At 43.5% G+C, this 72,089-nt stretch overlaps 1 protein-coding gene across 1 annotated transcript; it reads left to right on the forward strand.

The window, feature by feature from the left end:
• Window positions 1-4,537: 4,537 nt before the first annotated feature.
• Window positions 4,538-57,090, forward strand: srp68 (signal recognition particle 68). Its single transcript, XM_078225301.1, has 16 exons — window positions 4,538-4,948; window positions 8,685-8,751; window positions 10,578-10,691; window positions 12,153-12,348; window positions 13,065-13,147; window positions 19,613-19,722; window positions 20,561-20,631; window positions 21,856-21,996; window positions 32,165-32,263; window positions 39,298-39,368; window positions 41,337-41,490; window positions 43,645-43,739; window positions 49,000-49,129; window positions 50,325-50,400; window positions 52,516-52,568; window positions 55,165-57,090. Exons 1-16 carry the CDS (start codon window positions 4,870-4,872, stop codon window positions 55,390-55,392), a joined length of 1,767 nt encoding a protein of 588 aa, XP_078081427.1. The 5' UTR covers window positions 4,538-4,869; the 3' UTR covers window positions 55,393-57,090.
• Window positions 57,091-72,089: the final 14,999 nt, after the last annotated feature.

Raw genomic sequence — 72,089 nt, forward strand, 5'->3', positions numbered from 1 at the left:
AGTGGTTCCCAATCTTTTGTATGTCTTGACACACCTCTATACATCTCCTATTTTCTCTGTCTGCTTCCCTTACTGGGAACTTCATTTTTACCCTCTCCCTGTGCTCTCACCTGTTTTTTAACCTCTCTCTCTCTCTGACTTCTCCCTGAGTGAACTCTGAACCAGTGGTTCCCACTCAGTGTGCCACTGGTGTGCTGTGAAGACCCCCACTTCTCCCAGCGTTTTTGCACCCTTTCTGAGTTTCCACATTTTGTGCGGGCGCATGGTACCTTTATCTTCAGCTCCAAGTCCCAAGACCAATGTGAAAATCTAAACCGCGCGTATGCAGCTCTTTCCCAGCTGGTCCATGCGCAGGAGGCCCGAGTTTCGTCGGGTCTTGGAGATCACAGAGCTGAAGATGAAGGTTAGTTTTAGTTTAATTAGATGAATTTTGAATCACGTTGAATCTTTTTTCGCAGCACACTCAGGGGATCTTCACACCATACCGGTGGCACATTGAGTGGGAATCACTGGTTCAGAGTTCACTCAGGGTTAGGGACAAGCACTTTTCTCTGAATCTGGAGCTGTGATGGGTTGTATTGCATTGTAACCGGCGGCACTGCAACCAAACAACCTGAAAACATTTTGCTGACTTTTCCAATGAAAAGTCTATATGTCAACAACCAACAACAAGTTCTACCCCACTGGAGAGCACTATTTACCTCCCCTGCAGACTGTATTGACCCCTCTGGAGACTGTATTGTCCCCTCTGGAGACTGTATTGTCCCCTCTGGAGACTGTATTGTCCCCTCTGGAGATTGTATTGACCCCACTACGGCATCATCCAGCCTTACAGCAACAAAACAGACTATAAAATCTCAGAAGAAAAATTTAACACCATTTTTAAGGCCTTAGGCTTCTTCCCTCTGGTCACAGCAGAGTCCAGACATTTAATTTTTAAACATTTGAGATTCTTGCTCCGTGTGGATGGGAACGGGTACTGCAGGGAGGATGAGCAAACTGACCACAGCACCATGGTACAGGGAGCCCTTCAATTGGTGGTCGAAGAAAGAAATGTAGTTGTAATTGGGGATAGTATAGTTAGGGGCATTGACACTGTTCTCTGTGACCAGGATCGAGAATCCCGAAGGTTGTGTTGCCTGCCTGGTGCTCGGGTTCGGGATATCTCATCTGGGCTGCAGAGAAACTTGGAGTGGGAGGGTGAAGATCCAGTTGTCATGGTCCACAAAGGTACCAATGACATAGCAGAACTTCTGTTCCTGTTCTAAGGGAGTATGAATAGCTCGGAGCTAAATTAAAAAGCAGAACCAAAAAGGTAATAATCTCTGGATTACTACCTGAGCCACGAGCGAATTGGCACAGGGTCAATAAGATTAAGGAGGTAAATGTGTGGCTCAAAGATTGGTGTGGGAGAAATGGGTTTGAATTTATGGGACATTGGCACCAGTATTGGGGAAGAGGGGACCTGTTCCGATGAGACGGTCTTCATCTGAATCATGCTGGGACCAGAATCCTGGTGAATCGTACAACTAGGGCTGTAGATAGGGCTTTAAACTAAATAGTGGGGGAGGGTTCAGTTGTATGGAGAATTAGAAAATCAAAATTAAAGGAGTAGAAGTGCAGGTTAATGATGAGGACTTTCAACTAGTTAAAGGAGCCGACGGCTCAGGAGAGGTTAGTAAAGTTTCCAGACCACATAATAGAACAGAAAGTATAGAAGGTGGCAGAAATCTAACCTCAGGCAGAGCAAAAAAGGTGACAAGTATGAGAAGGGAGGTGGCCCATGCAGGACTGAGGGTGTTGTATCTAAATGCGTGCAGTATACGGAACAAGGTAAATGAGCTTGTCGCGCACATTGAAATTGGCTGGTACGAAGTTGTGGGCATCACAGAGACGTGGCTGCAAGGGGATCAGGGCTGGTGATCTAAACATCCAAGGATATGTGTCCTATCGAAGGACAGGTAGATGGGCAAAAGGGGTGGGGTTGTATTGTTAGTAAGGAATGAAGTTAAATCGATAGCAGAAGTGATATAGGATCAGAAGGCACAGAATCTCTGTGGGTAGAGTTGAAGAATCGCAAAGGTAAAAAGACCCTGATGGGAGTTATGTACAGGCCCCCTAGCATTGGTCACGATGTGGGGCAGAAAATAAATCAGGAGATAGAAAAGGCATAGAACAAAGGCAATATTACAATAATTATGGGGGACTTCAATATGCAGGTGGACTGGGAAAATCAGGTAGGTAGTGGATCCCAAGAAAAGGAAATGTGGAATGTCTAAGAGATGAGGTTTTGGAGCAGCTTGTGACAGAGCCTATGAGGGAACAGGCAATTCTGGATTTGGTGATGTGTAATGTGGCAGACTTGATTAGGGAACTTAAAGTGAAAGAACCCTTAGGGAGCAGTGATCACAATATGATAGAATTTACCCTGCAGTTTGAGAGGGAGAAGCTGGAACCAGATGTAACGGTATTACAATTAAATAAAGGTAACTGCAAAGACATGAGGAATGAGCTGACCAGAGTTGATTGGAAAGGGAGCCTAGCAGGGAAGAGAGTGGAACAGCAGTGGCAAGAGTTTTTGGGGGTTATTTGGAGGCACAACAGAAATTCATCCCAAGGAGGAGGAAACATGCTAAGGGGAGGACGCGGCATCCTTGGCTGATGAGGGAAGTCAAGGACAGCATAAAAGCAAAAAAAAACATACAAAGTGGCGAGAATTAGTGGGAAGCCAGAGAATTGGGAAGCATTTAAAAGTGAGCAGAGGACAACGAAAAAAGCAATAAGGGGGGAGAAGATGAAATATGAGTGTAAGCTAGCTAGTAATATAAAAGAAGATAGGAAGAATTTTTTCAATATATGAAAGGTAAGAGAGAGACAAAAATAGACATTGGACCACTGGAAAATGAGGCTGGAGAAGTAATAATAGGAAACAAAGAAATGGCAGAGGAACTTTATAGTTACTTTGCATCAGTCTTCATCGTGGAAGACACCAGTGGGATGCCAGAGCTCCAGGAGAATCAGGGGGCACAGGTGAGTGTAGTGGTCATCACTAAGGAGAAGGTTCTGGGGAAACTGGAAGGTTTGAAGGTGGATAAATCACCTGCACCAGGTGGCCTACACCCCAGGGTTCTAAAAAAGATAGCTGAGGAAATTGTGGAGGCATTGGTGGTGATCTTTGAGGCATCACTGGAGGCAGGGAGGGTCCCAGAGGACTGGAAAGTAGCTAATGTAACATCGCTGTTTAAGAAGGGAGGGAGGCAGCAGACAGAAAATTACAGAGCGGTTAGCCTGACTTTGGTCATTGGCAAAATTTGAGAGTCCATTATTAAAGATGAAATCGCGGAGTACTTGGAAGTGCATGATAAAATAGGACTGAGTCAGCACGGCTTCGTCAAGGGGAGGTCATGTCTGACAAATCTGTTCTCTGAGGAGGTAACAACTTAGATAAAGGAGAACCAATGGACATGATTTATTTAGATTTCCAAAAGGCTTTGACAAGGTGGGGCATAGGAGATGTTAAATAAGAGCCCACGGTGTTAAGGGTAAGATCCTGGCATGATAAAGGATTGGTTGATTGGCAGAAGGCAGAGTGGGAATAAAGGGGTCTTTTTCAGGATGGCAGCTGGTGACTAGTGTGCCTCAGGGGTCAGTGCTGGGACCACAACTTTTCACAATATACATTACCGATTTGGAGGAAGGAACTGAAGGCACTGTTGCTAAGTTTGCAGATGATACAAAGATATGTAGAGGGACGGGTAGTATTGAGGAAGGAGGGGGACTGCAGAGCAACTTGGACAGGTTAGTGGGCAAAGAAGTGGCAGATGGAATACAATGTGGAAAAGTGTGAGGTTATGTACTTTGGAAGGAGGAATGGAGGCATAGACTATTTTCTAAATGGGGAAATGCTTAGGAAATCAGAAACACAAAGGGACTTGGGAGTCCTTGTTCAAAATTCTCTTAAGGTTAACATGCAGGTTCAGTTGGCAGTTAGGAAGGCAAATGCAATGTTAGTATTCATGTCGAGAGGGCTAGAATACTAGAGCAGAGATGTACTTCTGAGGCTGTATAAGGCTCTGGTGAGACCCCATTTGGAGTATTGTGAACAGTTTTGGGCCCCATATCTAAGGATGTGCTGGCCTTGGAAAGGATCCAGAGGAGGTTCACGAGAATGATCCCCGGAATGAAGAGCTTGTTGTATGAGGAACGGTTGAGGACTCTGGGTCAGTACTCATTGGAGTTTATAAGGATGATGGGGGGGGATCTTACTAAAACTTACAGCATACTGCGAGGCCCAGATAGAGTGAACGTGGAGATGTTGTTTCCACTAGTAGGAAAAATAGAACCAGAGGGCACAACCTCAGGCTGAAGGGATGATCCTTTAAAACAGAGATGAGGAGGAATTTCTTCAGTCAGAGAATGGTGAATCTGTGGAACTCTTTGCCGAAGAAGGCTGTGGAGGCCAGGTCACTGAGTGTCTTTAAGACAGCGATAGGTTCTTGATTGATAAGGTGATCAGGGGTTATGGGGAAAAAGCAGGAGAATGGGGATGAGAAACATATCAGCCATGATTGAATGCCGAAGCAGACTCGATAGGCTGAATGGCTTAATTCTGCTCCTATATCTTAAGATCGGTCTTGTGGTTTGCAGTTCTTAAGACCTCCAATATCCCAGTGTACCGCACGGCCTGTCCCGTTTTCAGGGTCCTCCAATATCCCAGTGTACCGCACGGCCTGTCCCGTTTTCAGGGTCCTCCAATATCCCAGTGTACCGCACGGCCTGTCCCGTTTTCAGAGTCCTCCAATATCCCAGTGTACTGCACGGCCAGGCAGAGTCCTCCGGTATCCCGTGGTACTTCGAGGCTTGGTGATCATGGCGGCAATGAAGGAGGATGCTGGAGAAGATAAAGAGAATCAAAAGGTGGAGCTCAGATCCACCCTGAGCCTGGAAAGTATCCTTGGCCGAGCTCACTGCTTACCGCGGCGCTGCTTTTCCATGCACGGTCCCCCAACCGGTGTCGAGAGAGAGCCCAGCGCGGAGCGGCTTAGAGCGGAAAGGATTACGTGTCAATCCCGGCAGTGGGCGGGAGGCTCAGACCCGGAGGAGAGGGGAGGGGGTGTCCGGGGGAGAACAAATGGGGGTGAGAGGAGGGGGTCCTGGGGTGATCGGGGTTGGGGGGAGTCATTCATGGGGTGACCTGGGAAGGGACTGCTGACCAGAGGGTGAAGACAGAGATTGGGTTAGATGACTGGGGGCTGCATTGGGGTGGCTAGATTGTGAAAGCTGAGAAGGGGGCGTGGGGAAGAAGTGAGCCCCATTTCTGGGGACCATAATGTTCTGGGAGCCCAGTTAATGGTGCGAGTTGTCGTTCTTGGTCTATTTGAGACTTCGCTATTTGCTGCACACCATTCTTCCCATCATCATATTTTTGACCATGTTGTCATCACATTTCATCAGCCATCAGAACCCTTCAGTTACATTAATCTTGAGTCTAATATGGTCTAACGAAGGTCCATTGAATATTAATTTTGTAGCACTTTAGTTATGAGTGAAATCAGCATGATCTCCACGTTACAGCCTCTGATCTCCCAGCCATCTATAGTTCTGAAACTTCAACCATCTCCTGGTTTTCAGATTTGATTATTGATATAAAATGTGCAGTTTTCTATATTTCCAGTTATCTGCTCGTCCGTGCCACACATCAGTTTGCGGCAGTTTGCTTTCTCTGCTTATTGATTGTGATACTTTGCTGCTGTTCAGAAAAGATTTGTGATAAGGAGCAATTTTAATTCCGTCTTGAAGATTTCCACTTTGTTAGCAACCTATAAGTGATTAAGAACACGGTAGTTGCAATAGTTTGAATGAGAAAGTATTTTAAAATTAGAAAAGACTGGAAACATTGCATCTGTGCAGAGAGACAGTTAGTGTATTAAGTAGATGAGCTCAATTGGCTGGACGGCTGGTTTATGATGCAGAGAGACACCAACAGTGTGGGTTCAATTCGATTCCGGCTGAGGTTATTCTTAAAGGCCCTGCCTTTTCAACCTTGCCCCTCACCTGAGTTGTGGTGACCCTCAGGTTAAATCACCACCAGTGAAAGGGGAGAACAGCCAAATGGTCATCTGGGACTATGGCGACTTTTACCTGTTTTAAATCAGTGACCTCCCATCTCTACAGTGCAGAAGGAGGTCATTCGGCCCATCGAGTATGCACCGACTCCGAAAGTGCTGTGAAGTCCCTCACCCATCCCGCCCATGCATTTACCTTGGCCGACCCACCTAAATAGCACATCTTTGGAGTGTGAGGGGAAACCAGAGCACCTGGAGGAAACCCACGCAGACAGACCTACACCGTCACCCAAAGCTGAATCGAACCCAGGTCTCTTGTGCTGTGATTGACGCCTTCCGCGCCCATTGGGCACCGCAGGGGTTGGGATGTGTTATTGACCCTGACAATCACATTTTAATTTGATGTTTTTAAGTTTCCTTTGTACTTTGATTTCTGTTCGGGCTGTTCCCCCTCCTTTTGGGGAGCTGCCCCTTTTACTTTGTCCTGACTTAATCTGAGTTTGTTTATTTGGTTTGACCTAAAAAGAGGGCAGCAGTGCTAACCCTTGTGCCAACATGCTGCCCATTACCACTGTGCCACCTTGCATCAGGAACCTGACGTCCAACTTAGAAGCCACCATCATGAAGTCTCTTCATGCTATCTTTGTCTCCTATGCCCTGCTCTTCTTTCTGCCCACTGTGTCTTCAACATTTCAGCTGGTACCCTTGTGCTTCCTTCGGTTCCAAGCTGTGCCCCGTTTCATCTGATCTTTGGACCCCACACCTTCCCAGTTCCCTTTGCCCACATATCTTGCAGAGGTTCTGTACACCCAAGCTCATGGTGACAGAAAGTTGACCAAACAGGTGATGAGGCTGCAACTTCAAATTGAAAATTCCCTTCCAGGTCGCACTGTGATGTGACGAGTACTCCGAGGCCATGTCATTAACTTCTTTCTGGCCTGGGCTCATTTTCCTAACCTCGTTTTTTCTGACCCAGTTTTGTGATTCAATAAGCAATCCCAGAGACAATTAACTGATTTGGTGACTCCAAATTTCTGAAGCATAAAGACTGCCAAGTCTACTGCCTATCTCTAATATTTAACAATACAAATATCACTTAAACCTACCTCTGTTTCCTGAAACTTAATTGCAGGAACAAACATACTACACATTGCCTCAGTCTCATTGTATTGTTGGAACAAAAGGCTTGCACTTATAGAACATAGAACATTACAGCACAGTACAGGCCCTTCGGCCCTCGATGTTGCGCTGACCAGTGAAACCAATCTAAAGCCCATCTAACCTACACTATTCCAATATCATCCATATGTTTATCCAATAACCATTTGAATGCTCTTAATGTTGACGAGTCTACTACTGCTGCAGGCAGGGCATTCCACGCCCTTACTACTCTCTGAGTAAAGAACCTACCTCTAACATCTGTCCTATGTCTATCACCCCTCAATTTAAAGCTATGTCCTCTAGTGTTAGCCATCACCATCCGAGGAAAAAGGCTCTCACTATCCACCCTATCTAATCCTCTGATCATCTTATAAAATGCCTTTAATAACCACTGGATATTGCAAAGTGCTTTACAGCCAATTACATAATGTTTGAAATGTGGTCATTGTCATAATGTAGGAAAAGTGGCAACCAATCTGGCTGCCACAAACAGCAATGTGATAATGATCTGAATATCTGTTTAAGTGATGTTGATTGAGGGATAAATTGGCCACAACACTAGGGATAACTCCGCAACTCTTCAAAATAGTACCATTTGGATCTTGTACATCCACCTGAGAGGCCAGGCAAGGTTTAGCTTCTCATGGAAAACAATTCTCCACAAGTACTGCACTGCAGTATCAGCCTGGAATGTTGGGAGGATGACTTGGACCCACAACCTTCTGGCTCAGAGGTGAGAGTTCCACCAGCTGAGCCACAGTTGACACATCCAAAAGCTCTAGCTATAGGATATATATTTTTTCCATTTTCCCATTTTGTTTTGCAAAACTGCATGAAGGCACAGTACCACAAAGATAAATGTGTAAGATCTTCTCATGACCAGCATCCAAGGTGCCTCTAAATTGTTGGTCTTAGAATAAGATATATTAACAGAAGCCATTTGCCATGTAAGATTCAACAAAGCCTGATCAGTAGTGAACCTTCAGCAGTTGTTCACCTGGACCTCTGCCTCATCTTTTGTCTTTTACGCTTCAGTCTGCATGTACACTTCTCCCACCACTTAGCTCTCAAAATCCCACAACGCAACTGATAAGTTTGATGGCCGGAATTGGACCTTACAACAGTTGCAACACCTGGCAGGCCAGTGACTCTATTGTGAGTTCAGATTGCCTGCTTCCTCTGCTCCTCTCAACCCAGTGACTCTGTTCCAAGGTTGTACTGAACCATATAAGACATCACGTGAGAATCTGGTCTATCTGTTTCCACCCCAATCAATGCAGACTCTGAACAGCTACCACAGTGAGATCCCATATCTGGAGTCAATGAGATTTGGACTAGAGACCTTGCTGCCACTGCATCACTTTGTACCATAGATTGCTCCTTACATTTCACAGCCTTTGGTGAAGCCGCCAAAAGCTTATTCCTCACATCTGGTTTTCCTCAATGTATGAATTCTAGTCCTGCAGATCATCAAGGACTCTCAGCAACAACATGGCTTAAGGCATGAAGACTACCAGAGATACAGGTTGGTGATGATACTCTGATGTTTGTTCTCTGCAAACTGGGTACAGGCATATGCAGGATATTGGGTTTGGGTACTGAGAGGTTTTATATAGATTTCTTTACTGCGGATCTAAAAATCAACTAAGTAGTCTGGAAACCTCGGAGCTGCCTCTTTTTCCCACTGCAAATGGAGTAAGGAAATGCTGTAATATTTATGTAGCTTGGTACCTCCCCTCCTGATTCCCTACTCCCCGAAGTCTCCGGCACCCACATTGCATTGTATTGTCTTGCAGAGTGAGGATTTGTGGAGTAAACTGATTTGCATACTCCACTTTGATAGCTAGTTACAGGGATAAAGGAAAGTGGTTCAGGGCAAACTGTCCTTCACCATTGTCTCAATGGCATAGCTCAGATTGGGAACATGCTATGTAGTACTTTGCCCACTCAAACCAACATGCATCTGCCTCCTTCCGATAAACAAACAAGTCCCAGAATTTCGGGGCCTTGTTAATTCACTTGGTTTGATAAGCAGCACAAACTCCGGAAGTATAATGGACAGTGCCAATGGGGCGGCACGGTGGCACAGTGGTTAGCACTGCTGCCTCATAACACCAGGGACCCGGGTCGATTCCTGGCTTGGGTCACTGTCTATGTGGACTTTGCACGTTCACCCCATGTCTGCGGGGTTTCCTCCGGGTGCTCCGGTTTCCTCCCACAGTCTGAAAGATGTGCTGGTTAGGTGCATTGACCCGAACAGGTGCCGGAGTGTGGCGACGAGGGGAATTTCATAGTAACTTCACAGCCTTACTTGTGACTAATAAATAAACTTTTTTTTTAAAATGCCTGGCACCTGCACTTCAGTTGCTCATTATTTTTCTGCTTTGTATTTGACAGCTGAACTTCTACCAGCCATTTTTTGAAATAAAAGTTCCATCTTTGCACTATCCTTTTGGGTTTTAGGATAGTCATTGACCCTCTGTATAAATAAAAATCGTCTAGTCAAAAACTGATTAGGATTATCAAGGGGATGTGACCAAAGGTGGATAAATTCAGTTGAGGTACTGTTTAATCATGATCGAACTGAACGGTGGAACAGATTTGAAGGGCTAAATGGCCAGTTTCCCTCTGTGCCCTGAGTAAATGGATATTTTGGGAGATTATTATGAGTGTTTTAAATGGCTGTTTTTAAACTAGATTTGAGAGTCACAATCTGGATTTCCTCGACAGTGAAGGCTGCAGGCATTACCTGCTTTCTCCTTTGGTCCACCTGAACTTTTGGCTGGCACCCTGCTTTCCCTTTGCACACCTTTGCTGTTTTCCACTGCACACACACTGGTTCTATTTTCATGAGTGTGCATCTAATTCTCCATGTTTTCCCATGTACAACCCAATCTCACTGGCTGTGTGCTTTGACATTTGAGTAAGGAGAAGCCTGGGATGATCATTGGGAGCCTTTTATTAATTGGACTATTATATCAAATATAATATATCAAAAATGCTGTGTGAATCTTTGATTTAAGTTATGAGAGGTGGGTTCAAGTCAAAACTAACCGTGTCAATATCAAGGAGAAATTTGCAGGGTAGTGGAACTAATTGGATAGGTCTTTTATGAAGATGAGACAGGCTGGATGGGTTGTGTGACTCCCTTCTATACTGTATGATGCTATGTTGGTTCAGTTATTTTTTCCCTCTTCTCCCTCGAGACTTGCTGTGGTCATTCTCCATCATTGAATGTGTTTGCGGGGGTACATAAGCGTTGTGCTTTTTGGCTGCAGCCCTTCTATCTCTGGAGGTGGGCTAGCATTGGCTGCGTTGTCTCTAACTGTTGCTTTGTTTATTTGGTTGTAGGGGTTACTGTTCCCGCAGACTTCGTCGTCTCAGGAAGGCACTTGGCTTTAAAATGGGAAACAAACACAAGTTCACAGGCAAGAAAGTCACCACAGAAATTCTGTCAGACAACAGGTAGGAGACTGGAAAACTATACTGTCATCCTGATTTTCATTTCCATTGCCCTTGGCTATTCCATCATAGAAAGTTGGAGTCTATCCAGGGCTGGAGGGATCCTTTATCCACACAAACAGCTGTTACTCCAGATGGTTCTCAGTAAAGTAACTTCAGGTGCTTTCACTCACATTCTTGGTCGATACTTGATCTTCATGGTTCAGGGTTCATCGGAAGAGAAACAAACTCTGCTGAGATTGAATGGAACTAAATTAATATTCTGTACATCCGAGGCTCCAGTTCTTCTACAAAGATGTATTTATTTGCAGCAAATTGAAAAGCCCAGTCTGGTGAAATATATTTGATAACTTTATTAAATATATTGTAGTGTATCCATGTTGTGCTAGTTGGTGCTGTTGCTTGTTACAAAGTGGCAGAACAGTTCTGCTAATGCCACCAATTCATTCCTGGCAATGGCTGTAATTCCTAGTATTTAACACTGTGACCTGTGCACCTCCACTGTGTCTGTTGATCGGCAATCACTCCCAGAATTTGCCCAGACAAAATTTCTGTCTTCACTAACCTCAACAGGTAGAGTAACTGAGTGGAGACTGATCTTGATGCTTCGATCTCGAGTTTTTCCATTGGTGAAGACAAGCAGCAGCACTGAGGGAAAAAGAACAGTCCTTTCCAGATATCCAGCCTAGAGAACCATTTTGAGTAAAACAACATTGGAGCAGCCTGAGACCTCAGAAACTACGAAAGGTCGTGAATGCAGCCCAATCCATCACGCAAACCAGCCTCCCATCCATTGACTCTGTCTACACTTCCCGCTGCCTTGGCAAAGCAGCCAGCATAATTAAGGACCCCACGCACCCCGGACATTCTCTCTTCCACCTTCTTCTATTGGGAAAAAGATACAAAAGTCTGAGGTCATGTACCAAGCGACGCAAGAGCAGCTTCTTCCCTGCTGCTGTCAGACTTCTGAATGGACCTACCTCGCATTAAGTTGATCTTTCTCTACACCCTAGCTGTAACTAACGCTACATTCGGCACTCTCATTTTCCTTCTCTGTGAACGGTATGCTTTGTCTTTATAGCGTGCAAGAAGAACAATATTTTTCACATGCTAACACATGTGACAATAATAAATCAAATCAAATCAAAATCAATGTGTCCCTGGAGGTCTGACCTTCCAAACGCAGACTACGCCATCGTGTTTGAGTATTTCTTGCTTGTAGGATCCCATGTTCCAATTTCTGGGATCTGGATGTTTTAATAGGAGTGGAACAAAGGGAAGTTGCATGTGTCATGCAGCCCAGATTGCCCATTTAAACTCTTAAGTTGTGGAAGATGCTGTGAGAACTGAGTGCACTGCTTGGATTAGTACTGATGTGTGTTTGTGGATGTTGACCATGCTGGGTCTGTTAAATCTATTGGTAGATGTGCAGTGTGCTTTGTCTAATTCTGTCCTATGGTTTAGGTATTTGCTGCTGGTTTTGATGGATGCTGAGCGAGCCTGGAGTTACGCCATGCAGCTGAAACAGGAAGCAAACACTGAACCACGCAAACGCTTCCACCTGTTCTCTCGACTCAGGAAAGCTGTGAAACATGCAGAGGAGCTAGAACGCCTGTGTGAGTGCGACCGTGTTGATGCAAAAACAAAATTGGAAGCCCAGGTAAACAGAATGGGAGAAGAAACATACGCAGGGGAATCTGGGCTTTAGCAACCTGCCTCATGAGGGGGCTGTGGGGAGGGGAAGTAGAGCTTGCATCTCTCTCACGCTGTTTCATATGTTAGGGGGTTTAGATCCTGTTTGGGAGTGTGATCTCTGCATCGCCCCTGTTTTACCCTCCTGCATCCAGAAATCCTTATCCCTTTATAATGCTCAGAGTTCTGCTATTAATACTGAGACCCCCATCTGATTTGCTTCACTCACAGGAGGCTGTACAATTTTGTCTTTTAAAATGCACTTAGACAGTTACATGGGTAAGATTGGTATAGAGGGATTTGGGCCAAACGCGGGTAGTTGGAACTAGCTTAATGGTAAAAACTGGGCAGCATGGACAAGTTGGGCTGAAGGGCCTGTTTCCATGCTGTAAGCCTCTATGACTGGAAAGACATCAGTGCATGGTGAGAAGAGGCAGGAGACTGTAAGGGATCTAAATGCAGACTGAGACCATTTGTGCCGAATGGTGTGCCTCAGCTGTTGATTCTGTGCACTATTCCAGCGACATCAGTCAGGAGCATGAAACCAGGGTGGAATCAGCAGGCTCTGAACATCTTTCCCATGAACACTTGTGTTATTCAGTTTGATCGACTAGAGTGGCTCTGTTGCTGCTTTTTATACCATAGCCAATGATTTCCCTGCTAAATGCTCTGCATTTCTTTCAGGCGTACACTGCCTATCTTAAGGGCATGCTGAGTTTCGAGCTGCAAGAGTGGAAAGGTGCTATGCAGGCTTTGCACAAATGCAAGTGAGTGGTTTCTATTGTTACCGCAGTGTTCTTTTACATTCACTCTGGCCTTCTCGATGTCTGCTAATTGTGGTTCTTAGGCATCATCTATCCACTCCTACACTTGCAATATGTTGTCATAGTTTTGCTCCCCACAGGCTTTGGGTGTATGAGGTTTTTCTTTGGCTCTGGGGCTGTGGACAACACTAGCACACTGGCATTTATCCCTGTGTTCAATTCCTCAATTCCCTGAGGAGGTGATGATGAAATGCCACCTTGAATCACTTCAGCGAAAATGATGCTGACACTCGCGCAACAGAGTCTGGTAGGGAATTCAATGGGTACGATGATAAATTTCCAAATAGAATTGTCCACAATTTGGAAAAATGAATTTTTCATGTCATTGCCTGTCTTATTCTTGGTAATGGAGGTTGCAGGGCAAGGCGATGCGATCAAAATAAGCTTACTGATTTGCTGCAGTGCATCCTTGTACATACCAGAGTGTTCCCATGGAGGAAAGGGTGGTACTGAGTCCATAACAGAAATGTCACTCGAATGGTGTTGATCTTGTTGTGATTATATCATTCAGCCTTTCAGCTGGTGGAGGAGTTTGTAAGGTCAAGGTGCGAGCCAGTTGTTGCAGGGTACCATTCCTGTGTCCTGTAGCTGCAGTGTTGGTTTGGCTGGTTCATTTAACCTTCTGGTTAATGACAGTCTGCATAATATTGATGGTTGCAGGGACTTGGCATTTGCGAAAGGTTGGGGCAAGTGACTGGTATTTCTCGTTTGAGATATTTGTTACCCAGCACTTGGCAGACCAAATCTAGGTGACAGCCAAGCTAATCTGCAGTTTAGCATTGAAATCATCAGTGAATGGCTCCGCTCGTGACTTTGGCAAAGGAATTAGAAATAAACAACCTCTGTTCTGAATAGTTGTATTTATCCCACTTGATTCTATCCCCAGACCAAGGTCGTTAGTAGTCGTTTTGCGCTTTTTCTTCCCCAGGCTTTTTATAAAACTGAAGCAGGGGACAGAGGAATTCTCTGGAATGCCTTCTCTATCTGATGGGAAAACAATGGACTCATTGGGATAGTTAGAGTGCACCTTCTCTGTCTGAACGTTATGATGAGAACAATTGAGATGTTACTAGGGCAACAATCCTTGATGCCCATTTCTCATCTTAGAACCATAGAATGGTTACAGCACAGAAGGAAGCCATTTGGCCCATTGTGTCTGTGCTGAAGAAGCAGTTCACCTATTGCCACTTCCCCTTGTCTTTTCCCGATAGACTTTTGAAAGTCTCAATTGCCCCTGTCCCCACCACACACCAGGCAGTCTGTTCCAGCCCCTAACGCCTGACTGCGTGGCAAGTTTTTTTCTCGTGTCACCATTGTTTCTTTTGCCAATTACCTTAAATCGGTGCCCTCTGGTAATCAACCCTTACACCAATGAGAACAGTTTCTCTTTATCCCACTCTGTCCAATCCTCTATGGGGAATACAGACAGATCTCATTTGTAACTTTGAACTTGAAGTTTCTGTTAGGTTGTTGCATGAGTGCTGGTATGAACGGAAATGCCACAGGCACTCATTTTTTACCCCGTGTTTGCAGCCATTACTGGAAATGCAGCTTCCTGTGGATGGAGCTTGCTTTATAGTAAAAGGTTCATTGGTACTTGCTCCAAAGATTCAAACACTTGTCAACTGAAATTTGAATTCGTAAAGGGTGATCAAGAGTATTGGGAGAAACAGTGAGGAATCGGATAGCCATACCTTTGAATTACATCTTACATATGTTTGTGTGGAAAGTGGTGTGCTTGTTTTCTTCAGTCTAAATACCAGCACTGGACTGAACAGAGGCGATATTACTGACGTCTACAGGTTGATTTGACTTGGATTTATTGTTTTGTACCATTTCACTGTCTCTTTGGTTTTTATGTACTTTTTTTCGCTCTTGTTCTCTGTTCACTCAATTTGCATGTGCCATATGAATCTGCAGTGCAGAAGGAGACTATTTGGCTTATCGAGTCTGCATCGACCACAATCCCTCCCAGGCCCTATTCCTATAACCCCACATATTTACCCTGCTAATCCCTCTGACACTAAGGGGCTTAGCCCACACATCTTTGGACTGTGGGAGGAAACCAGAGCACTCGGAGGAAACCCACGCAGAAACGGGGAGAATGTGCAAACTCCACAGAGACAGTGACCCGAGGCTGGAATTAGAGTCATAGAGGTTTACAGCATGGAAACAAGCCCTTCGGCCCAACCTGTCCATGGGTTGGGCCGAAGGACTTTTTTAAAAAATCCCTAAGCTAATCCCAATTGCCAGCATTTGGCCCATCCCTCTATACCCATCGTACCCATGTAACTATCTAAATGCTTTTTAAAAGATAAAATTGTATCCGCCTCTACTACTACCTCTGGTAGCTTGTTCCAGACACTCACCACCCTCTGTGTGAAAACATTGCCCCTCTGGACACTTTTGTATCTCTCCCCTCTCACCTTAAACCTATGCCCTCTAGTTTTAGACTCCCCTACCTTTGGGAAAAGATATTGACTGTCTATCTTGTCTATGCCCCTCATTATTTTATAGATCTCTATAAGGTCACCCCTCAGCCTCTTACGCTGCAGAGAAAAAAGTCCCAGTCTATTCAACCTGTCCTTATAACTCAATCCATCAAGTCCCGGTAGCATCCTAGTAAATCTTTTCTGCACTCTTTCTAGCTTAATAATATCCTTTCTATAATAGGGTGACCAGAATTGCACACAATATTCCAAGTGTGGCCTTACCAATGTCTTGTACAACTTTAACAAGACGTCCCAACTCCTGTATTCAATGTTCTGACCGATGAAACCAAGCATGCCGAATGCCTTCTTCACCGCTCTGTCCACCTGTGACTCCACTTTCAAGGAGCTATGAACATGTGCCCCTAGATCTTTGTTCTGTAACTCTCCCCAACGCCCTACCATTAACTGAGTAAGTCCTGCCCTGGTTCAATCTACCAAAATGCATCACCTCGCATTTGTCTAAATTAAACTCCATCTGCCATTCGTCAGCCCACTGGCCCAATTGATCAAGATCCCGTTGCAATTGGAGATAACTTTCTTCACTGTCCACTATGTCACCAATCTTGGTGTCATCTGCAAACTTACTAACCATGCCTCCTATATTCTCATCCAAATCATTAATATAAATGATAAATAACAGTGGGCCCAGCACTGATCCCTGAGGCACACCGCTGGTCACAGGGCTCCAGTTTGAAAAACAACCCTCTACAACCTCCCTCTGGCTTCTGTCAAGAAGCCAATTTTGTATCCATTTAGATACCTCACCCTGGATCCCATGAGATTTAACTTTATGCAATAACCTATCATGCGGTACCTTGTCAAAGGCCTTGCTGAAGTCCATGTAGACAACATTAGCTGCACTGCCCTCATCTACCTTCTTGGTCACCCCTTCAAAAAACCCAATTAAATTTGTGAGACATGATTTTCCACTCACAAAGCTATGCTGACTGTCCCTAATCAGTCCTTGCATTTCTAAATGCCTGTAGATCCTGTCTCTCAAAATACCTTCCAACAATTTACCCACCACAGATGTGAGGCTCCCAGGCTTTTCCCTGCAGCCCTTTTTAAACAAAGGCACAACATTTGCCACTCTCCAATCTTCAGGCACCTCACCCGTGACTATCGATGATTCAAATATCTTGGCTAGGGGACCCGCAATTTCCTCCCTAGCCTCCCATAACGTCCTGGGATATACTTCATCAGGTCCCGCAGATTTATCTACCTTGATGCGCTTTAAGACTTCCAGCACCACCTCCACTGTAATATGTACACTCCTTAAGACATCACTATTTATTTCCCCAAGTTCCCTAACATCCATGCTTTTCTCAACAGTAAATACTGATGAGAAATATTCATTTAGGATCTCACCCATCTCTCGTGGATCCGCACATAGCTGACCTTGTTGATCCTTAAGTGGCCCTACTCCCTTGTTACTCTTTTGCCCTTTATGTATTTGTAGAAGCTCTTTGGATTCTCCTTTGCCTTATCTGCCAAAACAATTTCGTGTCCCCTTTTTGCCCTCCTGATTTCTCTCTTAACTCTACTCCTACACCCCCTATACTCTTCAAGGGATTCACTTGATCCCAGCTGCCTATGCATGTCATGTGCCTCTTTCTTCTTCTTGACCAGGGCCTCAATATCCCGAGTCATCCAGGGTTCCTGACTTCTGCCAGCCTTGCCCTTCACTCTAAGAGGAATGTGTTTACCCTGAACCCTGGTTAACACACTTTTGAAAGCATGCCACTTACCAGACATCCCTTTGCCTTCCCACAGACTCCCCCAATTTACTTTTGAAAGTTCCTGTCTGATACCATCAAAATTGGCCTTGCCCCAATTTAGAATTTTAACTCTTGGGATAGACGTATCATTCTCCATAGCTATCTTAAAACTAATAGAATTATGGTCACTGGTCCAAAAGTGATCCCTCACTAACACTTCTGTCATCTGCCCTTCCTTATTTCCCAAGAGGAGGTCAAGTTTTGCCCCCTCTCTAGTCGGGCCATCCACATACTGAATGAGAAATTCCTCCTGAATACACTCAACAAATTTCTCTCCATCCAACCCTCTAATACTATGGCTGTCCCAGTCAATGTTGGGAAAATCAAAATCTCCGACTATTACCACCCTATTTTTCTTGGAGCTATCTGTAATCTCCTTACATATTTGCTCCTCAATTTCCCGCTGACTATTTGGGGGTCTATAGTACAACCCTATCAAAGTGATTTCCTCCTTCTTATTTCTCAGTTCTACTCATATAGACTCAGTGGCCGAACCCTCGGATATATCCCCTCTCATTACGGCCGTGATGCTTTCCCTAATCAAAAGTGCAACTCCCCCTCCTTTCTTACCTCCTGTTCTATCTTTCCTATAGCATCTGTACCCTGGAACACTGAGATGCCAGTCCTGTCCCTCCCTTAGCCATGTTTCAGTAATTGCTATAATATCCCAGTCCCACGTACCCATCAATGCCCTGAGTTCATCTGCCTTGCCCGTCCGGCCTCTTGCATTGAAATAAATGCAGTTTAATCTAGACTTCCCTTGCTCTCTGTCTTGCTCTCTGTCTTGCTTCTGTCTGGTACTAGGATTACTGACACTGCCTTTACTAATTAATGTGCTCTCTTTAACTTCCGTGCTGCCCTCAAACTTCCCTTCTGTCTCCCTACTGCTTTGGATCCCAACCCCCTGCCAAACTAGTTTAAACCCTCTTGAGTGGCTCTAGCAAATCTCCCCGCCAGGATGTTAGTCCCCCTCCAGTTCAAATGTAACCCATCCCTTCCCCAGAAAAGATCCCAATGATCCAAAAATCTAAATCCCTGCCCCCTGCACCAGCTCTCAAGCCGGGCATTCATCTGCCTAATCCTCCTATTCCTACTCTCACTAGCACGTGGCACCGGTAGTAGTCCTGAAATTACTACCTTCGAAGTCCTGCACTTTAGCCTTCTGCCTAACTCTCTATATTCACATTTCAGGACCTCATCCCCTTTCCTACCTGTGTCGTTGGTACCAATATGTACAACAACCTCTGGCTGCTCACCCTCCCCCTTAAAAATGTCCTGCAATCGCTCAGAGACGTCCTTGACCCTGGCACCAGGGAGGCAACACACCATCCTGGAGTCTCGATTGCGGCCACAGAAACGCCTGTCTGTGCCTCTATCGAGTCCCCTATTGCTACTGCTCGCTTGCTCTTTGCCTGACCCTGTCCCACAGCAGAACCAGCTGTGGTGTCACAGGCCTGGCCACTGCTGATATCTCCCCCTGACGGGCTATCCCTATCCAAAACGGTATACCTGTTTGAAAGGGGAATAGACACAGGAACCCGGGTTCCTGGCACTGTGAGGCAGTAGTGTGCCACCGTGCCTCCCCATATGGATAATACACCATTGAATTAAACTAGAATGGAATCTAATTTTGAACATTAACACACTCCTTCCTTCAGCCAACCATTGGTGGCTGTGTCTTTCAGCCGGCCAGGCCCTAAACTCTAGAATTTCCTCTCCAAATCTCTTTGCCTCTGTACCTCCCTCTCCTCAACAAGTTGCTTAAAAGCCTACCTTTTCACATAAGCACTTTGGGAAGCTCTGAGGCCATAAAATGGCATTTTTTAAAGTTCTTTCCTTTCATTTTAACGAGGTGTGTGGTCACCTGTCCTCATGTGACTCAGTCTCAGTAGTTTTTGGTTGATTGTGCTCCGTTGTACAATGTTAAAGGCACTGTACAAATGTTGTTGAAAAGCTGTGAACAGTGTCAGGAGTTGGGTAGTAATCAGTCTCCCAAATGCAAGTTCGTTAACTCCACCATTAGAATGGGGCCAGTTTAAATACTTGCGGGTTTATGTGCACTCTAGTTTCCAGTGTGAAAATGCTTGGCTTTGTGCAGCTTGACGGTTTTGACCTTAATCTTTTTTTGCCTTTGGTAGGACAATCTACGAAAAGTTAGCCAGTGCGTTCACAGATGAGCAGGCAGTGCTGTACCATCAGCGTGTGGAGGAGATCTCGCCCAATATCCGTTACTGTGATTATAATATAGGTAAGAGCATGAATGCTTGAAGTATAGATCCAAAATTGCAGTGACGTCAAAGGAATTCAGCCTGACGCACTGGGCTATTAGAATCATAGAATCTCTACAGTGCAGAAAGAGTCCATTCGGCCCATTGAGCCTGCATCGACAACAATCTCACCCAGGCCCTATCCCCGTAACCCAATGTATTTACCCTGCTAATCTCCTGACACTAAGGGGCAATTTAGCATGGCCAATCCACCTAACCTGCACATCTTTGGACTGTGGGAGGAAACTGGAGCACCTGGAGGAAACCCACGCAGACACAGGGAGAACTTGCAAACTCCACACAGACAGTGACCCAAGGCCGGAATTGAACCCGGGTCCCTGGTGCTGTGAAGCAGCAGTGCTAACCACTGTGCCGCCCATATTCCTGGAGTTCCTTTGGTTAAAATACTGAATGAGTCAGGCATAGGGAGGGAATTAATGTTTCAGGTCACTATTTTCTGATTTTTATTTCTGATTTCCATATTGGTGCTTTTCATGACTCCACATGCAACAGTGACACAGAACTAATTGGTTGGACCATGGGCTTCTTCACTGCTTCCTTCCCTGACCCTCCTGCTCATCGCCCTGCTCTCTCGTTCCCCCTCAGTGTGGAAATCAGTGGCTCACTATCTTTAGAGGTTACATGTTGCAGCCTGAAACTGGGATGTGTGTGGATGAATCAGATACATAGGTATCTTTTCAGGATGTTCAGCATGTCTTCCTATCTGAGAATAGCAATGATCATCTGTGCTTCAGTCCATGGTCAGTGTTAAGCCCATGTTATGGAGAGAACATTAACTATCTTCTACCTCTCTGACAGGTGACCAGTCTGCAATGAAGGAACTGATTCAGATGCGAATGAAATCCGGAGAGACTGGAGGCTTACTGGATGTAAGGAGTACTGTTTATAATCAGTTTGTAATAGACAGGATCAGATTTCTTTGGCTGTGATTCCATCTTTCCTGATTGGTTGTGTTCTTTCAAATTGGCTACTACTAATAGTCAAAGGTCATTCATTTTGTCTAAAACTCTTTGTCAACTGTCTGGGAGAACAGGCATGTGGAACTGTTCAAAGGGATGGAGCAGGTTTGAACAAGAGGCATAAATCCCCCTCAATGGACTCTTAATGAGGGTTGGGTTTATGATAGATCACCTTCTAAATATATCGAATTCTGAACTGATTGTATGATTATATACTCCTGGGGATAATACAGCAGAGAAATTAAACTTGCAATGTTGCAATGAGAGCCTGGGACTGCCACAAGCTTCAGACTTGATTGAAGGAACTGCATTTCCAAAGAACACCAATGCTCACCTGTGACCCTCTGTGTTATTTAAACCATGTCTTTAAGAATTTTTTTTCATCAAACTGGCTCCCTAGCACGATGTGGAGATGTCGGCGTTGGACTGGGGTAAACACAGTAAGAAGTCTCTCAACACCAGGTTAAAGTCCAACAGATTTATTTGGTAGCAAATGCCACTAGCTTTTGGAGCGCTGCCCCTTCATCAGGTGAGAGGGAGTTCTGTTCACAAACAGGGCATATAAAGACACAAACTCAATTTACAAAATAATGATTCTGTAAATTGAGTTTGTGTCTTTATATGCCCTGTTTATGAATAGAACTCCCACTCACCTGATGAAGGGGCAGCGCTCCGAAAGCTAGTGGCTTTTGCTACCAAATAATCCTGTTGGACTTTAACCTGGTGTTGTGAGACTTCTTACTGTCCCTAGCACGACTCAGTTTTAGCTTCTATATGAATCATTTACCATCCAGATTTTGGGTAAAGACTTGGCTCATTAACACTGGAGCAACACATTGAGTGAATACTCATGTTACCTTTCCTATGTGATCACTACTTGGGATTGTGCTACTGAGTCCCTGATTTCCAGCATGCTGTGGTCACTGATGGACATCCAACACTACACTGCTCTGTAGCCGCCAATCATTAAAACCATAGAGGTTTACCGGGACTTGTATTTGCTATGGAGCCACTTGCCTTTCACTGTGAATCACTGTTTCAAACTCGAGCAAAGATTCGTTGAGCTCTGTTGTAAAAGAGTTCTTTTCTGAGCCTTTATTCATTCTGACTTTAACCTATTTGTTATTCCCGAAGACTCTGCTAACGCAGACCAGAGCGAAGCATGCTGCCACTATGAGTGAAGTAAAGTGGAGAGGACGAGTCATCCCTGTGAAAATCGATAAAGTGCGGATCTTCCTCCTTGGACTGGCAGATAACGAGGCAGCGATTGCACAGGTATGACTTCTCAGAGGAGAAAATTGATTGCAGAGATGTTCCAGCATTTCCAATGGATCCTTCAACCAACATCCCTTAATCGGAAAATGTCGCTTTTTATTCATTGTTTGAGAGTTTTCTATGTTCAAATCGGCTGTTTACACCAGTGACTGTATTTCAGTATGTCATTGGCTGTGAGCAACCTTCCACCATTCTACCTCCCCCCGCGGTCCGCGGCAGTTTCAGAATTTGAATTTATTTAACAGGTATCAGGAAATAGAGATTTGGCATCAGTCAACGTGACTGAAGCCATAAAAACCCAATGTGCTTTATGGAAGAAAAACTGCTTGCCTTTTCCTGTCAGGCCTATATGTGACTCTGGTCGCACACCACTGCAATTGACTCTTAACTGCTCTCTTTAGTGGTCAAGCGTCCCTACAGACTGTTGTCTTCCGTGGAACATGGAGCCCCAGGATTAAGTTTCAAATTTTTATTTTCCATTCCCCATTCTTCTGTACCATAATTTGTTCAAACAGTGTACTGAAGAGAAAGTTGTAAATTTAATTGTGAAAAAGCTACTATTTGTGAGAATTTTATTCAATGGTGGCTTTGTAAGTGTCCAGGTTTTTTACCTCTGCTGTGGAGACATCAAGTCACCATCAGATAGTTTTTGCTGTCGCTGGAATCTGCAGTACTGTTCCCTGGCAGTAGAGGATGCTGTTTTATCTCTAACACATAATTGTGCATGGCAATGCCAGGATTGAGAAACAACCAGGAGAGGAGAGCAATATGGGAGGGACACCAAGTCTGGAGCTTTAAAGCCAGTAAACTAAGGGGAAAGTGTAGGGAAGTGGAAAACAAAGTGCATCAGGTTTTGAGGTAACAGATGAAATTAGTTAAAACAGGACATGGTTATTTTAATCCAGGGAGATCAGAAAGAAGCTATGTATTTGGAATAGAACACAACTTGGAGAAAACATTCACGCCAGCTTAGGCATGTCTTGCCATTCCTTCATAGTCACTGCACTCGTATTGGTGAATTCCCTATCTGTCAGCAGTACAGGTGGAAGAAGAAGGTCCATTGCCAGCTTTTCAAGGCAGCTAGAGATGGGAGAATCGCTGTGGCCTTGCCAGTCCTGCCCACATCCTGCAATCCACCTAACTGCAGGGCTGGGATGTGCACCAGCTGGGTTATTACAACTATTCAGATGTGATAGTGAACCTAGTTGTGAGCTGAAGCCGTCAACGTGCTCAGTGTTTAATTGTCTGTCAGCTCCATTTTGTTAACAGTGAGCAGTGTTGGCAGCAGCAGAATTGAAATGAAACTGGTTTCTAGATTATTTTGGAAACCATCGAGAGGGAAACTGCCCTCCAGCCCAGGAGGAGTTGGTGTGACTCTATTACCCAACTATGCTGTTTATCTACTTCACAGTGCGTATGGTGTGATAAGGCCAAAGGAATGTTGGTTAAATTTAAAAGATGAAATGGGAATAAGTAACACATTTTGTTTTGAGTATGCTTTTCATCTTCTGCGGAATATCTTCCTTCCACAAGTGGTAAACCTCAGTTGCTTCTTCTTGAGATCAGCCACATTCACCTAATGAGAGAAATTGAGTTGTATGTCTGCAAATAGCTGTCTAAGGCTACACTGCCCAAGAGGAGGGCAATCCAGCCACAAAATGTATAGAGTGAATGAGAACCTGGGATTGTCATCGAATCGCTGGCTTTGAATGATCTCATAAGTCAACGAGACTGAAACTTAATCCATTTGTTTGCTTTCCGATGAATTCCACCATGCTACAGGGTATTCCATTTTGTGGAGTTGCTGTTCTATTGACAATCCGTTGACTTCTATGTGGGTACAGCGTTATTGACTCAATTCCCTCTAAACTAACATATGTTCCAGCAGCAACTGTGCTTAAATAGTGGTTTGCTGTGAATCATCTTGGATGTTCTGAGGATATGAAAGATATTACCCAGAATTCTCTGACCTTGCCTGTGGCTGGTATTCTTCGGTCCCGCTGCAGTGAATGAAGTTTCGGCTGAGTGCCAAACTCTGTTCTTGCTGGCAGCGTTGGCGGGATTGAACAAATTCAAAGAATTCTGGCCATTATCTAAGCATGACTTCTTTCCAAAGCTCTTCTGACTCAAATTGTGCCTACCACAAGAGCAAAATGCTGTGTCTGCTGGCACCAACCTTTGCAGCAGCTGTTTACTGTAATATGACTTTACTGCCATTGTACCAAGTGCCAGTATAAGCTGAGCCATGATAAGAATGTGCTGAGTAGAGTTGAGGTCATTCTTCACAGGGAAGAGATCATCGAAGAATACCAGCCGCGGGCAAGGTCAAACAATTCTGGGCAATATCTTTCACATCCTCAGAACATCCAAAATGCTTCACAGTTAACTAAAATTAACTATTATTTAAGCATAATAGCTGCTAGAATGTAGGTTATTTTAGAGGGAACTGAGTCAATAATGTCTTGCTCAAAAAGAAGTCATTGATATATCCTATGGCTGCTTTCAGAGTATTGGCAACTTGAGGACAAATTACAGATGTCCTGGCCAATATCAATTCCTAAATCGTATCAAAGCAGATGACCTGGTCATTGTCACATTGTTGTTTGTGGGAGGTGCAGTGTCCTACATTACAAGTGACTAAATTTGCAAAAGGCTTTATTAACTCTAAAGCACTTTGGCACTTCCTGAGGTGATGAAAGATGCTATTTAAATGCAAGTCGGTCTCTTTTTTAATTTGTCAGATTCCAAAAGCCACTATGTAGTTCACAATATGGGTGAGTGTTTGTTCACGTAGAGGAACAGCACATTCATAAATCTTCCGTTTCCAACCCTATTATGTAAATGGGAGTTTCTGAGGATTTGTCATAATAAATAGCAACAACCCCTCTGTTTAAATTGACCGATCCTAAATTTGTTGTTTGTAAGTTTCTAGGTTCCTGTTCTTTCTCGGGAGGGTTCCAGTGACTCATTGCAACCTTGCTGACAGCACAAGGGTGTGGGGGGGTGTGACACCTATGCTGCACCATTATGTCAATGTTTGGATACTCTGGTCTGAATACTCACTCTGACCAAGTTGTGTAGTGTCCAGATTGCATATTTTTGCGTGGGCTACAAGAATGCTGCTGTGGCCCTGAGCAAGTTAATGCAGTGTCTATTCTGACAATCGCCACAGGAGTGATACTTCTGCAGAGCCCAAAGCCTGGAAGCAAAGATCAAATCTTCAGCTTTTCACCTTTGAATATACACACCATGTTTAAAAAATATAAAGAACTTGTATTTTGCTTTCACAACTTGGGATACCTCAAAATGTTTCTTGGCCAATTGAGTACTTTTGGAGTGTATTCACTCTTGAAATGCAGCAGCTAATTTGCACACATCAAGATCCCACAAACAACAATGAAATAAATGACCAGTTAATTTGTCTTCAGTGTTGTTTGAAGGATAAATGTTGGCCAGGAACCAGGGTGAACACCCCTGCTCATTGAACGGTGCCGTGGAATCATTTGCATCTGCCAGAGAGGGTATGCAGGGCCTCAATTCACATCTGAAAGATGGCACCTCCAACAATGCAGCACTCCCTCAGTACTGTGGCACTGAAATGTCAGTGGGGAATGATCACTTCTGCACCTTATGAAGTGAATAGGGAGTAAGGATGTGGAGATTGCTGTTCACATTAGGCTCTGCCACTAATGGTATTTCAGAACCACAGGGAAATGTTTCATTTTCAAGTGCATTTATATGAGTGCAGTTTTTTGTCATTTATAAATTACTGGGTTAACACTTGTTGAGGTACAAATCATATAGCACACAGCTTCTTGTCATATATCTCCTGGTTACAAAATGCATGTTACCAGCCGCAGAATTTGCAGTTGTGTTCCTTTAGCTTCTCTCATTTCTCCTGTGCGTTGTTTGCTTCTGAAATATCTGTGTAGGTTGGTAGCACTTTCACCAGTGAGTCAGAAAGTTTTGGTTTCTCAAGTCTCACTCCACAAAAATCACTGCGGCTATTCCAATGCAGCACTGAGGGAGTTTTCAGGCAAGACATTAAATCACTGCCCTGTCTGCCTTGGGTGAATGTGAAAGGTCCCATGGCCCTTTATCAAAGAAGAGCAGGCGAGTTATCTCTGGTGTCCTGGCCAATAGTTTTCCCCCAATCAACATGATAAAACAGATGATCTGGTCATTATCACATTGCTTTTTGTGGAAGTTTGCTGTGTGAAAATTGGCTGCTGCTTTTTCTTACATTATAACAGTGACCACAACTCAAAGTCACTTCATTGGCTGTAAAGAAACCTATGCTATGGTTGCAAAAGGTGCTATATTAATACAAGCCTTTTTCGGATTTATAAACCACAACCTAGTTTAGAAAGCCTTAGAGACTCAGTCTTGATTAAAACCAAGTAATGTAGACCAATAAGATAGCTCTGTAGGTTGTTGTCACATTTTGTCTACCATCCTGTGAAGTACCTTTGGCTGTTTTACTATGTTAAATGCTCTATGTAAAGTTAGTGTTGATATGAAAGAAGCTGACAAAGTTGGTCTGTTCATCTCTGACAAAACTCTGTAACTGTTAGGGAACACAATGAAGTTTCAAGGAAGACCTGCAGAACCTTTTTCAGCCAACTCTAGAATAAGTTACTGGTGAAGTCACTGCCAGTATCGAGCTGTCACCCATTGTTAGAAACTGCTGTTGTGATATTCATGTCTCATCCTCTGTCCTATTGTAACAGACATCCTAAACTTTAAAAACAAATTCTCAGGAAATGGGAATCATTGATGAGGCTGACAGTTATTGTCTATTGCTGGGTTACACTTGCTATACCACTTCAGACAAAAGGTCATCTACCTGAAACTTTACCTCCGTTTTCTCTCTCCACTGATACTGCCTGACATGCTGAGTATTTCTGATGTTTTTTGTTTTTATTTCAAATTTCCTGCATATTTCACTTTAATGAGATTTGTCTGTACTATTGTGGTATTTGTCACATCTCTAATAAACTGGCAAGTTGATGTTGCACAGTGTGACTGTTAGAATTTCCATTTATTCTAGTCTCTCATCCTTAATGTCCCAAAGTGATTCACTGGTTTAAATTGCAGTCATTTGTTTTGTAGGCAAATGTGGCAACTGATTTTTTTAAATTTTGCACAGCAGAATCCCACAAACAGCAGTAAGAAATAACCAATTAATTTGTGGTTTCTTTTTGAGGTGTTAGTTGAGGGATAATTGTTGGCCTCATGCTGGTAGATATCCCTGTTACATTGAGTAAACAGCTTGGATTCTGCTTCTAAATGCCCTCGCCACTGATCCCTGAAAGAACCTACCTGTCCCTTCCTTTAATGTTGATGCTGCTCTGTGTACAGCTCAACTTATTTCCTGAGTTTCAACTGATTTCAGAAAACCTTTCTTTCCCTTTTATCCCACCAGCACCATTTCCAACACTATCAGCGTGTGTCATTCAAGCTTTCTGCTGTTAGGCACTGTGCCATGCAATTTAATAAAGTCAAAATATATGGCTCCCTTGAGTTTCCACAGAATTGCTACAGCACAGGAGGAGGCCATTTGGCTTGTCGTGTTTGCACTAGTTCTCTGAATGAGCAATGCATCTAGTGCCATTCCCTCACATTCTCGCCATAACCTTGCACATTCTTTCTTTTCAGATAATCCAAATTCTTCTCGAATGCCTTTAATTCCCCTTATCTCTCAGCTCTGTTATTTCATTGAGGAGGCCCAATGAGTTAATCAGATGTAATCGATCTTGTTCATAAAATCCCATGGTTCATATTTCTCTGGTTGCTTCATGAATTTCTACTCCAGGTTGCCCTTATCTACAGCAGAAGTTGGGCCTACACACCTGCACCTTCCAAGTGCATCTTTTTTCATAAATTGGTGCTAAATTTGTCCTTATCTTGTACTCTGATCCCATCTCATTATCCATTGATTCCCAAAATTTATCCATCGGGAATGCTCGATTTATTTTGTTATTTCCTTAACTTAGCTATCTAGTTTTGTATTCTGAGGTTTTCTTCATGAAGGCAGATCCATGTAGGTCGTGAATGTAGCCCAATCCATCACGCAAACCAGCCTCCCATCCATTGATTGTGTCTACACTTTCCGCTGCCTCGGCAAAGCAGCCTGCATAATTAAGGACCCCATGCACCCTGGACATTCTCTCTTCCACCTTCTTCCGTTGGGAAAAAGATACAAAAGTCTGAGATCACATACCAACTGACTCAAGAACAGCTTCTTCCCTGCTGCTTTTGAATGGACCTACCTCGCAATAAGTTGATCTTTCTCTACACCCTAGCCATGACTGTAACACTACATTCTGCACTCCCCTTTCCTTCCCTATGAACGGTATACTTTGTATAGCACGCTAGAAACAATATTTTTCACTCTGTTAATACATGTGACAATAATAAATCAAATCAAAATCTATCACCTTTTGTAGCATTGATCAATATTTAGTGTACAGGTGGAGGAGGGTGTTGGTCTCTTACTGACTGATTGCAAATCGAGCTGCAATAGCCAACACCCTTCAAACACCATCTGAACCAGTATGACAGGCTATTCAGCATTCAGTTACAAACCCAACACACCTTTTTTGGGTTGGGCACTTGATTGTTTACAAACTGACTGAACTGTACAGCAAACAATTCAGCATCTCAATAGCTCTTGCCTGACTTGATTTTCCTTGCACCTAACAATCAGTGGCTGTTATAACAACTATCCTGACTGGCACAAGTATAGAAACATAGAAAAACTACAGCACAAAACAGGCCCGTCGGCCCCACAAGTTGTGCCGAACATATCTCTACCTTTTAGGCCTACCTATAACCCTCCATCCTGTTAAGTCCCAAGTACTCATCCAGGAGTCTCTTAAAAGACCCTATTGAGTTTGCCTCCACCACCACTGACGGCAGCCAATTCCACTCGCCCACCACCCTCTGTGTGAAAAACTTCCCCCTAACATTTCCCCTGTACCTACCCCCCAGCACCTTAAACCTGTGTCCTCTCGTAGCAGCCATTTCCACCCTGGGAAAAAGCCTCTGAGAGTCCTCCCAATCTATGCCTCTCAACATCTTATATACCTCTATTAGGTCTCCTCTCATCCTACATCTCTCCAAGGAGAAAAGACCGAGCTCCCTCAGCCTATCCTCATAAGGCATGCCACTCAATCCAGGCAACATCCTTGTAAATCTCCTCTGCACCCTTTCAATCTTTTCCACATCCTTCCTGTAATGAGGCGACCAGAACAGAGCACAGTACTCCAAGTGGGGTCTGACGAGGGTCTTATATAGCTGCATCATTATCCCCGGACTCCGAAACTCAATCCCTCATTGATAAAGGCCAGCACACCATACGCCTTCTTAACCACCTCCTCCACCTGCGGGGCCAATTTTAGAGTCCTATGGACCCGGACCCCAAGGTCCTTCTGATCCTCTACAGTACTAAGAGTCTTTCCCTTTATATTGTACTCCTTCATCCCATTTGACCTGCCAAAATGGACCACTACGCATTTATCTGGGTTGAAGCCCATCTGCCACTTCTCTGCCCAGTCTTGCATCCTATCTATGTCCCTCTGTAACTTCTGACATCCCTCCAGACTATCCACAACCCCACCAACCTTCGTGTCATCGACAAACTTACCAACCCATCCCTCCACTTCCTCATCCAGGTCCTTTATGAAAATGACAAACAGCAAGGGTCCCAGAACAGATCCCTGGGGCACACCACTGGTGAGCGACCTCCATTTAGAAAAAGACCCATCTATACCCACTCTCTGCCTCCTTTGGGCAAGCCAGTTCTGGATCCACAGGGCAGCAGACCCTTGGATCCCATGCCTTCTCACTTTTTCTAGAAGCCTTGCATGGGGGACCTTATCGAACGCCTTGTTAAAATCCATATAAACCACATCTACCGCTTTCCCTTCGTCAATGTGTTTAGTCACATTTTCTAAGAACTCCACCAGGCTCGTAAGGCACGATCTGCCTTTGACAAAACCAAGCTGAGTATTCTTGAGCATACTGAACCTCTCTAAATGCTCATAAATCTTGTCCCTCAGGATCTTCTCCATCAGCTTACCAACCACTGAGGTTAGACTCACCAGTCAGTAATTTCCTGGGCTATCCCTATTCCCCTTCTTGAAAATAGGAACCACACCCGCAATCCTCCAATCCTCCGGCACCTCTCCCGTCTCCATCGACGACGCAAAGATCATCGCCAGAGGCTCTGCAATCTCTTCCCTCACCTCCCACAGTAACCTGGGGTACATCCCATCCGGACCCGGCAACTTATCTATCTTGATGCCATTCAAAGATTCCAGCACAACCTCTTTGTTAAAGTCCACATACTCAATCTTTTCAGTCCACCGCAAGCCCGCAGTACATCCACCCATGTCCTTCGCCTCTGTGAAAACCAAGGCGAAATACTAATTAAGCACCTCTGCCATTTCTACTGGTTCCGTACAGATTTTCCCGCCTTCACCTTTTATAGGCCCTATTCCTTCACGTCTCATCCTTTTACTCTTCACATATTTATAGAACGCCTTAGGGTTTTCCTTAATCCTACCTACCAAGGCCTTCTCGTGACCCCTTCTGGCTCTCCTAATTTCCTTCTTTGGTCCCTTCCTACAAGCCGTATACTCATCTAGATCCCTATCTTCGCCAAGCTCTCTGAACCTTTTGTACGCTTTCCTTTTCTTCTCGACTCGGTCCCTTCTCATTGATAATTTTGTTGTGTAATATGTAACACTTTCTTTGGTATTCAGTGTAATTGCAGGATTGTTTGATTCCATGGGGTTTGGAATCCTTGGTCCTGATAGTGACTCCACTCTATAATTCTCAGCCATGTACTCAAAGCTATAGATTTTCCCTCTGAATTTGCTGTGGGGCTATTAATAATATGGGATACGTCGATAATGATTTGCACTCACCTAGCAGCTTTTATAATGTATTAAAAACATGCCAAAGCACTTTACAGAAGTGAAAATAACCGAACATCAGCAATGGCGGAAAGAACTGTTAGGGATGACTGAAAGGTCAGGGTAAGAGTTCGGCGACAAGAAGCCTTTTTGAAAGAAGTAAGTGAGGGGTTAGAGGCAGCATTAGATTATGAGGCTGAGATTACTGGAACCAAGGAGAATGCAGCGGAAACCAAAATTGGAAGAGTAAAGGGCATATATTGTCTGAAGTGGGATGCAGAGGTGAGGAGACACTTGTAAACAAAGACTGAAATCATTGCTTTGGCAATGAGAAATTTATGAAGACAGGTGGGACTAGAGGAATGAGACTCTTTCCTGCAGGGTAGTATTGGGTAGTAGAGTTTTGACTAAGCTGTAATTTGTGATGGCCCAGTTGTGATGGTGCGTGTTACAAAATCATTAAGTGATGGGCCAAGATGGAATAGTTGGGTGATCTATAGGGGTTGTCACAGGAACAGGGTCTCCAAGTACTGAGCTTCAGTGAGCACTGAGGCAATAGATATGAAGCTGCAGAATGAAGAGTGGGGGGTGCTGAGCAGATAACAAAAATACTTTTACGTGTTTCAACACCTGTTGATGTCCCAGGGAACTGTACCAGTAATAAATTACTTCTGAAGTGTAGTCATTGCTGTAATGTAGGGAAACGTGGCAAAGGCCCCACAAAACAGCAATGCAATAAATGGTTATTGGTTGAAGAATAAGTACTGGCCAGGGCTCCCCTGCAATTCTTTGATATAATGTCATGTGATCTTGTTGACTTAAGAGGGTAAACAGCCCAGTTTAATGCTTTATCTGAAAAACACTTTAATCAATGCAACATTCCTTCAGTACTCAGAACGCGACTGAAGTGAGAAAATTTTGCTCCCTCATCTAAAGTTTTTAAGTTTATTTATTAGTGTCACAGGTAGGCTTACATTAACATTGCAATTAAGTTACTGTGAAAATCCTCTAGTCACCACACTCCGACGCCTGTTCAGGTACATTGAGGGAGAATTTAGCATGGCCAGTGCACCTAACCAGCAAATCATCTGTCATGCATCTAGGAGAGACTATTGTATTTAAAGGGATACAAAAAAATGGGAGAACCCAATTATGTATGAAATAAGTTTAATTGGTGTGATTTGGTACAGTATTCCCTGGAGAGAGCCCCAATTTATATTCTGACTGTTCAGTGGTTTGTGTTACAGACTTCAACTGACGAAGCCAAGGAGCGACTGTATGAGAGTCTGTTGAGTGAGTGCCGTGATGCCATCCAGGCAGTCCGTGAGGAGCTGAGGGTCGATCCGGTAAGACCAAGAGTGAATCAGAGTGACAAATTAAGTAAACAAAGCTGATGAGCGTCTCCTGTCACTGATTTTAAAAAACTATGTTTTGCTTGGCTTTCAGTTTTGACATAATGTTAAGTCATTCAGCCCCTCAAGGCTGCTCTGTTATTCAACGAGATTGTGGCTGATCTGTACTTCAACTCTTTTTTTCCACATTTACCCCATATTCCTTTATACCCTTACCTAACAGAAGTCTATCTGTCTCTGTCCTGAAAGCTCCCAGTAACCCCATCCCAGCACTCAGCCCTCTGGAGGAGAGAGTTCACATTTCTTACTCCCACTTGTATGAAAAAGTGTTTCCTGATTCTGCTCCTGAAACTTTGCTCCTCGTTCTAATTTAAGATTATGTCCCCTTTTTTGTCACCAGAGGAAACAGTTTCTCTGTAGCTACTACCCTTGGAAATCCTTTAATAATCCGTTCACCTTTCAATCACATATACTCAAGGGAAGCCAAGTTTAAACAACTTATCCTAGGTTAACCCTCCAAATTCGGGTATTGTCCTAGTGAATTTTTTCCACCCTCTTCAAAGCTTCCTTCCCAAGGTAGAAACTGAGAAAATAGGAGCCGTAGTACGCCATTCGGCCCATTGAGCCTATTCCACCATAAAATGTGATCATAGAACTTAGAAAAGCTACAGCACAAACAGGCCCTTCGGCCCACAAGTTGCGCCGAACATGTCCCTACTAGTAGGCTTACCTATAACCCTCTATCTTACTAACTTCCATGAACTTATCCAAAAGTCTCTTAAAAGACCCTATCGAATCTGCCTCCACCACCACTACCGGCAGCCGATTCCACGCACCCACCACCCTCTGAGTGAAAAACTTACCCCTAACATCTCCTCTGTACCTACTCCCCAGCACCCTAAACCTGTAACCTCTTGTGGCAACCATTTCAGCCCTGGGTAAAAGCCTCTGAGAATCCACTCTATCAATACCTCTCATGGCAGATCCTATATCTCAACACCATACTCCCATTCTCTCCCCATGCCACTTGATGCTTTTAGTGTCTAAAAACCTATTTATTTCTTAAATATATGCAGTGACTTGTCTCCACAGTCTTCTGTGGTAGAGAATTCCACTGGTTCACCACCCTCTGAGTGGAGAAATTTCTCATCTCAGTCCTCCCCTGTATCTTGAGATTGTGACCACTTGTTCTAGATCCTTCATCCAGAGGAAACAATATCCCTGCATCCAGCCTGTCCAACCCTGTCAAAATTTTATAGGTTTCAATTAGATGCCTTCTCATTCTTCTAAATGTCAGTGAATGCAGACTTAACCGATCCAATCTCCCCTCATCCGACAATCCTGCCATCACCGAAATCAAGTGTAGTGAACCATTGTTGCACCCCCTCTATGGCAAGTATATCCATTCTTCGATAAGGAGACCAAAACTGCACACAATACTCGGGTGTGGTTTCCTTACTGCTATCCAATTTTCAATTCATGCCAATATATTACCCCAATTCTACGCACTTTAATTTTGCACACTAACCCTTTAGTGAGACCTTATCAAAAGCTTTTTGAAAATCCAAATACACCATATCCATTAGTTTACCCTTATCTATACTAGTTACATCCACAGAAAACTCCAGTAGGTTTGTCAACATGATTTCCTTTGTCTAATCCCATTGATATTTTCTAAGTATCCTGTTGCTTTATAATGGACTCGTAACATTTTCTCTACAATTAAACTTAGAAATATAAAAACATAGAAACTAGAAGCTGGAGAAGGCCATTTGGCCCTTCGAGCCTGCTCCGTCATTCATTTTGATCATGGTTGATCATCGAATTCAATATCTTGATTTCCCCCCATATCCCTTGATCCCTTTAGCCCCAAGAGCTATATCTAATTTCTTCTTGAAATCTGTTAACGTTTTGGCCTCAACTACATTCTGTGGTAGTGAATTCCACGCATTTACCACGCTCTGGGTGAAGTAATTTTTCCTCATCTCCGTTCTAAAAGTTTTATCCCTTATCCTCAAACATTCTTTCTGAATCTACCCTGTCTGACCCTGTTAGAATTTTATAAGTTTCTATGACGTTCCTTCTTACTTTTCTAAACTATGAATATAATCCTAACCGACAGACCTGCCATCCCGGGGATCAGCCTAGTAAACCTTCGCTGTACTCCCTCTATAGCAAGGACATCCTTCCTCAGATAAGGACACCAAAACTGCGCACAATACTGCAGGAGTGGCCTCACCCAACGCCCTGTACAATTGCAGCAAAACATCCCTATCCCTATATTCAAATCCTCTCGCTATGAAAGCCATTTGCCTTCTTCACTGCCCGTTGACTTTTTAAAAAAAGTTTAGTTATTAGTTTCACTAGTAGACTTACATTAACACTGCAATGAAGTTACTGTGAAAATTCCCTAGTTGCCACACTCCGCCTGTTCAGGTACACTGAGGGAGAATTTAGCATGGCCAATGCACCTAATCAGCACATCTTTCGGACTGTGGGAGGAAACCAGAGCAGTCAGAGGAAATCCATGCAGACACATGGAGGATGTGCCGACTCCACACAGACAGTGACCCAAGCTGGGAATTGAACCCAGGTTCTTGGCGCTATGAGACAGCAGTGCTAACAACTCTGCCACTGTGCCTCAAGGTCTTGTTGAGTATCCACCTCTCTGTTTATACCCATTCAAGTAATAACCTGTCTTCCTATTATTGCTACCAAAATGGCTAATCTCACATTTATCCACATTGTACTGCATATGCCCACACACTCAGCCTATCCAAATCATGCTGGAGCATTGCTGCATCCTCCTCACAGCTCACCTTCCACCTAACTTTGTACCATCTCCAAATTTGGAGATAATACATTCAGCTCCCTCTTCCAAATCATTAATATATAAAGTGAACAGTTGGGGTCCTAGCACAGATTCCTACGGAACCCCACTAGTCACTGAGAAAGTGCCAATCAGAGAAAGACTTATTTATGCCAACTCTTTGCTTCTTATCTGCTAACCAGCTTTCTATCCATGTCAAGACATTATCATGTGCTTTAACTTTACATAGTAGTCTGTTATGTGAGACCTTGTCGAAAGCCTTCTGAAAGTTTAAATAAACCACATCCACTGGTTCTCCTCAGTCAACTCTACTAGTTACATCCTCAAAGAATTCCAATAGATTCGTCAAGCACGATTTCCCTTTTTGTAAATCCATCCTGACTTTGTCTGATTATACCACTGCCTTCCAAATGCTGAGTTATGAAATCCTTGATAATGGACTCTAGCAACTTCCCCAGTACTGACATTAGTCTCACTGGTCTATGATTCCCTGTTTTCTCTCTACTTCCCTTTTTGAATAGCGGGCTTACATTAGCTACCCTCCAATCTATTCCTAAGAATCCAAAGAGTCCAAAGAATTTTGGAAAAAACCCACGATGGATCTACTATTTCCAGGGCCACTTCCTTTAGTACTCTGAGATGAAGATTATCAGGACCTGGAGATTTAGTCACCTTCAATCCCATCAATTTCCCCAAACCATTTCTGTACTAATGCTGACTTCCTTCAGCACCTCACTAAAACTTGTTTCTCTCAGAACTTCTGGTACATTATTCATGTCTTCCCTTGTGAAAGCTGAAGCAAAGTAAGAATTTAATTCCTCGGCCATTTCTTTATTCCCCATTATCACTGTTAGACTAACCAGTCTGTAATTCCCTGTTTTCACCCTCCTTTTTAAATAGTGGGGTTACATTGATACATTTGCCACTCTCTAATCTACAGGAATTTTCCAGAATCTACAGAGTTTTGGAAGGTAACCAACGGACCCACTTTCTCCTTGGATACCTCCCTTAGTACTGGGGGATGTAGATTATTAGGCCCTAGGGATTTATCAGCTTTCAGCCCCATTTATTTCTCCAGCTTTTGTTTTACTAATGATGATTTAATTATGGTCACTCTTCCCTAAAAGTTTAACAGGTTATTATTTAACCCCTTTTCATTGCACAATACCAAAGCTAGTTTGTTCCCCAGTTGGTTCCTCAACATTCTGGTCCAAAAGAAATCCTGTGACACACTTAATCTGCCACAGTTTTGTTGCTAATTTGGTTTGTTCCATCGATATGCAGATTAAAGTCACCCATGATTACTGAAGTACCCTTATGACATGCATCTCAAGTTTCCTGTTTAATGCGGTCCCTGACCTTACCACAACAGTTTGGAGGCCTTTAGACAACTGCCACTAAGGTTTTCTGCCTCTGCATCTTAGCTCCACACCGATTCTTCATCTAGATGTTCTGAACCAATATCCTTTCTAATTATTGCACTGATTTCATCTTTCTACTAACAACGCCACCCCATCTCCTTTTCCTTTTTGCCTCTTTGTCCTAAATATTTAATATTCTTGGATAGTTCGTTCCCAGGATTGGTCACCCTGCAGCCATGCTTCCAAAATCACAATCATATCGTATCCATTTACAATTACATGCGCTGTTAATTTGTCTACCTTGTACCTTATTGTGAATGCTCTTGCATTCAGATACAGTACCTTTAGGTTTGTCCTTTTAATGCTTTTACGTATTTATTTTGTACTATGGCCCTGTTTGCTACTAGTCCTCATTTCCTTTGACTTCTACTTTTGCTTTTTACCTTTGTATCTTTCAGTTCTATCTTTCTTTCCCTCATGTATGTCTCGCTGCTCCCATACCCTGCCACTCTAGTTTACTAGTGAGTAACAGTACTAGTGAGAGTATTGGTCCAGATCTTGCCTGGGTGTGACCTGTCCAGCTTGTACAAGTCCAAACTTCACTAGAATCAGTCCCAGTGCCTCAGGATTTAAATCTCTTCCTCCTACACCATCTCTCCAGCCAACCATTCATCGGGTCTATTATCCTAGTCCTGACCTCACTCGCACATGGCACTGGAAGTAATTCTGAGATGACTATCTTGAGGTGTCCTGCCTTTTAATTTATTTCCTAGCTCCCTATGCTGTACTTGGAGTACCTCCTCTCTTTCCTATGTCGTTGGTATCGACATGGACAATGACCACTGACTGTCCTGCAACCAATCAGTGACATCCTTGACCCTGGTAACAGGGTCGCAGCATACCATCCTGGTGTCACGTCTGTGGCTGCAGCAACGTCTTTCTGTTCCCTTACAATAAAATCCCCTATTCTTCTGGCTCTGCTGTTCTTTTTTTCACATCCCGCCCCTGTGCATCTGAGCCACTGGTGGTGCCATGGACTTGGCTCTTGCTTTATTCCCCTGAGTAATCATCTCCCCCAGTACTATCAAAATGGGAAATCTGTTAGAGAGGGAGATGTACCAGGGGAGTCCTGCACTACTTGCCATAAGACCAGAAGATGTGGAAGCAGAAATAGGCCATTTGGCCCATCAAGTCTGCTCTGTCGTTCAATGAGATCATGACTAATCTGATATGATAATCCTCAACTCCACATTCTTACTTTATCCCCACAACCCTTGATTCCTTTACTGATTAATAATCTGCCTATCTCAACATTGATCAATGCTTTTACCTGTTTGGCAGTCACCCATTTCTTTTCTGCCTGTGCACTATTTACCTCACCCTACTATTCAGAAAGCTCTCAGCTTTAAAAATGCTCAACAGTGACTCCAGCCACTGCTCCAGATATGAAATTCGGATTTCAAGTAACTGCAGCTGGCGACACTTCTTGCGAGAATGGTGACATGTGGTGACATGTCCATGACTTGCCACGTCACACAGGAGGACCACTCCATGTGGTCGAGTTGCCAAGCCATGTCTTAGCCTTCAATTATCCCCTTTTACGTTTACTTCTTACGTTTTTAAAGAATATTAAATATACTTGGGATATTACCTTACTCCTTGTGCTTTAACCACTAATTAATCTAACCTAAAGACCAATTTCTACTTTTAAAAACTGTACAGTAGAAATACTCACCTGGTCCTAGTTACCAAGGCTGCTGCTGTACTTGCACTGGCTCTCAGTGCCATTCAATGAACTTGTGTTTCTCCAGCGCTATCACTGTTGGATGTTTTCAAAAGAACACCCTTCTTGTGCAGCTTTTATTTATTTTTATCTGCCCGCTCCTCTAGATTCTGATAACTGCCTGTTACAGGGTCCTCCTCTCGTCCTGTGGGTGCTACTGGCAGCCTGTCCCTGGGTCCTCCTCTCACCCTCTGTAGGTGCTGGAGACTGCCTTGCTCAGTGACCTCCTCTCACCCTCTCGGAGTTGCTGGCAGCCTACCCAGATTCCTCCTCCTCACACTATCCTAAAGCTGCTGCTAACATTCTGGCATGGAGACACCCTCTAGCACTCATCTCTTTGTGGTATCCAAAACTAAACACAGTACTCCAGAATCTGACTACGACTGTATACAAAATTGATGCTCTAGGCTTCGAGTACTGATTCGCACAGCAAGTGCTTATCTGGGCTGTGACATGAAACTTAAAGTAGGGCAGGAGTTTCTGAGATTTGCAGATCTCATGGATTTGTGTACCATGGGGCTCATGGGTCAGTGTGCAAAGAGTCAATCCCCTTCCAGTTCCATTTTGTGTTATCAGTCTTGGTGTGGTCATCATATGAGTACAATAATTGACCTTGGAGCCTCTTGGTCAGGGAGCGGAAAATCAGTGGAATTTCTGCTTCTAATCACAATGTATTTATTTGCACATTGGGTGACACAGAAGGTTATGATGCATGCTGCAGTAGAAGAGCTCCCTATAATTCATATTTAAACAGTGGTGAACCGGAGAAGATGTTGGAGGGTGTATAGTATGAAACCATTTTGAGCAAGGGTTCAGTGTCTGTCCGGAATGGGATGGGTAAGAATGATGACAAATTAGATGTGGCAGAGTTGAATATTTGGCTATTTCAGTATGTAGGTGAATTGAGTGAAAGCAGCAACCCCATTGAGAGACAAGAAGATGGAGCATAGGTAGCCTGAGTTGCGGGGTGGACAAGAAAGAAAATTATTTACTGGGCATGTCAAAGGGCATATCAGTCATAACATTGCTACCTGTTCATTTGCTGTTTGTTCAGGCACAGAAGCAGCGGGAGCGATCACTGGAACCTGATTCAGGAAAGGTGTCCACTCTGCAATATCTCCACAGGTATGTGCCTGCTCGTAATCCAAAGCAAAACTTTCCCAAAGGTTTATCTGTTTCAAGCAATGAGGAGCTGAGCTACACAGTCTAGAACCTTTCATATCGAGTTAGCTGATTATATCCGGAGTTTGCACGATCTCCCCATGTCTGCAAGGGTTTCCTCCGGGTGCTTCGGTTTCCTCCCACAGTCCAAAGATGTGCAAGTTGGCCGTGATAAATTGCCCCTTGGTGTCAGGGGATTAGTGGGGTAAATAAGTGGGGGGTTACAGGAATAGGGCCTGGGTGGGATTGTTGTCGGTGCAGGGTTGATAGGCTGAATGGCCTCCTTCTGCATTGCAGGGATTCTATGATCTAAAGTAGAAATTCAGTTCTAACATTTTCTTTTATTAGTTTGAGCCTGTGTCCTTGTGTGTTTCTCTCGTGGATTAACTTTTCCATATCATTATCCTCTTCCATAAAGTAATTTTTCTTAATGGCTGCTTTCCTGGTGAGACAAAGATCAAAGAAAAGTATAGCACAGGAACAGGCCCTTCGGCCCTCCAAGCCTGTGCCGATCATGATGCCCTAACTAAACTAAAAAAATACCTTCTGCCCTTACTCGGACCATATCCCCATTCATGTACCCATCCAGATGCCTCTTAAATGTCGCTAATATGCCTGCTTCCACTGTCACCTCCGGCAGTGCGTTCCAGGCATCGACCACTCTGTGTGAAAAACTTTCCCCTCACATCTCCCTTAAACTTCCCCCCCTCTCACCTTGAACCTATGCCCCCTTGTAATTGACACTTCCACCCTGGGAAAAAGCCTCCTACTATCCACCCTGCCTATGCCTCTCATAATTTTGTAGACCTCTATCACGTCTCCCCATATCCTCCGTCTTTCCAGTGAAAATAATCCTAGTTTTTTCAACCTCTCCTCATAGTCAACACCCTCGAGACCAGGCACCATCCTGGTGAACCTTCTTTGCACTTTCTCCAAAGCTTCCACATCCTTCAGGTAGTGTGGTGACCAGAACTGCATGCAATACTCCAAATGCGGCCTAACCAAGGTTTTATATAGCTGCAACATGATTTCCCAACCCTTGTAATCAATGCCCCAGCCAATGAAGGTAAGAATGCCATATGCCTTCTTAATCATTTTGGCCATTTCCCAAAGGTGTTGCCACTTTTAAGGAACTGTGGACATGCGCGCCCAGATCCCTCTCTACGTTAATGAGACAGCCTGGCCTCTTGTGTCAGCACCTTGATTGAAGAGTTGGGGAGACGAGTTCTTGATTTGATTTATTATTGTCACATGTATTAACATACAGTAAAAGGTATTGTTTTTTGCGTGCTATGCAGACAAAGCATACCGTTCATAGAGAAGGAAAGGAGAGAGTGCAGAATGTAGTGTTACATTTCTAGGGTGTAGAGAAAGTTCAATTTAATGCAAGGTCGGTCCATTCAAAAGTCTGATGACAGCAGGGAAGAAGCTGAAAGTGAGGCTAATGCTGTAACGAGATCTTCAAAATGGCAGCAGGTGATGATAATGAGTATCCCAAGTGACCAACCCTAAAATAAAGCTCACTACAGGATTCATGTTGGTGTTTAGTGGGCTGAATCCTGAAATGGAGTTTTCTCTGGTAATCCAGAAACAATAAAAGACCATCCAACCCAATTCTTAAGTGACTGCAAGGAGAGAGGGGGGTGAGCTGCTTTACAGTGAGTTGAGATTGAATAAATTATATTCTTTAAGAACAGGAAACCCGCAAGCTTCTTTCATTCAATTAGATCATGGCTAATCTGTATCTTAATTCTAATTACCCAATAAATTTCTAACCAACCTGTTTTAAAAGTTCCAGTTGTCCCACAAGAGGAAATAGTTTCTCAGTCTAGCCAATGCTTTTAACTTAAGCATATTCTTTACTAAGAGTTTGAAAGGGGCTTTGTTAGGCTATAGACGATCATATACTCATTATTGCTTGGACCCACACAGTTACCTTACATACATCAAGCTTTCCACGGCGATAAAACGCAACGTTGCTATGGCTGAAGCTTTGCAGAAGCAGCTGAGTGAGCCAGTGCAAGACGAGGGCAAGCGTGTGCTGCGGCCGCAAGACCTGATCCGATTGTATGACATCATCCTGCAGGTAAGGGGCTCGACGGCAGAGAGATCTGTGGTAGTGGTTTGTTTTCTTGTAGAACCATACCGTTCCCAGCATGTTTCCTTTCCTGTACAGTTGGTTGTTCCTTTAAATCTGAGCTGTTACAGTCTGCACTGAAATAACACGGTCTGAAATGTTGAGCTATAACAGGAACTGTCAACAGGGTGGGGAAGAGATTAGGGCATCCTGCTTGTGGAGAATAAGTAACATAGGTTGGTTGGGTTTAACCTTGTCTACGTGCTCTGAATTCATTGTAATTCATATAAAAGGTACAACATCTAGCTGTTTCAGTATAGCCTCCACACACCACTCTGCGTAGTCTGGGTCTGGGACAAGTATAACAGTTTGCTGTCCCATGTACCATGGCATCATTGTGAGTCACATGATCTCATGTTGGACTAATAGATGCAGCCATGCTATGCTTCACAACTGCATGGGGGAAATAGTTCACCTTGTGCTGCACAGTGGTTAGCACTGCTGCCTCACAACGCCAGGGATCCGGTTCGATTCCCATCTTGGGTGACTATATGGAGTTTGCATGTTCTCCCTGTGTCTGCATGGGTTTCCTCCGAGTGCTCGAGTTTCCTCCCACATTCCAAAGATGTGCGGGTTAGGTTGATTGGACACTTAGTGTCAGGGGGTTAGTGGGGTAAATACGTGAGGTTACAGGGATAGGACCTGGGTGGGATTGTTGTCGGTGCATGCTCGATGGGCCGAATGACCTCCTTCTGCACTGTAGGGATTCTATAATCATTTCACAAGACTGCAGAGTTCGAAGTTCATTTCACCACGTATTGTAGTAAGTGCGACTGGATAGCGGTACATCTCAGTTATAATCCTGGCAACTAAGGCTTTTTACCACCCCAGCTGCCACACACATTATCCCTATTCATTGTTCTTTCCCCAGCCTGTGTATGTTGCGCCAATGGGCAGCACGGTGGCACAGTGGTTAGCACTGCTGCCTCAGTGCCAGGGACCTGGGTTTGATTCCTGGCTTGAGTTGCTGTGTGGAGTTTGCACATTCTCCCCATGTCTGCATGGGTTTCCTCCGGGTGCTCCAGTTTCCTCCCACAGTCCGAAAGACGTGCTGACCTGAACAGGCGCCGGAGTGTGACGACTAGGGGATTCAGCAATAAAGGTACTGGGGTAGGTAACACTGTTCCTCATCCTCATGTAACCTGTCACCCAACTTGTCCAAAAAAGATTCAAAAATGGACTAACCCGTCCGGGCATTCTGGCCAACACGATAAGGAAGAGCATCTCTGACCTATACTTAGAAGTGTTTTCGTGATGTCTGCATTTTCCTGAAGGGAATGTAGGGAAAACACTTCTACCGAAAGAAGAGAGATTTGTATTTTATTTGGGACTCCACAATTTTAGTGGGAGTTGAGAGGCCATGGGGAGAGTGAAAGACAGTATGAGAGCCATACAGAATGGGAAGGATACAGAAAAGACAGCACTAAGGAAGGAAGAGACTTGCAGAGTAGGAGAAGAAAAAGTCAGGCTGAGCAAGTCAGAACCATTCATTTCTGTCTGTAGGTAACTAAGGAGATCAGCTAGTACGCTACCTAACTGTTTTGAATGGTGCCTGTTTTTAGGTAGTACCAACTCCAGATTGTTGGCACCGGCCATGAGCACTTAAATATACTTTTCTTTTCCTGCTGGCTCATGTTTTAAATGCAGCTTCAAAGATCCAGTACAGTCAGGGGTGGGAATTGCATCCACAGTGCAGTGTGCACTCTGAGGCAAGAACTCACAGGTCTGGGTACTGGGAGAGGTCACCATGCCCTGCTATAAATGTGGTTCCTGGGCAATGTTCTTTTAAGCTGCCTCACAACAATCTGAAAGTCTCTTGCAGGCCAAGCACAATTGACCCCTTTAAGTTATTGTATACGTGCAACTGCAACAAAAGGTTTAAGGGGGCAACCAAATTGTTTACGCACATCCAAAACAGTTAGATGGAGTGTTGGTCTTGGAAACTAACCAAACAATAGCAGTGTCCCTGAGGCCAATGCCTGTGCTGAGGACTATGCGCAGCATTCCTGGGCGGGAGGGTTCTGACTACCCGTGGGCTGAACCAAAGTAAGGTGTGAATGTTGTAACTGAGTTTCTAACACTGGACATTGTGTTAATGCACAGAATCTATCGGAGCTGCCCCAACTATCGGGATTGGAGGATGATAAAACCTTCCAGGCAGAGGTGGAGCTGAAGACGTTGGTTTACAAGGCCTACAGGTAGGGATGGAGAAGTATGAGTTCATTCTTAGCCTTTTCCATTAGACAACTGTTACTGTGGATCCACAGTTTCCTCCTCTTGCTCAGTTGAAGACAATGGCACTCCTGTCAGTCTTCAATCCAAGTCATCATTCTTCACCTGAGAACCATGGCAATGAGATGTTTTGGTGTCCAGCCTGATATCATCCTCCCAAAATGTGCATACTTTCCATAATTTGGGCAAGCTACCAGATGAAGACTGGTTTTTGTGGAACTGCTCTAGAATGAGTCAGTCAGCCCTTTAGGAAAGCCGATTGAAAGAGAAAATTATGTGAACTGATCATCTAGTGAAATAGTTGCAGGATGATGGCATTGGCACAACAGGGAATACACACTTAAGTTTGTCCACAATCTGCTGTCTTCATGACACTGACAACATGTGTCAATACTTGCTTAGATGGCTAACGGATTATCAGCTGAAATCATACTAACTAAGAGATGCTGTCTATATGGATAACATGGGCCAAATGCAGTGGAATTTGCTTGTACTGTGTTTTACTTCCAAATAGCTTGCACCCAAAACAAAAATCAACTTCCAAAGTGTTTCCTGTTGTCATACAAAAGAACAAAAGAAAATTACAGTACAGGACCAGGCCCTTCGGCCTTCCAAGCCTGCACCGACCATGCTGCCTGACTTAACTAAAACCCCCTACCCTTCCGGGGACCATAACCCTCTATTCCCATCCTATTCATGTACTTGTCAAGACGCCCTTTAAAAGTCACTACCGTATCCACTTCCACTACCTCCCCCAGCAATGAGTTCCAGGCACCCACTACTCTCTGTGTAAAATATCTGCCTCGTACATCTCCTTTAAACCTTGCCCCTCGCACCTTAAACCTATGCCCCCCAGTAATTGACTCTTCCACCCTCGGAAAAAGCTTCTGATTATCCACTCTGTCCATGCCTCTCATAATCTTGGAGACATCTATCAGGTCTCCCCTCAACCTCCGTCACTCCAGTGAGAACAAACCAAGTTTCTCCAACTTCTCCTCATAGCTAATGCCCTCCATACCAGGCAACATCCTGGTAAATCTTTTCTGTACCCTCTCCAAAGCCTCCACATCCTTCTGGTAGTGTGGCGACCAGAATTGAACACTATATTCCAAGTGTGGCCTAACTAAGGTTCTATAAAGCTGCAACATGACTTGCCAATTTTTAAACTCAATACCCCGGCTGATGAAGGCAAGCATACCGTATGCCTTCTTGACTACCTTCTCCACTTGCATTGCCACTTTCAGTGACCTGTGTACCTGTACACCCAGATTCCTTTGCCTATCAGCACTCTTAAGTGTCCTGCCATTTACTGTATATTTCCTATCTGTATTAGACTTTCCAAAATGCATTACGTCACATTTGTCCGGATTAAACTCCATCTGCCATCTCTCCACCCAAGTCTCCAACTGATCTATATCCTGCTGTATCCTCTGATGGTCCTCATCGCTATCCGCAAATCCACCAACCTTTGTGTCGTCCGCAAACTTACTAATCAATCCAGTTACATTTTCCTCCAAACAGCAAAGGTCCCAGCACTGATCCCTGAGGAACACCACTTGTCACAGCCCTCCATTCAGAAACGCACCCTTCCACTGCTGCTCTCTGTCTTCTAACATGTCCTAACAATGCTAGGGGTTGTAGGTTTTAAACAAAATGAAAAGATGTGGCTTGTACACACAGATTCAAAATAGCACGCAACAGGTTTATTGAAAGAGATGTTACCCGTTCAGAGTACAATCTGAAACTAAAAACAAGATCCTCTGAAACACCCCAATAGCATCACTGTCAGATCATATGACTGGCTCTTAAAGCAATCATGCAGCTGCTTAAATATAAAACATCTGTGAGCGTTGTTTACAAAGTATCTTTGACAGCAGAATGGATAAGACTACAAAACTAGCATTCCCCTATCACTTAGGGAATGATTGATATCAAGTTACGCCAGATAGCAGACTAAACTATAGAGCAACCATTTTTATGGATAGCTCTAACAACAAGTTGTTCAAGTCATTTCCAGTAATGTTTCACTGATCCATTCGCACCATTAATAATTTGGTTCAGTCGATTGCGTTTCTTTGGCTTTTCCTGCACATTGTTTAAGCAAATCCTGAGCAAGAGCGTGAACATGCTTTCAGTGAATCTTTTAGGATTAGGTAGGTCTTCCTACCGAGGGAGCTGCAACACGCTTCCGTTTGTTGCAGCCAGATCAGAACCATAGCTAACTTGTACATCTAAATTTTTAATCCTTTTAGCAGTTGACTTTTGAGACAGTGACACTTTACTGAGAATAATGAGCACCCAGTGCCATAAAACACACAAAGGGATGGCCATAACAGCCTACAGTGTCTGTCAAATACCCTCTATGCAAGCACTATTCTAATTGGCTGCATTAGTGAGACCACTGTTCCCAACCAGAAGTCCCCGTCAATCACTCCAGGAGACTGCACTGCACAAGTCACAGATTGATTGTGTACACAGAATTTGTATGTAAATACCCTCCACTCACTGCAGATTTCTGGAGAAATAATTAATTTGTATTTGCTGATTAAAATCACTTCTCACACACTTTTTTATATACTCTTCGGCCTATCGTGTCTGCACCAGACATCAAGCACCTACCTGTTCTAATCCCATTTTTGAGCACTTGGTCCACAGCCTTGTATGCTGTGACATTTCAAGTGCTTATCTAAATACTTATTAAATGTTGTGAGGGTTCCTGCCTGTGCCACCCTATCAGGCGGTGAGTTCCAGATTCCCACCAGCCTCTGGATGAAAATGTTTGTCCTCACATCCCCTATAAACCTCCTGCTCCTTCACTTAAATCTATGCCCCCTGGTTATTGACCCCTCTGCTAAGGGGAAATGTTCCTTCCTATCCTCCCTATCTATGCCCCTCATAATCTTGTACACCTCAATCAAGTCCCCCCTCAGCTTCTGTGCTGCTAGGAAAACAGCACCTCCATATCCAGTCTGTGTTGATAGCAGATACAGTAGCAACGTTTAAGAAGCATCTTGACAGAAACACGAATAGGCAGGGAATAGAGGGATACAGGCTGCATAGAGGCCAAAGGTCCCCAGTTTAGAAAGGTGCCATGTGTCAGCATGCCCTCACCCTGCGCTCTCTCTCTCTCTCTCTAATCTCCAGCCCCACCATCCTCCAAGAGATCCCTCTTCATCTAATTCCGCTCCAGAATCCCAGATTTTAATCCCTCCTCCGTAGGTGGCTGTACTTTCTGTTGCCTGGGCCCTAAACTCTGGAATTTCTTCACTAAATGTCTCTGCTCTCTACTTTTCCTTCCTCTAAGATGCTCTTTGCCCAAGCTTTTCCTAGCAGCACCTTATAGGACTCATGTCAAAGTTTGCTGCATAATGCTCCTGTGAAGTGCCTTGGAATCTTTTGTTATGTTAAAAGCACTATATAAATTCAAGTTCTTGCTATTGTAAATAGGTTTTGTTTGCTTTGCTTATTTGCTGTAAGCCCTGCCCCAAGTCCCAGCCTGCCTCCAATCTTAATTAGACGATATAGTTGCACAGTAACTCAGAAATGGATGTTAATTGTTTCTAACACTTGTGCGCTTAGTGGTTTGTTTACCCATGCATGCTATCTGTTAGTAATAAACCATATTGGCTTGGCTGCATTTCACTCAGACAGGAGTGGCGTCTAAATTCCAAGCTTTCCATTTTAAGAGTGGAATCTTCAATACACCTGTGCTTCGAAACTTCAGAGATGAAGCTTAAAACTAAAACCCCGTTTCTATCACACTGATCTTGGAGAGCAGACCTCCGGGCGTTCCAATTCACTAACTAACAGGATATTTGCACAGCAGCCAGCTGAGTAACAGAAACAAGTGATTAGTTCATTTTCTCAGATGGTGAAATTTTGCCTGAAGTTACTACTTGGAATATTAATTATATTCCCAGCACTCTCTGGTTTTATTTCAGGTTTTGAACACTTGACTATCCAATAGCTAGGCAGTATAGACAGGATGAAATTATTATTGTTGATTAAAATTTAATGGGTTATCGTCATTTACTTTGTCAGTGTTTCAGGTCTTCCTCACGGTTGAGGTAGAGAGCACCAGACCTTCAGGGTCATATTGAAGCTGGGAAATGCACAGAAGTTCCAAGTTGAATGGACTATCCACTGAAAAACAGCTCAACTGTTTTCTCCATTACAGCATTTCCAATGCTCCCTCCTTTCTTTTTTGGTCAGGTTCCTCCACCACCCTGCTCACTCTCAGGGTATGTTCCATGGTCAATGGATGTACGTGTGCACCTCATTTCTTGGTGAGGTAATTGAATCCATTATAGACCAGGCTGGAGAATGTATCCAAATCTGGTGTAGCCAAGTGTTAACTCTTTAGTCTTGTCTGTGCATTGAGGTTTAATGAGCCCACATTCCAGTTAATTAAAGTAGAACCTTTAAAGATTATGTTTGAAAATGTATCAAGGAGCAAAGGTGGATTTGAATTAAACAAATGCAAGTGCTATCTCCTCACTTGGAAACCCCATCCACAGTATTTACAGCCCGGGTGAATACCAAGTATGGAGACAGCAAGAAGGAAAACAGCCAGTGGAACCAGGTCTCAGCTGACATTCTGACCTGCCCAACCAGCTTGCAATGCCATTGTAAGAATCCTGAGGCCAGAACCTTCCGGTACCTCAGCTGGTAGTGCAAGTCTGAAGGTTGAGTGTTCTAGTCCACTCCAGAACTACCACCTAGCCCAGCATGATACTCTAACAGAGTACTGAGAAAGTGCTGCATCATTGTTTGTGCCATCTTTCAGATGAAGCATTAAACCATGGCCGTATCTAACAAATGGATGTGAAGGATCCCATGGTACCATTCGCAGAAGGGCAGGAGTGTTCTCATGGTGGCCTGGCCAACGCTGATTTCTCAACTAATATTACCAAAGCAGCTTATTATCTGGTCATTAATCTGATTGCTTTCTATGTGCATTGGCTGATCCATTTGCCTGCATACGTCACTGCACTTCAAAATAATTCATTGTAGTGCTCTGAGAGACATTACATCATATTCATCTGTTCACTAAGGTGGCTCATTAGATTCTGGCGTGTCAGGAATTGAAACTGTTGAGATAATCAGAAGCCATTGAATCTGTGGTTTGGGCCTGTCTGTTTACTTATTGCAGTACTTCAGAGCAGTATGGTTTGTTGTGTGGAAGGGGTTATATCTGCATTGGTCTTGGTATTCTCTCTTTTCCAGGTGCTTTTTCATTGCTCAGTCCTACGTACTTGTAAAAAAGTGGAGTGAAGCCCTGGTTCTGTATGAGCGGGTCCTCAAATACACCTCCGAGGCACAGACACAGACCGCGAAATTCACAAATAATTTACAGGTACAGCATTTTAGATGCCACATTTTGTCATTTGAGTGTTTCCAGATTATAAACAATGGCCAAAGAACAGTGGTGCCCTTCTTCCTGTGGGTTATTTAACACATTTGTCGGATGATCAGCTAGCTAAACCACACAAGCAGCTCCCACTGTCCCTTGATATTTTCCCTGCGACATATGAGTTTTCAAACACGGATCCAATTTCCATGCAGGATGTTATCTTTGAGAAAAGGCCACTTAATCCCCCAAACCACCTCTTCTGCCTTCTTTCATTTACCTTTCTGAGACCTTAGACACACGTCAGTGTTGCATTTGTCTACAAAACAATAATGATTACACTTCAAACGTAACTGGCTGGGAATCACTTTTAGTGAATGCTGAGGGTGTGGAAGTTCTCTCTTTTCCTTACCTATTTGTCACTGTATTCCTCCGAAGCTTTGTCCATCTAGCATCGCCCTTAATTGGTTTAATCATTTATTACTTTACCTCCTTCAACTAAATCCTCTCCTGCTCTCCGCTAATTGACAATGCCATCTAACAAGTCTAAGATGGTGAAGGTAGAGGTAGATTGGCTGGTTTTTCATTCCTGATGGCTATCCATCTATACATGTTGACTGTGTGGATGTTTGCCGATGGGAACAGGCTCCACTATAATGTCTCCCATAGTTTAATAGGCTACTAGATTTCACTCTCGAGGCTTGTACGTGAGTGCTGCCCATTTAGTCAGAGGCAACTCAGCAACCTCTAGTGTTAGGTTAGATATATGGTGCACTTTTCTGAACCTGTTGTTTGATTAAAGTAGCTCAGGCCGAGTCAGGCACTAGACTTTGTCCATCAGACTAATCATTTTAATATTGTGCTGATCGATGCTTTTATGAAGTCATTTCAAAATTGTCTCCAAGTTTTGATTGTACTTTGCTGAATTTTCTGCGCTTCGTGTCTCAATGTTATTGTACAAAAATATTGTAGTCTTTAAATTTAATGTGTACTTCTGAACTGAGTGATACAGTACATACTGTTTAATCTGGTATGAGTAAAACTATTGTTAACCCTTTGATCATGCAACTGTATATAAGTATATTGTTTGCCTCATAGTGCATAAGTGGTGCTCACTGGAATTGCTGTGAAACAGTTCTGAAAAGATTCTATAAAAACCCTGGATTAAACTCTGAAGTAATAGTGTGCTGCTTTTGTGCAGGATCTCCCCGATGTGAAGGAACTAGCTGCTCGAGTCAATGCTGAGAAGTACTCTGTACAGGCAGCTGCAATTCTAGGTGAGTGGACTAACCTGGGTGAGTATTAATAGTAGTAGTTAAAAATGAAAATGTCCACAGTGGGGATGGAAGGCATTCTACTTCTCTACCTCTCGATCCTCTCCACTGTCTCTAAATTGTATGTCGCCCAGTACTGAATAAGTAGAAATTTCCTCCAATTAAGTATTGGCAAGACCAAAACCATGCTCTTTGGTACCAGCTCAGTCCATTCCCTGGCAACCAATACCAATCCCCTCCCTGGCCACTGTCTGTTTAGTTTGTAACTGTAATGCCCTTTGACTCTGAGCTCCGTCACCTAGATTGCCTATTTCGTCCTCCATAATATTCACATATTTCTCCCCTGCCTCCATTCACATGTTAGTGAAACCTCTCATTCATACTCTTGTTCCCTCTAGGAGCGAGTATTCCAATTATCTCATCTTGCCTCTTCTATAAACCTCAGCTCATCCAAAACTCTGCTGTGCAATACTGATTTTCATCCAGTTCTGTCCATCCATAACCTGTGCTTACTGATTTATCTTCACTCCCAGTCCAACAGCACCTCAATTTAAAGATTCTTATTGTTGGTTTTAAACCGCTCCTGATCTCTGTAACCTCTCTTAGTCTTAAAATCACCTGGGATTTCTGCTCTTCCCCCAATTCTGGACTCTTGCACATCCACGATTTTCTTTACTTGTCATTGGTGGCCATGCCTTCAATGCCTAGGCTCTGAACTCTGGAATTCCCTCCCTAAACTCTTCACTTTTATGCCCCTCTTTCCTTTCACACACTCCTAAAAATTCTTTTTGACAAAGCCTTTGATTACCTGTCCTGATATTCCCTGATGTGGCTCAGTGTCAAATTTTGGTCATTAATTGCTTGCTGTGAATAACTTTGAGGCATCTTGCTACTTGAGTGTTGCAAAAACGAGATAGGTTTTTTGTAACAGTGTGTGTGTATTGGGATTATATGTGCAGTGTATACTGGAGAAAGTGATGGAGTTCTTTGCTTTGTATTGGCAAGAGTAATGGGGTTCCTTGTTCTATATTTAATGAGGGAGGGAGTGGCAATTGATATCTGTCTTGAGTGGAAGAATGAATAGCATTATTTCTCTTCTATTGGGTAATAGCTACTTAGCAGCAGAAGGTAACTGCAGTGATATTCCCATCCATACCTAAAATGGCATGGCTGGTTAGCTACCCCCGGCATATTTTAGGGAGTGCCCTTGTGAGCAAACTTAAGAGTTCAGGGAATAAAAAGGATAGTCGCAGCATGGATATGAAATTAGCTGGGTGACAGAAAACAGAGAGTAGTGGAGTCATAATGCACTCAAAATATTAACTCGGTTTCTCTCCACAGATGCTGACAGACTTGCTAAGTTTTCCCATCACTCAGATCAGCATCTGCAGTATTTTGCTTTTATTTTAGAAGTTATGTTGAACCTGCACAAAACATTATTTCATCTTCAATTGCAGTATCATGTCCAGTTCTGGGCACCGCACTTCAGGAAGGATATGAAGGCATTAGAAAGTGTAGTAAAGATTCATGAGAGTGATTCCAGGAATGAGGAGCTTCAGTTACGTAGAAAGATTGGGAAGTTGAGAGACTGTTTTCCCTTGGAGAAGAGAAGGTTGAGAGGAGATTTGGTAGAGGTGTTCAAAATCACTAGAGGTCTAGACATAATAGATAGGAAAAATCTGTTCCTATTGGTGGAAAGATTGAGAACCAGAAGGCACAGATTTACAGCAATTGCTAAAAGAAGCAATGACAATGGTGACTGAGGAAAATCTTTTTCACAGATCGAGTGGTTAGGATCTGGAATGTGCTACCCAAAAGTGTGGTGGAGACAGAGTCAATGGAGGCTTTCAAAAAGGAATTGGATCATTATGTGAAAAGAAAAGATTTACAGGACTATGGGGAAGCGGCAGAGGCAAGGAGCGGCACTGAGTGAATTGCTCCTTCAGAGGGCTAGCATAGACATGAGGGCTGAATGGTCTCCTGTGCTGTAACTACTCTGATGCACTGACAATAGTAATGCCATGCTGCATGTTTAAGGAGTGGGTAATTTTATTGCTATCTTTCTGCACATTCGAGAATGCTGTCACTGCCTAATGTTATTCAATCACTTTTTCATAGACACAGAAGATGTCTCTGAGATGGTATCACAGCTTCAGGTCAAAGACAACGAGGTAAGAGATCCTTAGTCTCACATGGCACCTTTCACTAGAGGAAATTGCTTCCTGTCTTCAAATGTAAGCAGATTGTTAGAAATCATGAACAAAATTAGAATTCTAAATTGTCATATTTCAATAAAATTAACAGTGTCGGTGTGTAGCAGAGAGTGCACTAACTTAGACCAATACCAAGTTGTGATGGTCACAGGCAAGCATTGCTGCCAGGTTCAGACAGCTACTCAGGAGATCTGGGCGAGGATCTGGCAGATGGAATATAACGTTAGCAAATGTGAGGTTATCCACTTTGGAAGAAATAATAGTAAATTGGAATATTATTTAAATGGAGAAAAATTACATTGTGCGACTGTGCAGAGGGACCTGGGGGTCCTTGTGCACGAATCGCAAAAACTCAGTCTGCAGGTGCAGCAGGTGATCAAGAAGGCGAATGGAATGTTGGCCTTTATCGCGAGGGGGATAGAATATAAAAGCAGGGAGGTCTTGCTGCAACTGTACAAGGCACTGGTGAGGCCGCAACTGGAGTACTGTGTGCAGTTTTGGTCCCCTTATTTGCGAAAGGATATATTGGCCTTGGAGGGAGTGCAGAGAAGGTTCACCAGGTTGATACCGGAGATGAGGGGTGTAGCTTATGAGGAGAGATTAAACAGATTGGGTCTGTACTCGTTGGAGTTTAGAAGGATGAGGGGTGATCTTATAGAGACATATAAGATAATGAAGGGGCTGGATAGGGTAGAGGTGGAGAGATTCTTTCCACTTAGAAGGGAAACCAGAACTAGAGGGCACAGCCTCAAAATAAGGGGGGGGCCGGTTCAGAACAGAGTTGAGGGGGAACTTCTTCTCTCAGAGGGTAGTGAATCTCTGGAATTCTCTGCCCATTGAAGTGGTGGAGGCTTCCTCGTTGAATATGTTTAAATCACGGGTAGATAGTTTTCTGATCGATAAGGGAATATGGGGAGCAGGCGGGTAAGTGGAACTGATTCGCTTCAGATCAGCCATGATCTTGTTGAATGGCGGGGCAGGCTCGAAGGGCCAGATGGCCTACTCCTGCTCCTATTTCTTATGTTCTTATGTTCTTATCTTCAAGATAATGAAGGGTGACGGAGAGAGAAGTTGTTTTTCCTGCTGGAGAGGAGGCTGTACAGCTTAAGATAAAGAGAGTTGTGGGAGTGGGCAATGCTGGGAGAGTGAGTGGGAAATGTCTTTTGAGAGGAATGCCTATCATGTGGGATCTTGTGGTTGCAGCAGATTCCATAACTCTTTTAAAGGATGCTTGGAAAAGAGAGGATGTTGAAGGACACGGTGAATGGGCAGGAGAGCAGCTTGTAGTGAAATATATCAGCACTAGTAAAAGTAAAGTAAACTTTATTTATTAGTGTCACAAGTAGGCTTACATTAACACTGCAATGAAGTTACTGTGAAAATCCCCTAGTCGCCACACTCTGGTGCCTGTTCGGGTACACTGAAGGAGAATTTAGCTTGGCCAATGAACCTAACCAGCACGTCTTTCAGACTGTGGGAGGAAACCGGAGCACTCAGAGGAAACCCACGCAGACACAGGGAGAATGTGCAAACTCCACACAGACAGAGACCCAAGGCCGGAATCGAACCCGGGTCCCTGGCGCTGTGAGGCAGCAGTGCTAACCACTGTGCCACCGTGCTGTTAGCTTGAATGATGGAAGAGTCAATCTCTGCTGTCTAATCTTTATTTAGAAGTTATTTGAAATGTCCCAGCCTTAAGGGCTGAACCTTGTTGTTCTGTTCTTTGATGGTCGAAAATGACTTTTAGATAAAAATGGCAAAGCCAAAGAAATGAATCTATTCAGTATTCAGAGCATGCCCTTCACTTCTTCCTGCACCCTGCTCCCCCACACTCCTGCTCTTATTCATCAATCACGCTCATTAGAATCAAACAGCAATGGAAAAATCTGTTAGATTACCCCTCGCACGCGCTCGCACTCACACTCTTGCACGCACTTGCGCTCACTCTTACATACACCTTCAGCCACCCTTTAAAAGCGTTACAATCCAGATCATAATTTGCAATGTTTAAAAAAACTTGTCACTCTCCCAGGTTCTTTTGTCAGTGATATTACACACTGTGTTGGAATGTAGTTTATTCCACTGTTAGAGGGTGAAATCTGGTGTGAGGAGCTATGCAGACCAGTTAGTGGTCAGTGCTGAATCAGTTGATCTCAGCTTGGATGGCATTTGTGACTTTGTAATTGTCCCTGAGCAAGATAAGGGTGATAAAGTGTAAGCCAATGTTGTCGTGCTGTGAGTGGGATTGGGCTGCCCCCATGGCCATGTTGATATACAAAGGGCAGTCACTAATGGGCGACTATGGAACTGTACCTCGGTGTGAGTCACTGCCCCCAAGAAAGGGAGATAAAAATTGGAGACGTTTTAAGGAAATGTTGAAGGAATTTTAAGGAAGGTTGTAGATGACTCCCAAATGACATTCTAGTGAAGTTCAGTTTGTAATCCACCTACCAGGATGCTGATCTTCGCAGTTCATGCATTAAATGGCACTTCCAGTGCTCACTGTTAAACATGTCCAAGCTGTGGCTATAACCTTGTGACTCCTCTGTTGCAGCCTCTCTGGGAGTGTTTGGACGTGTTCCGCATCGACCCTTCTCTGGTCACTAAACATGCTAATCTCGTGAGATTCCCACCAGAATTCCAGCCGATTCCCTGTAAACCTCTGTTCTTTGACTTGGCTCTGAACCATGCAGCATTCCCAGACTTGGAGGACAAAGTGGAGCAGAAAGGAAAAGGAGGCCTGACTGGTTACATCAAAGGTTTCTTTGGCTTCCGCGGCTGAAGTTCAGAGTGGCTGGAAGGAATTAAAACAGTTTGTCTCAAGTAACGGTCCATGTCCTACTCTTGCATTTCTGAAAGGAGTTTAATGCTTCAGATATAAGCAGAAACCATGGGGTGCATAGCAAACTGAACTGAACAGAAACACCAGCCTTAAGATCCTTACGTATTTCTACTGGGTTCTGCTATCCGTTCGACCCAGCACCGACTGGCCTGAGCTTTGCAAAAACCTACCCATGAAAGGATAGGCTCAATCTCTGTCTGGAATTAGAGAAAGTAAAATTACTTGTGTATAGACCCTCAAACTGTAAAAAATAAGTCTTGTCTTTCAGTCTGCTTTTCCTTGCAGATTGTACAGATTAGAAGCAGTTCTATTTCGTACCTCCTCAATAATGGGAGTCGGAGAAAAAGCAGTGTCTGACACTTGCTTCTCTTTCTCATGACCCTGCTATTGGACAGATGCAACAAGTTGCACTGTTGTAAGCTAGTGTAACCTCCCTTTTTATGATTTGTTTTTTCAAGATGCAACAAAGAAGGTGGTTAAGTGACAAAAACATCCAGATAAAGTCCTATCAGGGGAACAGTTTAATATATATTGATTGGTATGTCCTTCATTCTTTTTTCTTTTCTCCTCAGAAGAATTTAATTAGCCCTTTGTGGTAACAATTCAGCATAATACACATGGTATATGTGTAATACAGCATTTACTTTCTGCTGTTTACTGTATCCATGTGGCCCTTTGCATTTTGAGAGTTAGGTTTTGAGACAGTTTTGTCCTTTATGTTGAGGGTAGTTCTTTTGCAAGGACCTTGATGGTTCATTTTTGTTTCATGCACTCGTTTGTCTAGTTTCTTTCCATCTCCCTGGTTTTGAACTAGCCAAACTGGTGCCCAGGATGGTCTCCTGCTGAGTATGAAGGGTGGACACCTTGTTTAAATAGTTGCACCTCTTTTTGGGTCTGGGCAAAATCCTAGTATCACCTGTTCTCAAGCAGGACATTTGATGAAAGGTCGCTGAAGAACTTTGAAGCAACACGATGTATGTTGCAACAATTCCATATCTAGCTAACATGACACAGCCACACACCAACCTGCAACCCCCACCCCTCCACAAGTGCCTGTCTCCTCTCACTGCTGCTGCCTATAGACAGACATTTGCAGAAGTGAAGAGTTGTTCATTTATAATTGAAATGCACCAGTCCAAAGCCAGCTGTCCGATTCTTTAAATGGTTCATGATTGCTGGTGGGTAGCCTTGGAGGAAAGCATAGGAAGCCAGTCTGACGCCAGAATCAGTTCAGTCTGCTGTGTACTGCTACAATAGCTCCCCAACTCCTTTTCTCATCAAATTAGCTAATGCCGCTGACTCAACGGTTTGAAGATCTTGCCAAATATTTAAAGCTAAAAGAGCTTGTTGTTCAAAGTCTGTTGTCTGTGTTAAAACCAGTGCATCCTGGAATCATTCCACAGGTAAAGATATTTTTCTTTTAAAAAGTTCTACCAAGATATATTGAGAAGAATCCCACACTGTGTCTGAATGAACTGGAATTAAAATCTTTCAAGATTTAAGTTAATGAGCATTGAGCCATTCTCGTTGTATTGTGCCTGGTCTTTGACAGAAGGTTCTTATAATTGGATGAAAATAGCAAATGGGAACTTTATTTTTTGTTTAAAGGATCTGAAATAAAGACTATCCTGAGGTGAACATTGAGTTGACTGTGCAAAAGAACTAACCCTTAGTCACTGCTCTTGTGAGAGGGATATCACAGCGACCTACGGGCTCACCAACTTAGACCAAAACAAATGGATATATGGTAAACTGGGCAGAGCTTCATTTGGCAGCATTTGTACCACTGAGTGAGACGGTTGTGGTCACATTCCACACATAACACAATTTAAGCTGACACTTTTGCAGGTAACAGGTGCCATACTTGTGGGTTGGGATGTTAACACAAAGGTCGTAACTACCTGTCCTGGTGATTGAGGTCGATGGTTCCTCACCTAATTCCTCCCTCGACCAGAATCAGATTAACTGGTCATTTTCTTGTGCTGTTTTTGAGATCTTGAATGTGTTTGAAATAGTAAACTACAAAGCAGCAATCACGGCACTATTGAGAAAGCAAAGGGTGGTTTCTGCAAAACATAATGAGATGCCATAAAAATTCAAGTTGCTATCTGTATCTGCCTAAACTCAGAGTGTATCAGATTCATTGGCTTGTCTGACAAAGATAATAGTTATGTTTGGACAAACCATCATTGGACAAATCTTGTTAAATGCATCACCAAATTTGGCATCTTGTAAGAAAGCTTTTCCAGGCCTCCTCAAATACAACCTGAATATTTCCAACTATTGTCAACTACCTCATTTCTTCCTTTCTTATCAATGCATCCAAATTTGGAGAATGACTTGCATTTATAAAACTCCTTTCCATGTCCTCAGTATCTCAAAATGCATAACAGCCAATCAAGTATATTTGGACTGTAGTCATTGTTGTAATGTCACTTTTATAATGAGTCCAGTTCCCACAGCAATGTGGTTAACTCTTAATTGCTCTCTTAAGTAGTTTAGGAAGCCACTTTTTTTTAAAGTTTACTTATTAGTCACAAGTAGGCTTACATTAAATTACTGCAATGAAGTTACTGTGAAAATCCCCTAGTCGTCACACTCCAGCGCCTGTTTGGGTACACTGAGGGAGAATTTTAGCATGAGGGAGAATTTTAGCCAATACACCTAACCAGCACGTCTTTCGGACTGTGGGCGGAAACCAGAGAACCTGGAGGAAACCCACGCAGACACGGGGAGAACGTGCAAACTCCGCACGGACAGTGACCCGAAGCTGGGAATTTAACCCAGGTCCCTGGTGCTGTGAGGCAGCAGTGCTAACCACTGTGCCATCGTGCCAGTCCTGTCGCAGACAGCTCAGCGCCATCTTCTCGAGGACAATTAGGGATGGACAACAAAGTGACATCCACATCCGTTGAATAACAAAAAAAGAAAAAACATGGCAACCAATTTTCTCCCAGAAGCAGCAATGTGATAATAAGGAGAAAGTCTATTTGAGTAATGTTAGATGAGAAAGAAAGACTCTCATTTTTATTGTACTTATCACAATCACTGGATGTCTCAAAGCGCTTCACACTAATGAGGTACTCTTGCACAGAGCGAACTTCTACAAACAGTATTGTGATGTGATGTTGATTGTGGGATTAATATTTTCTGGGGCACTAAGGAAAACTCCCCTGCTCCTCTTTGATAGAGCGCCATGGGATCTTTTATGTCCACCTGAAAGGGCAGACAGGGTCTTAGTTTAGAATCCTTTTCTAGTTAAATTTCCACTTGTATCTATGGTCTATGCGGGCTTTGTATATCCTGTGAAATTGCGGCAATAAGGCAGAGCAAGTGTAATTGTGCGATCAGTGTGTGGATTTTGCGACACTAGGTGAGCAGAGGAGTTCTCCCTGTTATTGAGAGTGTTTATCCCTCAACTAACACCTGAAGACAAATGACTGGTCAGTATCCCGCCTCTGTGTGCAAAATGACTGCATTATTTCCTACCTTCCATTCTTACTACAGCAGGGGTGACAATTCCAAAGTACTTCATTGGCTTAAAGCACTTTGGAATGTCCTCTGGCATGAAAAGTACTAGAGAATGCAAGTTCATTATTTTGACAGAGCTAGTTCCAGATTTCCACTACCCTTCACGTAGATAAAATGTTTCGATTTTTATCCCTAACCGGCCTAATTCTGATTTTAATAAAATTGTCCCTTTGGCAGAGATCACTTTAGGTGCCTGGAATGCAAGATATAAACTATGATAATAAAGACAATTGGAAACTTTAACAAAGCCTGACAATCAGAGTTAATTAAAATGGGTATGAATTTCCCCCCAATGTATCTCTGATGCTACGATAACAATTTTGCAGTACAGACTTCTTAAAAACCATTCAATGGACTTGGTTCCACAACGTGGCTCAACTTCACCCCCGTCTCTGTAATATCGCTAACTTCACCCTGCCTCAGCTCATCTACTGGTGAAACCATCATCCATGTCATTGTTTCCACTAGATTTGTCTATTCCAACGCCTGGCTGATTTTCGGCCCGTTCAACCTCCATACACAGGAGACCATCTAAAATTGTGCAGCCCATCAGCAATTCCTGTTCCCCTGTCACCCCTGTGATCACTGATCAGCATTGTCTTCATTTAAAAATTCTCCTTCTTGTTTTCCAATCTGTCTATGGCCTTAACTCTTCCTATCTCTGTGAATTCCTTCATCCTTCCATGATATCTGCTCTCCTCTAACTTTGCTGGTTTGTGCATTACCAATTATAATTGCTCCATCATTGGTGTTTGTGCCTTCAGTTGCAAGCTATAGAATTCACTTCCTACACCCCATTATCTCTCACTTTCCTCCTTTAAAACACTTCTTAAATGGTACCTCTTTGACAATGCTTTTGGCATCTGACCTCATATCTCCTTGTGTGGTTTGGTTTCACATTTTACACTCTGCTCCTGTAAAGCACCTTGGCTCTTTTTATTACATTAAAAGTGCCATATAAAAATAAGTGGTTGTTGGTCCTTCTTTTCTGCTGCACCGCCCCCAACTTTATAAATTATCACATTTCTATTCGGTTCTGTATAAGAGTCATATTGACTCACTGTTAACTCTTTCTCTCCCCACAAATGCGGCAAGACCTGCTGAGCTTATCCAGCATTTTTTGTTTTTATTTCAGATTTCCAGTATCCGCAACATTCTGCTTTAATTTCAATAGTTATTGGAATTGGGTTAGTGATAGGAGGACTATGAGGATCACACTTTTTGTGATGTTTCTGCTGTAAATAAGTGGTGAGTTTTGGTTTTCAATCACAATGCAGAAGAGATCTTCCCGGGAAACGCTGGGACTTTCCCCATTTCCAGCTCTAAATGGCTACATCCCTTCAGATAAACGCTCGACAAAGCGGCTGAACTAATTTTCTGTATACTGAGACTACTGTTTCATTGGTGTTCGTGCCTTCATCCTAGAATATAAACCCAATTTACCCGATCTCTCATCATCGTACAGCCCTCAGGGACCAATCTAGTGAACGTTCACTGTACTGTCTCCATTGTAAGTATATCCTTCCTCAACCAATGAGACCAAAACTACACAGCACTCCAGGTGTGGACTCATCAATGTCTTGTACAGTTGTAGCAAACTTCTCTACTTTTATACTATATCCTCCTTGTAGTAAAGACCGACATCCCATTTGCTTTCTTAATTGCATGTACCTGTATGCTAACCTTTTGTGATCATGTGCAAGGACACGGAGGTCCCTCTGTATTGCAGCATTTTGCAGTTTCTCTCTATTTAAGTAATACTCTGCTTCCCTGTTCTTCCCACCAATGTGAACAACCTCACACTTCCCTGTGCTATACTCAATCTGCCAAATTTTTGCCCACTCACTTAACCTTTCTATATCCCTTTGCAGACTCTTTGTATCCTCCCTACAACTTACTTATTTTTGTGTTGTGAGCTACAATGCAGTCTGTCTCTTCCTCCAGGTGATTAATATGGATCATAAGTAGTTAAGTCCCTGGCACTCCACTAAATGCTATTTGCCAAGTGAATGTGACCCACTTACTCCGATTCTCTCCTTTCTGTTAGTGAACCAATCTACTATCCGTTTTCATACATCACCCCCACCACATGAACTCGTAGCACCTTTTAGAAATCCAAACACATTAACGACACCTGGTTTCCCCATTATCGACTATGCTTGGTAGATACTCAAACTAGAATAAATTTGTCAAACACGATTTCCCTTTCACTTACCTGCCTGATTGTATTATTATTTTCTAAATGTTCTGCTACTATTTCCTTAAATTCTAGCATTCCCTCAGGACAGATATTAGGTCAACTGGCCTATAGTTTCCTGCTTTTGACTTCCTCCTTTCTTGAATAGAAGTATCACATTTACAGTTTGTTGGGACCTTTCCAGAATCTAGGGACTTTTGGAAGTTCATAACCAATGTAGACTATCAGGTGTAAAGGACTTGTCAGTCTTCAGTCCTACTGATTTTTCTCCAGTAATAGTGATTGTTTTAAATGCCTTCTCCCTCCCTTTTGCTTCTTGATTTTCTACTATTCTGGGAATTTTTTTTGTCTCCACGTGTAGACTGAGACAAAACATTTGTTCAAAGTCTTTGCTATTTCCTTTTTTCTCTTATTAGTTCCCCAGTCTCGCACATCAAGTGGCCAAAGTTTAGTTTAGCTATTCTTTTCCTTTTCATAAACTTCCACAATGGCTTTGCCCCTCCCTATCTCTGACCTCTTCCAGCCCTACAACCCTCTAGATGCTTCCAATTCTGCTCTCTTCATTCCCCATTACCTCTACCCACCATTGGTGGCAGCTCCTTCAACTGTCCTGTCCAAACCCATGAATTCTGTCCATGGACCACTCTTCCTTTAGGATGATCCTCAAAAACTATTTGTCCTGACATTTGTTCACTGATCCTAATGTCTGGGGCATATTTGTCTGGTTGCGCTCCCTGTGTTACAGAATGTTTTACAGCATTCACGGTGCTGTATAAATGGAAGTTGCTGTTGTGCCTCTGTTTATTTTTGTACATAGGGGTTGTCGTCTCAGACATTTGAAAAAGGTACTGAAGCCATAGCCTGTAATGACCGACCTTCTAGGGGAAGAAATAGCTATTTAGGTACAGGAGGAGCCATTCAGCTCCCATCATTCATTTTGATTATGATGGTCTGCAACTCCATCTCCCAATTTGGTTCTGAATTCCTGAATGCTGTTACCTAGTCAAATCCATTGTAGGTTTGAAATTTTCAGTTGATCCCCAGCCTCAGCAGCTTTTTGGGGAAAGCAAGTTCTAGATTTCTACCCCCCGCCCTTTGTGTGAAGAATTGCTCTAATTTGAAGTCAACTCCCCTCATCCTGCACTCCCCTGGCAGGAAAGATGGGTTTTCTCTACTTAGCTTTAATCATTCTAACCATCTTAATTAGATCACTCCTTACATGTCTATGCAAACTGCCCTCAATAATTTAGCCTTTTTCAGGTCAGCCATTTAGTTAACATTGTTGTGATTATGGAGAATCTGGATCTCTCTTAGTGATGAGTACAAAGAGCTGGAGAGGAAGGGAGCAGGTAGAAAAGTGACTCTCAAGGATGATAGCTCATGAATGAAAGGATTATACAAGCTGGGCTTTTCTGTAAAACAGAGAAGGCCAAGGGGTGACCTAATTGAGGTCTTTCAGGTTATGAATACGTTTAATAGACATATAAAAATATTTTTTATTTGCGGGGCAGACCCGAATTATAGGCAGTGAATTAAGACAATGACTAATAAATAAGGAATTCAGGAGAAGCCTCTTTACCAGTGAACATGGAAGTCCCAACCACAGCAAAGATGCGTTTTAGGGGAAACCTTAAAAAAAAGCACATGAAGGAGAAAGGAATGAGAGGATATGTTAATGGGGTTAGTTCAAAGCAATCAGAGATTGCTCATGTGCAGCAGAAATGCCAGTATAGACCATTTGTACCAAATGGGTCTGTAGACTCTAATTCTGTTAAATTCTGTCATTCTCAGTCTTTTTTTGCTTCTGTTGAGTCAACTAATGTATAATACACGATGTAAAGCTAGTAACATAAAAGCATAGAAAATAGGAGCAAGAGGAGGCCATTTGGCCCTTCGAGCCTGCTCCACTATTCATTATGATTATGGCTGATCATCCAACTCAACAGCCTGATCCTCTCTCCCCTTTATCCTTTGATTACCTTTGCCACAAGTGCTATATCTAACTGTTTCTTGAAAACACACAATGTTTTGGCCTCCTTTTTATTGTGGTGGATTCCACAGGCAGACCACTCTCTGGGTGAAGAACCCCCCAGTAGTTTGCTGTTGTGCAGATGGACCTATTCGTATCGATATTCAGAGTCCAGTTTTTTCAATTTGTTTATAGAATGTGACCATTGCTGGCTTCCACAGTGGTGGGAGTGAAGATGGTGTCGATGGAGATGGCCTGGCACTTTCACGACAATCTATAAGGACAGAAGAACAAAGGTTTCATCCTGCTTTAGAAACAAATGTAGTGAATACAGGAAAACCTCTACTGCTGCCCTCAGCAAGTTGGCCTTTACCACTGCAAAGTCTGTTAGGCAAGCGCACTCTGCGCTGGTTGTAAAAGATCTTATGGCACTATTTAACAAATAGTGCAGTAGGTTCTCCCCAGTGTTTTGACCTGTTATCCCTAAAACAATGACACCAAAAGCACATTTTCTGGTTTTTATTTCATTGCTTTTTGTGGGAGCGTGCTGTGTGTTAAATTGACTGCATTTCCTACATTACGATGTGGAGATGCCGGCGTTGGACTGGGGTGAACACAGTAAGAAGTCTCACAACACCAGGTTAAAGTCCAACAGGTTTATTTGGTAGGAAATACCATAAGCTTTCGGAGCGCTGCTCCTTCGTCAGATGGAATGGAAATGTGCTCTCAAACAGTGCACAGAGACACAAAATCAAGTTACAGAATACTGATTAGAATGCGAATCCCTACAGCCAGCCAGGTCTTAAAGATACAGACAATGTGGGTGGAGGGAGCATTAAGCACAGGTTAAAGAGACGTGTATTGTCTCCAGACAGGACAGCCTGCAAGTCCAGGAGGCAAGCTGCGGGGGTTACTGATAATGTGACATAAATCCAACATCCCAATTTAGGCCGTCCTCATGTGTGCGGAACTTGGCTGTCCTGTCTGGAGACAATACACATCTCTTTAACCTGTGCTTAATGCTCCTTCCACCCACATTGTCTGTATCTTTAAGACCTGGCTGGTTGTAGGGATTCGCATTCTAATCAATATTCTGTAACTTGATTTTGTGTCTCTGTTCACTGTTTGAGAGCACATTTCCACTCCATCTGATGAAGGAGCAGCGCTCCGAAAGCTTATGGTATTTGCTACCAAATAAACCTGTTGGACTTTAACCTGGTGTTGTGAGACTTCTTACCGTTTCCTACATTACAACAGTGACTAAACTTAATTTGGCTGTTTGGGCTCTTTGGGATGACTGAGGTCGTGAAAGATGGAAGTCACGTGTCCTTGGGAATAGTCTCGTCATCATTATTTTGTTTGTTGACTTTCTCGAGGGCAATTCAGGATTGGCAATAAATGCTGGCTGAGCCAGTGATGCCCACACCCCGTGAATGAATAAAATAACTTGTACATGTTGGAACTGGCATCGTTCTGAAGATTGAAAGGTGAATCAATAGGGTTGCTAAATGTTTGTTGCAGGTCATTTTTAAAGTTGCTCAACTTAAGGGATGGGTCCTGTGGTTTCCTTTCTATTACGGGGCATGATACCAAGTGTTGCATTAGCTGTTCTTGAACCACACCCACTTTGGGTTTTTTAAATAAAGGAATGCTGACTGGAATGTTGCACTCAATACTGAAATTCACAATCTGCATTGTGAACCCCTGCCAATTTATCCATGTGTGTGTCAGCCCTGCCTCAGTGGGAGCCGCTCTCCCCTCTGCTCCAGAAGGTTACGGTTCAAGTCACATTCCAGGCTGATATTTGAATCCAGTATGGAGTGAGCACTGCACTGTCCTTTGAACAAGATCCTGTCTGTCCTCTTGGGTGGATGTATACGATCCTCTGGCACACTTGGAAGAGTTAGGAAGCTGTCTCAGTGCACAACTGCCCAGTATTTCTCCCTGAACTAATACCTCTGATAGGAGTTTCTGGTCATTATTTTGGGAGCTAGCTGTGTGCCATTTGGCTGTCCTGTTTCCCACATAACTGAAGTTTAAAGTTTATTAGTGTCACAAGTAGGCTTACATTAACACTGCAATGAAGTTACTGTGAAAATCCCCTAGTCGCCACACTCTGGTGCCTGTTCGGGTACACTGAGGGAGCATAGCCAATACACCTAACCAGCATGTCTTTCGGACTGTGTGAGGAAACCGGAGCACCCGGAGGAAACCCATGCAGACACAGGGAGAACGTGCAAACTCCACACAAACAGTGACTCAAGCCAGGAATCAAACCAGGGACCCTGGTGCTGTGAGGCAGCAGTACTAAGCACTGTGCCACCGTGCTGCCCCAATCTGCTAATCTTGGTTGCTATAAAACACCTTGGGGAAACCTAAAGTTATGAATGGTACTATATAAATGCAGGTTCTGCTGTCTATCTTTCAATGTGTCACTGATAGCTGCGATATCTCACTGATTAAATGTGGGTGTGTGCAGCTGAAACTGCCTAGTTGTCTGTAGTAAAGTTTTGCAATCAGTACCTTACCCCACCTGTGGGTGAAATGTTAATTGAAGTTACAAATAGTACAAATATCAAAAGAATTTAACAACTCAGAGAGAGTCACCGTCACTGCACAGACACTCCTATGTACATAGCTGCTCTCTCGATAATGCTGGAAATCTGAAGTTGTGAATTGAAATTGATGGGAAAACAGCATCTGGAAAGACAGAATGTGTTGGGGACGGGAATCTGCAACATCGGCTTATTGCTCTCTCAGTTATGGATGTGTTTTAGTTACTATGATACAATATAATACTATGAATGTCTCCTCCATTCCTACAGCTCCATTGAGAACTTTGTAATCCTCTAATAACAGCCTCTTGTGGATCCTCCGCTCCCTTTGCACCAGCACTGGTGACCACTGCCGTCTTGGACCCAAGCAGTAGAGTCTGCTCCCTTAACCTCTCCCTGACTTCCTTCTTTAAGACCTTGTGTAAAATCTACTACTTTGACCAAGCATTTAGTTGTCGCACTCTAAGTGCCATGCTGAATGGTGTAGGTGACCACGATCTTGTCAACTTTCCAACTACAGCAACAGTGGATGGCCGTCTTGTTGGAGTTCTGGTTACGTCAGACTTTAACGTTGTCTGGCTGTTTCCTTCACTATGTGGAGATGCCGGCATTGGACTGGGGTAAACACAGTAAGAAGTTTAACAACACCAAGTTAAAGTCCAATAGGTTTATTTGGTAGCAAAAGCCACAAGCTTTTGGAGCCTTAAGCCCCTTCTTCAGGTGAGTGGGAATTCTGTTCACAAACAGGGCATATAAAGACACAAACTCAATTTACAGAATAATGGTTGGAATGCGAATACTTACAACTAATCAAGTCTTTAAGATACAAACAATGTGAGTGGAGAGAGCATTAAGACAGGTTAAAGAGATGTGTATTGTCTCCAGACAGGACAGCCAGTGAGACTCTGCAGGTCCAGGCAAACTGTGGGGATTACAGATAGTGTGACATGAACCCAATATCCCAGTTGAGGCCGTCCTCATGTGTGCGGAACCTGGCTATCAGTTTCTGCTCAGCGACTCTGCGCTGTCGTGTGTCATGAAGGCCGTCTTGGAGAACGCTTACCCGAATATCAGAGGCCGAATGCCCTTGACCGCTGAAGTGCTCCCCAACAGGAAGAGAACAGTCTTGCCTGGTGATTGTCGAGAGTTGTTCATTCATCCATTGTCGCAGCGTCTGCATAGTTTCCCCAATGTACCATGCCTCGGGACATCCTTTCCTGCAGCGTATCAGGTAGACAACGTTGGCTGAGTTGCAAGAGTATGTACCGTGTACCTGGTGGATGGCGTGAGAACACCATCCACCAGGTACACGGTACATACTCTTGCAACTCGGCCAACGTTGTCTACCTGATGTGCTGCAGGAAAGGATGTCCCGAGGCATGGTACATTGGGGAAACCATGCAGACGCTGCGATAAGGGATGAATGAACACCGCTTGACAATCACCAGGCAAGACTGTTCTCTTCCTGTTGGGGAGCACTTCAGTGGTCACGGGCATTCGGCCTCTGGTATTCAGGTAAGCGTTCTCCAAGACGGCCTTCACGACACGCGACAGCGCAGAGTCGCTGAGCAGAAACTGATAGCCAGGTTCCGCACACATGAGGACGGCCTCAACTGGGATATTGGGTTCATGTCACACTATCTGTAATCCCCACAGCTGGCCTGGACCTGCAGAGTCTCACTGGCTGTCCTGTCTGGAGACAATACACATCTCTTTAGCCTGTCTTGATGCTCTCTCCACTCACATTGTTTGTATCTTAAAGACTTGATTAGCTGTAAGTATTCGCATTCCAACCATTATTCTGTAAATTGAGTTTGTGTCTTTATATGCCCTGTTTGTGAACAGAATTCCCACTCACCTGAAGAAGGGGCTTAAGGCTCCAAAAGCTTGTGGCTTTTGCTACCAAATAAACCTGTTGGAATTTAACCTGGTGTTGTTAACCTTCTTACTGTGTTTCCTTCACTGCCAGCTTTTTGTTCTTTCTGTTAATCCATCTGGTGGTGATGAGGCATTCCAACCTTCTGCCCAGGTCACATGTCCAAATGACTCCATTTGTCATCTTTTGATATTATGTAAGAGTTTTCTCCTTCCTTCGGCCCATTCAGTACTTCTCAGTTAGTTCTTTTCTCCACCCAGCTTACCCTGAGGATCCTTCTGAAGCACCAGGTTTCATACAATCACAGAACTGTTACAGTGCAGAAGGAGGCCTTTCAGCCCATTGTGTCTGCACCAGTTCTCCAAATGGGCACCATGCCTTAATGTCATTTTCCTGCCTTTTCCCTGCACCTTTGCACATTGTTTCTATTCAAATAATCATCCAATGCTTTCCCCAAATGCCTCGTTTGAACCTGCCTCCACCACACTTCCAGGCAGAATATTCTAGACCCAAACCACTCACTGTGTGAATAACATTTTCCTCACATCACATTTACTTGTTTTGCAAATCACTTTAAATCTGTGCCCTCCCGTTCTTGATCCTTTTAGGAGGGGGAACAGTTTCTCCTGAATCTACTCTGTCCAGCCCCCTCGTGATTTGAAGAGTTTTGCCTCTATTGTCTCTTTCTGCTCAAATGCATCACCTCACACTTTCAAAGCTGTCGATTTTCTTTCCTCCCTCTTTCCCGATGCTCCAAGCTTCAAATCTGGATTTCATTACTGACTAGACAGAACATTTTCGCATATGGATTCTCATTTCAAGATTTAACCTGATGTTTCTTAGAGTGTTACTTAATTTTGTAAAAGCACTTTTGCTTTGTCCAATCCTCTTTTGGATTTTGACATCAGATCTTACTGCGCTTGTGTTCCAGTTTGCTTCCGTTTACTGTGATGTTGTATACTGGAATGTCCTTTCTCTTTATCATTAACACAGTGTATGTTTCCTTACAGTTGAATGGAAGACCCATATCTACCAATTTCCCTATGACTGTTGGTTAATTCTTGCAAGTTATTTCCATTTGTTGCTCTAAGTACAGTGTCATTGGCATAGCAGATGTTGTGGATGACTCTCCCTCTTACCTTTATACCAGTAAAGTCGTCATAGTCCCAGATCACCATAGACCGCTCTCCCCTTTGAAGGGAAGAGCTGGCTGGTGGTGATTTAACCTGAGGATCACCACACCTCAGACAAGGGTCAAGGTTGAGAAGGCGGGGACTTCATGAATAACCTCAGCCGATACGGGGAATTAGATCCGTGCTATTGGCATCACTATCATCGAATCATAGAATCCCTACAGTGCACAAGGCGGCCATTTGACCTATCGAGCCTGCACCGACAATAATCCCACCCAGGCCCTATCCCCCTATCCCCACATATTTACCCTGCTAATCCCCCTGACACAATGGGGCAACTTAGCATAGCCAATCAATCTAACCCGCACATCTTTGGACTGTGGGAGGAAACCCACGCAGACATGGAGTGAACGTGCAGACTCCACACAGACGGTCACTCGAGGCCAGAATCAAACCCGGGTCCCTGGCGCTATGAGGCAGCAGTGCAAACCACTGTGCCACCATGCTGCCCATGGTGGCACAGTGACACCAAATATCCAGCCAACTGAGCTACAATAGTAAAGTCACCATAGTTCCAAATGACCATAGGCTGGTCTCCCCTTTATACCATCCATCCCTTCACTTTCTCTGAGAATGCAGTCACTTTATAGGGAACAATACTCCGGTGAGAGAATGCTGTCTTGTCTAAACCCTCTTCTGATCGTTTTCCGATCAGAAAATTTGTTCTCATATCTGATCATTCCTACCTGATTTTAGTAAATATTCCCAATGAATTGAAGATCTTTCCCACTGATGTCTTTCAGAATTTTCATGAGATGCTTGTGTTGGACTTTTATCAAATGCTTTAGTATAATCAATTAATTATAGGCAGAGCGTGTTTTGCATTTCAGTAAAAGATATTATATTTCATATATCTCTTCCACAACACCACGCTGAGTGTCTGAAATTCAAGTTTAATTTTCTCTCTTAACCTTTAGTCCGTTCCTATTGTCTCCTTTTGTTTGATGTCAGTTTTTGACTTACACTGAGAGGTATTTTGGGATGTTTTCCAATATTAAAGTCTAGCTGTTGAAAGTTAATTTTCACTTGGCAAGTGTGCAACAGGTGCAGAGGTTCTGCCAGATGTGCGCCAATCTTGCATATCAAGTCAGCTGCATGAAGTAACAATCTCCTCATTGGGAAAATGCCCAAATATTTCCCGCTGATGGTGCCTTAAAATGATCAAATACTGGATTTTGTCAGGGGATTGTTCGGATGAACGCATACATGTGAGTAGCTGTTTTGAAATAGTTAGTAGCCAGCTGGGACCTAGTAGCCAGGCTACTTTTCCATCTGCCATATTGAACATAAAAACACGTGAAGCAGTGGGCCATTCGGCCCTCAGGCCTGCTTCACCGTTCAAAAGGACAATAACTGATCTGATTGTGGCCTCAATTCCACTTTCCCACCTGTCCCCCCAATATCCTTTGACTCCCTTTTATTCAAGAATCTATCTACCTCTGCCTTAGAAATATTCAATAACTCTGTCACCACCATTCTCTGGGGAAGAGAGTTCCTGTCAAAGAAGGGTACTGGACCTTTGAGAACTATTGAGAATGCTCAATTGAATTTCACATCAAACATACATGTTACATTCATCTTCAACCAAAAGTCACTTCCAGGCGATAGTCAAAAGTCTTGCAATGCACCAACTGCATTTCTTGATATTGTTTTGGGAAAGCTGGGGAAGGAAATCAGTGTTTCCAAAGTAAGAGATTAACAGGTACTTTGGGACTGTGATGTCCATGATAAGATAATCAAATGTAGTTTGGATGGGGTTTGATGGGCAAAACGTTCTTTGAGAGAGTAGATAGGGAGAAACACTAGTGAGAGGGAACACATTTAAAAGAATTGGCAAAAGAGCCAGAGAGAAAAATGAGCATTTTCTTTTGCATAGCAAGTCGTTAGGATCTAGAATGTGCTGTCTGAACAGGAAGTGGAAGCAGTCTTAGTGAAACTTGCAAATGGGGATTGGATAAATGCTTGATGATGAACCTGTCACCATCTGCCCCTCAAACTTTTCTGAAAACGCTATCTTGTTCCCTCTCTCCATTACCCATCACTGTGACTGCTTGCTGAAGTGCCTTGGGACAATTTCCACCTTTTTAAAGTTTATTTATTCGTGTCACAAGTAGGCCTACATTAACACTGCAATGAAGTTACTGTGAAAATCCCTTAGTGACTACACTCAGGCGCCTGTTCGGGTACACTAAGGGAGAATTTAGCATGGCTAATGCACCTAACCAGCACTTTTTTCGGACTGTGGGAGGAAACTGGAGCGCCTGGAGGAAACCCACGCAGACACGGAGTGAATGTGCAAACTCCACACACAGACAGTGACCCAAGCCGGGAATCGAACCCAGGTCCCTGGCTCTGTGAGACAGCAGTGCTAACCACTGTGCTACCCTCACCTTTGAGGTGTCATGGAAATGCAAGTTACAATGTTAAAGAAAGAAATAACTTTTAATTCGATAGTACCTTACAGAACTCAGCATGTCCCCATTCACTGTATTTTTTAAACATGTAGTCACTGTTTTAATATAGGAAAATGGCAACGAATTTACACAACAAGCTCCCACAAGCAGCAATGCAATAATTCAATCTGTTTGAGTGGTGTTGGGTGAGGGATAAATATTGACCGTAGCACTGGGGAAAGCTCCCCGCCCTTCAAAACAGAGCAATAGGATCCTTTAGATCCACTTGAGATTCCAGTTTGGGCCTCAGCTTAATCTGGAAGACATCTCTGTATTGGATTGTGTAACTGGATGACAAGCCCATGTCTCTGGACTGCACTCCAATCCATTAACTTTCTCTCATAATTTACCAAAATGTGCTTCCAGAGGGTGATGCTGCCCACCATCAGTGTGTACCATCACTGTGTACCATCACTGTGTACCATCAGTGTGTACCATCACTGTGTCCAATGCTGTGTACCATCACTGTGTACCATCAGTGTGTACCATCACTGTGTACCATCACTGTGTACCATCAGTGTGTACCATCACTGTGTAGCATCATGTCGAGGCCTTGCTCCCCATTACTTCTGCCCTGGATAATCTCCATCCGCTCCCAATTTTCCAATGCATCAAATTCCGATCATTGTTTACTATCCTCCGAAACCAAATTCAACTTGATCTTCAATTCCAATTCCAACTCTCTTACAACCTTAAGCGTAACTTCACCATGAAGATTGTTCAGTATGTTGTCTCTACGGGTTAGGAATCATTTCTATTAGATTGTAAAGTGTGACGCTTTGATGAGTTTAGTCTTTTATTTGATCCTGTTTGCTACGTGACAATTGCAGGAAGGGTATCCCATTCTTAATGAATATTTACTG

Source organism: Mustelus asterias, chromosome 12, assembly GCF_964213995.1.
Source record: "Mustelus asterias chromosome 12, sMusAst1.hap1.1, whole genome shotgun sequence".
Lineage (NCBI taxonomy): Eukaryota > Metazoa > Chordata > Chondrichthyes > Carcharhiniformes > Triakidae > Mustelus > Mustelus asterias.

Bases quoted from the DNA above. Each gene is read 5' to 3' on its own strand.
- srp68 (XM_078225301.1), top strand. From the start codon at position 4,870: ATGGCGGCAATGAAGGAGGATGCTGGAGAAGATAAAGAGAATCAAAAG. The intron at 39,369-41,336 runs GTATGTGCCTGC...GGACCCACACAG, and splicing joins ACTCTGCAATATCTCCACAG to TTACCTTACATACATCAAGC. The intron at 43,740-48,999 runs GTAGGGATGGAG...TCTCTTTTCCAG, and splicing joins TTGGTTTACAAGGCCTACAG to GTGCTTTTTCATTGCTCAGT.